Raw genomic sequence first — 72,089 nt, 5'->3', positions numbered from 1 at the left:
TGCAGGTAGTGAACACGTTTATGCATCCTCTAACATCACACAGAAGACGATTCCTCTAGGGTGAGTACATCACATAACCGCTTTCACCTTGGATGCAGAGTGCAAGGCTTGCATTGTCTACATAGCCAGTGGCGTATCTATCACGAGGAAAACAAGGCATTTGCCTAGGGCGGCACTTGCCAATGGGGCGGCCAAATGCCTTGTTTGCCCCTTGTCCCATCCGTCTTATATGCCGGTGTACTCAGAAGATCCGATGGTATATTCTAACCCCCAGGCGTTCCCATGGTGACGGGGACGCTTGCCTGGGGGTTTTGAATATATCATCGGATCTGAGTTTTGACGATCTCAGTGAGATCGTGAAAACTCAAATCCGATGGTATATTCTAACCCCCAGGCGTTCCCATGGTGACAGGGACGCTTGCCTGGGGGTTAGAATATACAGGGCCACACCGCTCACAGGAGTATATTTATAAACTAATCAGTAACTTTAACTTTAATCATTGCTGATCTCTTTACTGGATACCTTACTCTGTCTTAGCTCCGGTAACAGCAGGCAGTGCGGGCAGGCGGCGCTCACTCACTGACGTCACGTGCCACGCCTGCTGTTACCGGAGCTAAGACAGAGTAAGGTATCCAGTAAAGAGATCAGCAATGATTAAAGTTAAAGTTACTGATTAGTTTATAAATGTACTCCTGTGAGCGTCGGGGAGGGGGATCTGTGGATGGCACTGTTTAGGGGGGAGATCTGTGGATGGCACTGTTTAGGGGGGAGATCTGTGGATGGCACTGTTTAGGGGAGGGGGATCTGTGGATGGCACTGTTTAGGGGAGGGGGATCTGTGGATGGCACTGTTTAGGGGAGGGGGATCTGTTGATGGCACTATTTAGGGGAGGGGGATCTGTGGATGGCACATAGGAAGGGGTGGGGTTTAGATAGAAAGGGGTTTGGCCTTGACAGGAAGGGGTGAGTAAAATTTATATTAGGGGGGTGCCCGAGTTTAGTCTTGCCTAGGGCAGCACAAAACCAAGATACACCACTGTACATAGCCCATAGATGACCAGCTGGGGCCTTCTTTTGAGCAACATATGATGAGATTTACATAAATATGAGACACAACATACAGTTTTGGGCTTTTAGGAATTATGATTTTAAATGATCAACCCCTTTGAGTATCTGATGTTGGCAATGGAAATTAGTATTGGATTTTTGGTATATACTTGGAAGAGTCAGTGGTTCAGCTGGCTCCCAGTGCATAGAAAGAAACTTATCCTTGAAGAGATCCAAATACCAAACAGAGCTATAAAAAACAGTAGAGGATAGTTAGCGCTACTTTAGCCTTTGTTCTACCAGCGCAGTGTACGATCCATCGACACAGGATATGCTCTACCAGCTCAGTATATTGTAAAGATACAGTAGATTCATATGGGATGTAATTTGCAGCAGAAAATTCTGCAATAAAATCCATAAGTTAGCTGCAAATTTGTGGCGGATTTGCTGTAGATTTCACCCTGTGCAAAGCAAAAGTAGAAATCCACCGTGTAATTCTGCAGCATGAATTGACATTTATTTATGTTGTAGATTTTCTTTTTTGCAGTGTGTGGATGATGCTTTATCCACTTTGCTGGTCCTGTAAAATGCTGCTTCAAGCAAATCAGCTGTAGCAAATGCACAGTGTTTCAGTCCTATATGGATGTACCCGAACTGTACATAATAAACTTTATTCTGCCACACAACAAACCCAAAGGCAATATGGTATTGTGAGAAGTGCCACAAACTGGTGCGGATAATGACCATAATTAGCGTACATATGGTCCCTAACTGGTATAGACAGTGTGCCTAATTGGCATAGATTGTGTCCCTAAATAGCATGGATAGTGCTCCTAATGAGTGAGGATACTCTCCCTAATTGGTGTAGATATTGTTCCTAATAGGTGTGGATAGTGCCCCTAATTAGTGAGGATAGTGTCCTTAATTGGCATGGACAGTGATCCTAATTAGAATGAATAGTGTCGTTACTTGCATAAACAGTGTCCCTAAATGGCATAGACAGTCTAGCTAATTGGCATACTGACCCTAATGAGGGTGGATAGTGTCCCTAAGTGGTGTGGATAGTGTCCCTAGTTAAGGTGGATAGTGTCCATAATCTGCCAAGATAGTGTCTCTAATTTGTGTGATGTTCCTATTTAGCATGAATAGTGTCCCTAATAAAAGTTTCCCTAACTGGCGTGATTAGTGTCGCTAATTAGTGTGGAAAATGTCTCTAATTGGCGCAGATAGTGTCCCTAATTACTATAGAAAGAGTCCTTTACTGGTGTGGATAGTGTCTCTAACTGTCATGGATATTGTCCCTAACTGGGTGGAGAGATAAGGTTTATTACATACAGCTAAAGTATACTGAGCCAGCAGAGCACACACCATATCTACTGAACCTGAACTGAGCCAGCAGAGCACACACCATATCTACTGAACCTGAACTGAGCAGGTAGAGCACACACCGTATCTACTAAACCTGAACTGAGCCAGCAGAGCACACACCGTATCTACTGAACCTGAACTGAGCAGGTAGAGCACACACCGTATCTACTGAACCTGAACTGAGCCAGCAGAGCACACACCGTATCTACTGAACCTGAACTGAGCCAGCAGAGCACACACCATATCTACTGAACCTGAACTGAGCCAGCAGAGCACACACCGTATCTACTGAACCTGAACTGAGCAGGTAGAGCACACACCGTATCTACTGAACCTGAACTGAGCCAGCAGAGCACACACCGTATCTACTGAACCTGAACTGAGCCAGCAGAGCACACACCGTATCTACTGAACCTGAACTGAGCCAGCAGAGCACACACCGTATTTACTGAACCTGAACTGAACAGGTAGAGCACACGCCATGTGTCTACAAAATGTGAACTGAGCCTGTAGAGCACACACTGTGTCTAGTGAATATGAACTGAGCCTGTAGAGCACACGTCAAGTCTACTGAACATGAACTGAGCCTGTAGAGCATGCACTATATCTACTGAACCTGAACTGAGCCAGCAGAGCACACACCGTATCTACTGAACCTGAACTGAGCCAGCAGAGCACACACCGTATCTACTGAACCTGAACTGAGCCAGCAGAGCACACACCGTATCTACTGAACCTGAACTGAGCCAGCAGAGCACACACCGTATCTACTGAACCTGAACTGAGCCGGTAGAGCACACGCCATGTGTCTACAAAATGTGAACTGAGCCTGTAGAGCACATGCTGTGTCTAGTGAATATGAACTGAGCCTGTAGAGCACACGTGAGGTCTACTGAACATGAACTGAGCCTGTAGAGCATGCACTATATCTACTGAATATCAACTGAGCCAGTGGAGTACACGCTATGTCTACTAAACGTGAACTGAGCAGATTGCGCACACGCTTTGTCTACTGAACATGAACTGAGCTGGTAGAGCACACGCTATGTCTACTAAACGTGAACTGAGCCAGTAGAGCACACGCTATGTCTACTGAAAGTGAACTGAGCCAGTAGAGCACACGCTATGTCTACTGAAAGTAAACTAAGCCAGTAGAGCACACGCTATGTCTACTGAAAGTGAACTGAGCCAGTAGAGCACACGCTATGTCTACTGAAAGTAAACTGAGCTTGTAGAGCACACATTATGTCTCTACTGAACATGAACAGAGCTGGTAGAGCACATGCTAAAGTGGCACCGGATAGTCTCAGTGTTTGACAGGACTAGATAGGGTAATATTGTTACAATTGCTTTAACATAGTCTATCTTTGTCACCAGACCATTCGCAAATTGAAGAAATATTTTCCTCTGGCTAATATCACAGCTACCGATGCTCATCAGTGTATCTTAACAAGGCAGAGCTTCATATGATCACATATGCCAAGTAATTCATACCAGAAGAAATTGATGAAAGGTCTCTTAATCTGTTTAAATATTTTAATCCCAACCCACACTGGCTTTGAAGAGGCCTTAACGGAGGTATATCAGGCTTATATAAAATGGAAAAAGATGGAAACACACCCAGGCACCTGAAATAACAACATAGAACGAGTCTTAAGATAGATTTATTTGCTTTGGATGGTCATGAAAGCACTCAAGACCTAAATTCTACAGAAAACAGGAATGACTTCGAAACATTTTGTTTTGACCACTATAGAAAATGTCATTTTAAGCGTCACCTTAGTTATTTTAGGGTTTTCTAAGTGGATACATGTATATATACTTACCAATGTCCTGTCACTGGCTTCACAGATGTCTTCAGGTGATGTGGATACTAGTGATTTAGCTAAAATAATATAGACCCTTCATGGGATATAGTTGTTGAAGGGGGTTTCAGCTGTTTGCATCTACAAAGAGTGGGTCAACTCTCGACATTGTCAATCACAGGAATTTCATGGTGGATGGTAATCTCTGAAGACTTATTTTGATGCAACTAGGTCTAGTACAGCAGCTATACTAAGGCTGTATAACAGGTATTTAACTATAAAGGGTGGAGTGGCTCCAGTCACCTCTGGGACCAGGGTCTGAGGGAGCCCAATGACCCAGCTGTCACATAAAGAGTCCCTCAACACTATAGGAACCATTTTGTAGCTGCAGCAGAAATGCATAAAATTTTATATAAAGGTCCAATAGCATTAAATGACAAGTCATGTGATGACATCATGCAATATTGAATACATTACAGTTTTTTGTTTTTTTTGTTTATTAGTTGCATAATAGAAATGTATATAATGTGCTAATATAACTTGTGTATCGGTTCTTCATAGTATTCAACGTTTTCACAGTTAGTGGAGACAGTGGATAAGTAAAGCTTGGAAATCTGTTTTCATTGTGAAGATTTATGGTGCCCTACCGTCACCCATGGTAGCATCACTTCTTGTATTACACGTTGACCTTTTTATGTGCATTATTATTGAACCGATAACAAGCTGCTTATTATCCATGTGCATTGGCATCACTGTGTTTATCATCCCTGGCTCCAACACTATGCTGGTTCCCCCGCACACTGTCGAGGTGTCACCATGTGTGGCTGTTCTCCGGAAGGGATGGTAAGGTGTGGGGCACCCCAATGAGAAATAAGTTCAGAGAGTCAGGGTCTTCAGTAAACCAGTGTGCTTTTTTACTGGAGGAACTCAAGTGCAAAACAATACAGGCAAGGCATAGGGCTGGCTTCTTCAGTCTCCTCCTGGGCAGAAGATGGGTTTGATGCTGGAATCGCAAATCGAGTCTCTAAACGGGCAAGTTGCAACACTGAGAGGCATTGATAATTTGCAAAAGAGTTTGCTTCTCACCGAGCAAGCACTCTTTGGGGTAGATGAGGGGGAGGGTGACAGAGAGGAGGCTGAGGAAAGTGAGGAAGCTAGCTGGGTAACATTAAGAAAGCGGGGTAGAGGGAAGAGTGTCAGGGAGGCTAGCCCTGATCTGACACACCCCAACAAGTTTGCACGTTTGGCAGATGAGGGGGATGTCAGTCCGGGGATGGCACTGCTGCAGCCGGACACTTCCTCTGCCAGTCAGGGGAATGTCAGCTCCAGTAAGCAGGGAACCAGGAGAGCAGGGCAGGCCAGACAGGTGCTGGTAGTGGGCGACTCCATTATTAGGGGAACAGATAGGGAAATCTGTCACAAAGACCGTGATCGCCGAACAGTGTGCTGTCTTCCTGGCGCTAGAGTTCGACACATCGCGGATCGGGTTGACAGATTACTGGGAGGGGCTGGAGAAGATCCAGCGGTCATGGTCCATATCGGAACCAATGACAAAGTTAGAGGTAGGTGGAGAGTCCTTAAAAATGATTTCAGGGATTTAGGTCAAAAGCTGAGGGCAAGGACCTCAAAGGTAGTATTTTCCGAAATACTGCCTGTACCACGAGCCACACAAGAAAGGCAACGGGAGATTATGGAGATTAACAAGTGGCTCAAGAACTGGTGTAGGAAGGAGGGGTTTGGGTTCCTGGAGAACTGGGCCGATTTTTCTATCGGCTACAGGCTCTATCGTAGGGACGGGCTGCACCTCAATGGGGAAGGGGCAGCTGTGCTGGGGAGAAAGATGGCTAGAAGGTTGGAGGAGTGTTTAAACTAGGGACTGGGGGGAGGGTAATTACGTTATAGGACGGGAAGATAGCGCAGATAGAGACCGGGGGCAAGGTAATGGGACTGGGGGAGGAATGGAAGGAGGGACTAGAACAGTTCAGAAGGAAAGGTGTAGGGTAAAAAATATACATAAACCTCTCAAATGTATGTATACTAATGCCAGAAGTCTGACTAATAAAACTGGTGAACTGGAATTAGTGATGTGTGAGGAGAACTATGACATAGTGGGAATAACTGAGACATGGCTGGATGATAGCTATGACTGGGCGGTTAATGTACAAGGTTACAGTCTGTTTAGAAAGGATCGTCAAAACCGGAGAGGGGGAGGGGTCTGCCTTTATGTAAAGTCCGGTCTAAAGACCACACTCCGCGAAGATATAAGTGAGGGACATGAACATGTGGAGTCACTGTGGGTAGAGATACATGGAGCTAAAAACAACAATAAATTACTAATAGGAGTTTACTATAAACCACCTAATATACCAGAGTCCACAGAAAATCTACTACTAAATGAAATAGACGAGGCGGCAAATCATAATGAGGTGGTTATTATGGGGGACTTCAACTACCCAGATATAGACTGGGAAACAAACTTGTATATCTCATAAAGGAAACAGGTTCTTGGCAATAACCAAAGACAATTACCTCTCCCAACTGGTTCAGGACCCGACTAGAGGGACGGCCATACTGGACTTAGTATTAACCAATAGGCCGGACAGAACAACAGACGTGCAGGTTGGGGGACACCTGGGAAATAGTGACCACAAAGTAATAACCTTCCAATTATCATTCAAAAGAGCGTTTCTACAGGGAGGAACAAAAATACCAAACTTCAAAAAAGCTAAATTTAGCCAACTAAGAGAGGCCATAGGCCAAACTAACTGGGACAAAGTCCTCAAAAATAAAAATACAGCCACAAAATGGGATATCTTTAAAAACATCCTAAAATCTCATTGTGAGAGGTACATACCGTATGGTAATAAAAGGTTAAGGAACAAAAAGAAACCAATGTGGATAAATAGAACTGTAAAGAAAGCAATAAATGACAAAAAGAAAGCATATAAAACACTAAAACAGGAGGGGAGCACGGAAGCACTGAAAAACTATAAGGAAAAAAATAGAACATGTAAAAAACAAATAAAAGCGGCCAAACTAGAGACTGAGAGATTAATTGCCAAAGAGAGTAAAACTAACCCTAAAATGTTCTTTAATTATATAAATGTTAAAAAGTATAAATCTGAAGGTGTCGGCCCTCTAAAGAGTAATGAGGGGGAAGTCGCAGAGAGCGATGAGGAGAAAGCAAAGCTGTTAAATATTTTTTTCTCCAATGTATTCACTGAGGAAAATAAATTGTCAGATGACATGCAGAATGCAAAAATAAATTCCCCATTAAAAGTGTCCTGTCTGACCCAGGAAGAAGTACATCAGCGACTTAAAAAGATTAAAATAGACAAATCGCCAGGACTGGATGGTATACACCCCTGTATCCTAAGGGAATTAAGTAATGTCATAGCCAGACCCTTATTTCTGATATTTGCAGACTCTATACTGACAGGGAATGTCCCACAGGATTGGCGCATGGCATATGTGGTGCCAATATTCAAAAAGGGGCCAAAAACAGAGCCTGGAAACTATAGGCCGGTAAGTTTAACATCTGTAAATTATCTGTTAAACAAACTCCAGCTAGGACTGCTGCAATGCCACTGCCACAGAGGACCCCCAGAAATGGCAGATGGGTTACTGTAGGTTCTGGAAGACTTGGAGTGGTGGATAGAAGACATGTCCCACAGTCGGTGATTCTCCAAAATTCATTTGCAGCACTCTCAGAATGTAAGGACAACATGGTTATGGACTCAAGCGTAGAGGGTGAGAAACCATCGACTCCTATGACTAATGTAGGCAAGACTGCAGCCAAGGACAAAAAAGATAAAGTGAAGTCTCAAAGGAAGCAGCTGTTGCTGGGTGATTCAATCATAAGAAGTGTGGAGCTTAAAGAAAATGGTTTTGTGAGATGTCTCCCTGGGGCTACTGCTAGAAGAGATAGAAGACGTATTATTAATATTGTTAAGCAAGCAAAGCAGGAAGGGGACGTGGATGTTCTTGTCCATCTAGGGACAAATGACCTGGCTTGCAATGAAGTGTCAGAGGTGAAAAAATCTTTTATCACACTTGGTAATGACGTACAGGATTTTGCATCCACCATTTCATTTTCTGAAGTTCTGCCTGTACATAATGTTCAGAATGATAGGCAGAGGCGCATAAAGGAGTTTAACATATGGCTTGGTAAATGGTGTCAAGAGCAAGGATTTGGCTTTGTTTCTCATAATAGCTCTACTTGGAATAGAAAGGAACTGTACAAAAAAGATGGTTTGCATCTTTCTCTCAAAGGAACAAATGTACTTAGTGAACAACTCCAAGAATTTGCGAAAGAGTATTTAAACTAGGAAGGGGGGGCAAAAGAGTGAAAATAAAAGAGTCCAATTGCCCCCCGAAACAATGCCAGAACAGGTCAGATGCACAGAGGTTAAGAAATGATAAGCTCAGAGTCCTCTCTACAAATGCTCGCAGTTTAGGTAAAAAAATCAATGAACTTGGGTCAATAATGGCATCTGAGAATGTAGATTTAGTGGCTGTTACGGAGACATGGTTTAATGAAAGAAATGACTGGGACATAACCATACCAGGGTACTCTTTATACAGAAGAGACAGAGAAGGCAAGAAAGGAGGAGGAGTGGCCCTGTATGTGAAAGATAGCATTAAATCTAACCTAATACAAGTTGGTGAGGCCAACATAGAGTCAGTTTGGGTTACGTTGCAGTTTGCTAATCATGCAGTAACTCGTGTAGGTGTGATATATAGACCACCTGATCAAGTTAAAGAACTAGATGATCTACTAGTTGAAGAAATAGCTAAAATGACAATGAAAGGAGAAGTTATCATTATGGGAGATTTCAATCTTCCAGATATAAACTGGAAAACCAAAATAGCAAGTTCTACCAGGAGTACAGATATTCTAAATTCCCTACTGGGGTTATCCCTACAACAAATGGTTGAGGAGCCAACCCGGAGGGAGGCCATTTTGGATTTGATATTCACAAATGGGGATTCGGTATATGATGTCATTGTAGGCGAAACCTTGGGATCTAGTGATCACCAGTCAGTGTGGTTTAATATAAGAACTGTGAAAGAGTCCCACCACACAAAAACAAAAGTTTTAGATTTTAGAAAAACAGACTTTTCAAAAATGAAATTAGTCATAAATGAGTCCTTATCAGACTGGAACGGATTACATGGAGTCCAGGAGAAATGGGACTACTTAAAAGGTGCATTATTGAAGGCAACAGAAAATTGCATTAGACTTGTCAGTAAAAGCAAAAAAAGGAAGAGACCACTGTGGTACTCAGCAGAAGTGGCCCAAATCATTAAAAATAAAAAGCTAGCATTTTGTAATTATAAAAAAACCCAGAGCAATGAAGATAAGGAAATCTACAAGATTAGGCAGAAAGAGGCCAAGCAAGTTATAAGAACTTCTAAAGCTCAGGCAGAAGAAAAACTAGCTCAGTCTATGAAAAAAGGGGATAAGACATTCTTCAGATATATAAATGAAAAAAGGAAATTAAAACAAGGAATAACTAAATTAAAAACAAAGGACGGAAGGTATGTAGAAGAGAATAAAGGGCTAGCCGACTGCCTTAATCAATACTTCTGTTCAGTTTTTACAGAAGAAAAAGAAGGAGAAGGACCTCCACTAGAAAGGATGACTAATAAATCGTTTGATGCATGTGTCTTTACAGAGGAAGATGTTCTAAGTTTGCTGTCTAAAGTGAAGACAAATAAATCACAGGGGCCTGATGAGATACACCCAAAATTATTAAAAGAGCTTAGTGGTGAGCTGGCAAAACCGTTAACAGATTTATTTAACCAATCATTAGTAACAGGAGTCGTCCCGGAAGATTGGAAATTGGCAAATGTCGTGCCCATTCACAAGAAAGGTAGTAGGGAGGAATCGAGCAACTATAGACCAGTGAGTCTGACATCAATAGTAGGCAAATTAATGGAAACCCTATTAAAGGATAGGATTGTGGAACATCTAAAATCCCATGGATTGCAAGATGAAAAACAGCATGGGTTTACTTCAGGGAGATCATGTCAAACAAATCTTATAGATTTTTTTGACTGGGTGACTAAAATAATAGACGGTGGAGGTGCAGTAGACATCGCTTATCTGGATTTTAGTAAGGCTTTTGACACTGTCCCACACAGAAGACTTATCAATAAACTGCAGTCATTGAGCATGAACTCCAATATTGTTGAGTGGATTAGGCAATGGCTGAGGGACAGACAACAGAGGGTTGTAGTCAATGGAGAACATTCAAAACAAGGTCATGTTACCAGTGGGATTCCACAGGGATCTGTACTGGGACCAATTTTGTTTAATATCTTCATAAGTGATATTGCAAAAGGCCTCGATGGTAAGGTTTGTCTTTTTGCTGATGACACAAAGATATGTAACAGGGTTGATGTTCCTGGAGGGAAACGCCAAATGGAAAAGGACTTAGGAAAACTAGAAGAATGGTCAGAACTCTGGCAACTGAAATTTAATGTGGATAAGTGCAAGATAATGCACCTGGGGCGTAAAAACCCAAGGGCAGAATATAGAATATTCGACACAGTCCTGACCTCAGTATCTGAGGAAAGGGATTTAGGAGTAATTATTTCAGAAGACTTAAAGGTGGGAAGACAATGTAATAAAGCAGCACGAAATGCAAGCAGAATGCTTGGATGTATAGGGAGAGGTATAAGCAGTAGAAAGAGTGAAGTGCTTATGCCGCTGTACAGAACACTGGTGAGACCTCACTTGGAGTATTGTGCGCAGTACTGGAGGCCATATCTCCAGAAGGATATAGATACTCTAGAGAGAGTTCAGAGAAGAGCTACTAAACTGGTCCATGGATTGCAGGATAAAACTTACCAGGAAAGGTTAAAAGACCTTAATATGTATAGCTTGGAAGAAAGACGAGACAGAGGGGATATGATAGAAACTTTTAAATACATAAAGGGAATCAACTCGGTAAAGGAGGAGAGCATATTTAAAAGAAGAAAAACTACCACAAGAGGACACAGTTTTAAATTAGAGGGGCAAAGGTTTAAAAGTAATATAAGGAAGTATTACTTTACTGAGAGGGTAGTGGATGCATGGAATAGCCTTCCTGCAGAAGTGGTAGCTGCAAATACAGTGAAGGAGTTTAAGCATGCATGGGATAGGCATAAGGCCATCCTTCATATAAGATAGGGCCGGGGCTATTCATAGGATTCAGATATATTGGGCAGACTAGATGGGCCAAATGGTTCTTATCTGCCGACACATTCTATGTTTCTATGTTTCTATGTTTGTGGGTAAACTGTTTGAAGGTTTTCTGAGAGATGCTATATTAGAGCATCTCAACAGAAATAAGCAAATAACGCCATATCAGCATGGCTTCGTGAGGGATCGGTCATGTCAGACTAATTTAATCAGTTTCTATGAGGAGGTAAGTTCTAGACTTGACAGCGGCGAATCAATGGATGTCGTATATCTGGACTTCTCCAAAGCATTTGACACTGTACCACATAAAAGGTTAGTATATAAAATGAGAATGCTCGGACTGGGAGAAAACATCTGTATGTGGGTAAGTAACTGGCTCAGTGATAGAAAACAGAGGGTGGTTATTAACGGTACACACTCAGATTGGGTCACTGTCACTAGTGGGGTACCTCAGGGGTCAGTATTGGGCCCTATTCTCTTCAATATATTTATTAATGATCTTGTAGAAGGCTTGCACAGTGAAGTATCAATTTTCGCAGATGACACTAAACTGTGTAAAGTAATTTACACTGATGAGGACAGTATACTACTACAGAGGGATCTGGATAGACTGGAGGCTTGGGCAGATAAGTGGCAGATGGGGTTTAACACTGATAAATGTAAAGTTATGCACATGGGAAGGAAAAATGCAAGTCAACCGTACATACTAAATGGTAAAACACTCGGTAACACTGACATGGAAAAGGATCTAGGAATTTTAATAAACAGCAAACTAAGCTGCAAAAACCAGTGTCAGGCAGCTGCTGCCAAGGCCAATAAGATAATGGGTTGCATCAGAAGGGGCATAGATTCCCGTGATAAGAACATAGTCCTACCACTTTACAAATCGCTAGTCAGACCGCACATGGAGTACTGTGTACAGTTCTGGGCTCCTGTAAACAAGGCAGACATAGCAGAGCTGGAGAAGGTCCAGAGGAGGGCAACTAAAGTAATAACTGGAATGGGGCAACTACAGTACCCTGAAAGATTATCAAAATTAGGGTTATTCACTTTAGAAAAAAGACGACTGAGGGGAGGTCTATTTAATATGTATAAATATATCAGGGGTCAGTACAGAGATCTCTCCCATCAGCTATTTATCCCCAGGACTGTGACTGTGACGAGGGGACATCCTCTGCGTCTGGAGGAAAGAAGGTTTGTACACAAACATAGAAAAGGATTCTTTACGGTAAGAGCAGTGAGACTATGGAGCTCTCTGCCTGAGGAGGTGGTGATGGTGAGTACAATAAAGGAATTCAAGAGGGGCCTGGATGTATTTCTGGAGCGTAATAATATTACAGGCTATAGCTACTAGAGAGGAGTCTTCCTCTGGATCAACTTGCGGGATAACAGGCCGAACTGGATAGACAAATGTCTTTTTTCGGCCTTATGTACTATGTTACCAGAAGGCTAGTACCCGGGCCAAAGGCTGGAGGCCCAGGGTCTGTTGCAGAGTATCCCTCTCTCAGCGTCTTCTTCTGATCACTCAAGTAGCCTGGCAGAGCCTCCTCTTCTAAGCACTGTTCCCTAACTGCAGAACACTAGGGGCTGTGACTGCTCTCCTTATGCACAGTTTCTGGCTGAACTAGAACCTTCTATTGGGAGGGGTGGAGTGGAGAAACTCAACACAAACAAATACAATGTTACAATTCTGGTCTCTTATAGACTTGCATGAGACCTTCAATAATACTCAACGGCAATGACATAGCAGTTTTCCAGACTGTCTGGTTTTGGTCTGGCTTTTTCCCTCCAAAACATGCTCTTCTTTAAACCTTATGGTGGCTATGAAAAATTACCAGCTTCTCATTATGAGCTAGAAAGTCCCAAAAGTATCTCAGTGTTCGTTAACCCTTTCCACATTGCTGTGTAAATACAGTGCAAATGGACAGAATATAACAAACATATAAAATGCAGTTACGCAGTATTAAACAGTATGTCAAAGCATGTTAAACCTTTAAAGTGAAATAAAGTAAGGAGTTGATGACTTTGCATAGGGAAAATAGGGGCAAATGTCAACAAATGTTAAGACTTCAAAGTACCCCTGCTCCAGGGCACTACACTTATTATTCCTGTACTGTGAGATCACTGTATGTATTATCGCTCTTCAGTGACATTAGTATGTTTATAATTAGAGATGAGCGAATTTCAGGTTATAAAATTCGTTCACGCTTCGTTTACAGGTAAAAGGTGAATTGCGTTAGGGATTCCGTTACCATGGACCATAACGCAATTCTATGACAGAATGCATAAAGGAATGCCTTTAGAGGCATTGTATAGACATGCATTAGTCATAATTATTATCATTCATTATGGCTTTTCCAATTTGTACGTAAAAAATGTTGTCTGTCAGTGATTATTAGATAACATGTCCAGAAAATATTCGGGTTGGCAACCCTGATCCTTGGACATCAAGGAGATCAAAATAATCAAAAACATTTCATGTTCTGAACTCAATTCTGCAGGTAGTCATGCTACAGTGGAGCGCATTTCCAAGTTGGGCTCCATGGTTTCTTTTTATACCCCTGGTTACAGTACATTTACTATAGCTTCCTCTTGTAATGAATTGGTGCACCTTTGACAAGGACAGATCCTCATCTCCAAGATGTAAAAATTCCATGAGAGAAAACCACAAGGAATTGCTGAACAAAGTATTTTAGAACATTGTATAACCTTCAAAAGTAGACTTTCCTTTTAAACTATCATTCTGACTGCCTACAACAACCACTAGGGGGAGCATTACTCATAAAGATATACAGTGCTATGACAGGGGTTAGGGTACTTTCACACTTGAGTCAAAGTTTTCCGGTATTGAGTTCCGTCCTAGGGGCTCAATACTGAAAAAAAACTGATCAGTTTTATCCCCATGCATTCTGAATGGAAAGCAATCCGTTCAGGATGCATCAGGATGTCTTCAGTTCAGTGCTTTTACGGTATTTGGATGGAGAAAAAAACGCAGCAGGCTTTTTTTTCCATTTTGAATGTATTAGTGCCGGATCCAGCATTAGAATTGCCGGATTGAAGGATCCGGTCTTCTGGCCTGCGCATGCACATACCTTTAAAAATGTAAAAAATAAAATACTGGATCCGTTTTTTCCAGATGACACCAGACGGATCCGGTATTGCAATGCATTGGTGAGACGGATACGGATCCGTCTACAAATGGTTTCTGTTTGCATACAGATTGCATACAGATTGCCGGAATCCAGCAACGCAAGTGTGAAGTAGCCTTACATGGATGTATTATGAAATCAGCTGAATGCCGATGGTGCAATTTTATTTATGATATTGACAATTACAAAAAAAATGGAAGAGGAATGACACAACATATTATTTACCCTGAGATATTCACATTAAACTGAGTCTCATGGCTCCAGGCTGTTCTTGTAAAACTGACAAGCTACGATTCCAGGTATAAAGTTTTATAGTGTAGCGCCTCTTTTATTTTATTTGGATTGCTTAACACAATACCTGTCATTATAATTATCATTTTTAACCTGATGTGATCTGTTTTTTTTTTTTTTCAACAAATATCCCAGATTCACCAGTTTCCATATTGGTTGTTAAGAGAACTTATCATCATGTTTGTCAGTTGCATTTCTGTCTAGTAGAAGCAGATGACCGATTACTAGGAGCCCCCTGTGGGATGTATCAATCATTGGCAAAATATAGATATACATATATATATAACTGCAGTTTCTAGCATCAGAACTGAGTGGACATCAGCAAATGCTTAGGGCTCATGCACACGAGTGTGTGTGTGCCCAGTGCCCCGCATTGCGGACCACAAATAGCTAGTCCGCGATCCGCAAGAGACAGTCTGCACCGCAAACATTTTTTATTTTATTTTTTGCGGGTGAGGAGGCACAGACCGAAATCCCACGGAAGCCCTTTGTAGTGCTTCCGTAGACTTCCGATTTATGCCTCCGCTCCGCTCCACTCCGTATCTTGAGGACTGCGGAACCATACAAATCAATATGTAGTGCACACGGGCATTTTTTTTTTTAGCACCGTATTCACTGTACGGAATAAATAAGGTTATATTTTAATACAGTAGTGCATAAGTTTTGGGACACAGCGGTGCAAATTATCTTCATTTTTTTTACTGTTTAAGCAGGAAAGAGGGGATTTAATAATTTTTATTTTTTTTTACATTTTGTTAAGCCCCCCTAGGGGACCTGAACAAGCAATCATTAGATTGTTTTCCCCCATATGCTACTGTGCTTAAAGGGAGTCTGTCACCACAATTTGCCCTTATAGACCACTTACATAGCACTATAGCATAACTATAGATCAGTGAAATGGTACCTTTGTCTTTTTGTTATGATGTTCACCAGGGGCAAAAACAGAGTTTTATTCATATGTAAATGAGGGTTCGCAAGTGCCCAGGGGCGGCGTTCGGGCTGTAAGTGCCCAGGGGCGGCGTTCGGGCTGTAAGTGTCCAGGCCACTCTTCCTTCTTCTCACATAACCCCTCCCCAGCCTGTTGCTTGGCCCGCCCTGTATGCCTCTTACATCATCCAGTGTACTGGCCGATATCCCGCCGACGCATGCGCACTGCGTAGAATGATGCTGCTGCCCACAATGGTCATCACAGTGCGCATGCGCCGGCGGGATATCGGCCAGTACACTGGATGATGTAAGAGGCATACAGGGCGGGCCAAGCAACAGGCTGGGGAGGGGTTATGTGAGAAGAAGGAAGAGCGGCCTGGGCACTTACAGCCCGAACGCCGCCCCTGGGCACTTGCGAGCCCTCATTTACATATGAATAAAACTCTGTTTTTGCCCCTGGTGAACATCATAACAAAAAGACAAAGGTACCATTTGACTGATCTATAGTTATGCTATAGTGCTATGTAAGTGGTCTATAAGGGCAAATTGTGGTGACAGACTCCCTTTAAACACCTTAATCAATAGGAAATTCGCTATTTACCACTGCCACCTGCAGGCCTCCAAAGGAATATACCTGTGATGGGCCTGGTTGTCTCGAACTGTCTCCGGCCTATGACAATCAACAGCTTCTGGGATCTCAGCAAAGGAAAGCCGTTCAGCCATGCAGTGCTCCTGGGGAAAAGCCATGGCAAACATAGAAACATAGAATGTGTCGGCAGATAAGAACCATTTGGCCCAACGCCAGGGGATTGACCATGGCATCTGAGGGTTTAGATGTCTAGGATTGGCATTATTGTCTCCATGCTCCTCCTAAGGCCGCTTTCACACAGTCAGTCTTTGATTAGTAATTTTCATGTGGACAGCACTCTGTGTGCTGTTCGCATCTGCATGTCCGTTCCATTCCAACCGCAAAATTATAGAACATGTCGTATTCTTGTCCACATTCCGTTCTATTAAGGGCCGGCCGTTCTGCAAAATGGTATCCATGTTTTGTGGACCGCAAAACTGCCAATAGTTGTGTGCATGACCCTTTAGTCTACTGCACCTAATGTCTATTTAGCGATGCCAATCTTTCGCTTGTTTATTATTTTTTCCTCCTTTGTTTCCCTTTCCCGTGTAACCATTACACTGATTTAGGAAGGGACCGTCAACCAGTTGTGGGCTGTTACGGATTGTACAAGTAGGTAGGGACAGTGTGACGGGTAAATTCAGGTTCATTTCTCCCTACTATGACATACGGTGAGCCAAAACCAGGTGCGGGTGAAATACACAGAACAGGTGCAAATCTTTCCCTTACACCTTATCTCTGGTTTTGGCTTACAATCACTGATGGAAATTACTGACCAAACACTGACTGTGTAAAAGCGGTCTAACTTTGTAAATTTTCTACTCAGGAGGCAGAGAATACGAAGTTACAAATGGTCGTCAAACATTTCCTATGTGTCGAGAGGGACCAGGAAGTAGAGACCCGCGGACCTGGGAAGCATCGGAACAGGATCGGCGAGTATTTGTTTAAAAATACTGACTGGACAACCCTTTAAAGTGGTAATTTTTGGAATGTGACCTTGAGAAGACCTCGAGGGAATCGTTACAGAATTTGGCACAGTTTTAATCAACTCTCAGCAGCACCATTATCATTACGGGTATTAAGTAGCTTTTCCATTAGTCAGGGTGAGATGCAGCCCCCGTGCCAGCGATCCGATACCTTGAGTAAAGCATGCACCGCAGCCTCCAGGCACTTACATGCAGCAGCTTGATCTATGCTTAACAGCCACTGGATGGAAACATGGCATAAAGTGTTCACTCCATTGTTAAGAAGAAAACTTCATCAGAGCTCCTACAAGACTAATCAGACGCCTCAAGGAATTCACCCAGATGATTTAGAAGTGACATAGTCTTGCTTACTTGTTATTTGCATTTAATGCAAAAAAGTAAAAAAAATACTAAAGTTTTTCTTACACCTTTAAACTTTCATATATCTATTTAGGGCCGGTTTCACGCACAGCTTTATTAGTTGCATTTTTATTTTTTGTTTGAAAAAAATCTATGCAACTAGATGTCACCTTTGGCTATTTTTACACCAGTGTTTGAGAGCTTCGACAGGAAGCAACTTGCCAGAGACCTCTGGATCCGGCTTTGCTGGAAGCTGCCTGAATGCCCGCCGTCCCCATTAACTATAATAGGGAGAACTGGCTGGACTAAAACCGGGTTATCTGGGTATATATTTTCCTTCCCTGTGCTTCCCCTGCCAGGCCATGCAACTGTGGCAGGGAAGCGACTGTATTAGGGCTCATGCTCAAGACCGTATGGCTGTGATGGATGCTTGTATTGTGGGCCGTAAACAGCTGGTCCGCAATACACGGGCACCGGTTGTGTGCGGATGCGGGCCCATTGACTTGAATGGCTCCGCGATACGCAAGACATGACCGAAGATGGGACTTCATCTACAGTTAGGTCCATATATATTTGGACAGAGACAACATTTTTCTAATTTTGGTTCTGTACATTACCACAATGGATTTTGAACAGCACAATTCAGACGTAGTTGAAGTTCAGACTTTCAGCTTTAATTCAGTCGGTTGAACAACATGATTGCATAAAAATGTGAGGAACTAAAGCATTTTTTTAACTCAATCCATTCATTTCAGGGGCTCAAAAGTAAGTGGACAAATTAAATAATGTTAATTTCTAATACTTGGTTGAAAACCCTTTGTTGGCAATGACTTACCTGAAGTCTTGACCTCATGGACATCACCAGACGCTGCGTTTCCTCCTTTTTAATGCTCGGCCTTTACGGCAGCGGTTTTTAGTTGCGGTTTGTTTGTGGCCTTTCTGTCTGAAGTTTAATCTTTAACAAGTAAATGCTCTATTGGGTTCAGATCCGGGGACTCGGCCATTCAAGAAAATTCTACTTCTTTGCTTTAATAAACTCCTGGGTTGCTTTGGCTTTATGTTTTGGGTCATTGTCCATCTGTATTATGAAACGCCGACCAATCAGTTTCGCTGGATTTGAGCGCACAGTGTGTCTCTGAAAACCCCAGAATTCTTTCGACTGCTTCTGTCCTGTGTCACATCATCATCAATAAACACTAGGGACCCAGTGCCAGTGGCAGCCATGCATGCCCAAGCATCACACTGCCTCCACTGTGTTTTATAGATGGTGGTATGCTTTGGATCATGAGTTGTACCATGCTTTCGCCATAAATCTTTCTTTCTATCATTCTGGTAGAGGTTGATTTTGGTTTTTGGTTTCATCTGTCCAAAGAATGTTCTTCCAGAAGTGTGCTGGTTTAAGATGTTTTTTTTTCCTTAGCAAAGTCTAATCTAGCCTTCTTATTCTTGAGGCTGATGAGTGGCTCGCACCGTGCAGTGAACCCTCTGTATTTTCTTTCATGCAGTCTTCTCTCTATGGTAGATTTGGATATTGATACGCCTATATCCTGGAGAGCGTTGTTCACTTGGTTGGCTGTTGTGAAGGGGCTTCTCTTCACCATGGTAATTGTTCTGCGATCATCCACCACTGTTGTCTTTCATGGGCGTCCAGGTCTTTTTGGATTGTTGAGGTCACCAGAGCTTTCCTTCTTTCTCAGGATGTACTAAACTATATTTTGCCACTCCTAATAGTGTAGCAATTTCTCGGATGTTTTTTTTCTGTTTTCGCAGATGAAGGATGGCTTGTAACACCTTCATGGAGAGCTCCTTTGACCGCGAGTTTACTTCTCAGCAAAATATTCAAAATGCAAGCGCCACACCTCAAATCAACTCCAGGCCTTTTATGTGCTTAATTGAGAATGAAATAATTGCCCACACCTGCCCATGAAACAGCCTTTGAGTCAATTGTCCAATTACTTTTGGCCCCTTTAAAAAATAGGGTGCCACATGGAAAGGAGCTGAAACTCCTAAACCCTTCATCCAATTTTAATGTGGATACCCTCAAATGAAAGCTAAAAGTCTGGACTTTATGTCCGTTATATAACTATAACTTGAATATGTTTTAGTAAACAGGTAATAAAAACTAAATTTGTGTCAGTGTCCAAATATATATGGACCTGATTGTATCTTTTGCGGAGCGGAGGCACAGATCTGAAGCCCACGGAAGCAGTATAAAGCACTTCTGTGCCGCTGTACCACAAAAAAAAATAAAACATCTATCTTTGGCTGTATGTTGTAGATGGCTGACCCATTCAAGTCAATAAGCCCACACCGCAATACGGAGTGCACACGGTTGTTGACCGTGCATTGCAGACCGCTATTTGTGGTCCATAGCACGGGCACTGAGCCAGCACAGTCCTGTGCATGAAACCTTACTAAAATTTGGAACTAGAGAGCTGAACAAAACAGTGGGTCAGGGGGTGGTAATGGTCAGATAGTCATCCATGGGCATGGGATACATCCATAGTGTTCCATGTATCTATACATTCATGGGACGGATAAAAGGGAGTTTGATTGTATCAGACTACGCAGTTTATTTGTAGTCTGTTACTATGGAGATGCATAGGTCTGCATATGAGCTGTAGGCAAAATTGTAGTACATTGTTAATGCAGCCTATTTGAAATGCCGAGCCATACAATCTTATGTAACCAGCAATCTATTGATCTGCAACATGCGGTCAAACTATAACTCCCAGCATGTCCTGACTGCCATGGGAGTTGTAGTTTCACCACAGCTGGGGAGCCACAAGTAGCAAACAGAAAATAGATTTCACAATCCAGCAATTTTTTTCTGAGCACTTCTTGCCCTGGTTATTCGATCCCATATGTCTTAAAGAGACACTTCCGTAAATTATAGCATATTCATTAAAAGGGATTACTGTACACAATGAGAGTGACGGTAACAGTCGCTTTCCTGGAGCCTTTCACACATTAATGAGCAGACGGCATTTGAAAAGCCTTTCTTAAGTCAGACGTCTAGATTTGTCTACTTTATTATCAAGATTAATATTAACGCATTATAGGAGCTTTATTTATTCTCTGGGAGCAGGAAGCGGCTGCTAGTTAAATTCACATTACATGGGCATTTAAATATTTGACTTGTCCCTGTTGCATATACAAATCTCAGTCTGATGCCTTTAGGCGTGCAAATCATTTCCTCCGTCCTCTGCACCAGCAGATACACAAATCGTAGAGATCTGTGCTCTACAAAAAAACATTAAGCCTGCGCAGGCGGCGCAACAACATAAAACTAGAAAATTACCTTGTAAATACGGTAAGTATATAAAGTGTGTATAAAGATGTATCTGTAAAGCTGGTCAAGAATTTCTTTTATATATTTTTTTTCAGGTAGTTAAATGAATAATTTTATTTTTCCTCCTAGAAGGGCTCCTGTCAGCAGATTTGTCCCTATGACACTGGCTGACCTGTTACATGTGCGCTTGGCAGCTGAAGGCATCTGTGTTGGTCGCATGTTCATATGTGCCCGCATTGATGTTTTATTTTATGAAAATGTCACGGCCTTTGGTGTGCGTTGTGACACTTTTGTCAAACTTGCTGTTGCCCGTGGCAACGTGTTGCTGTTTCAGCATGCGGGGGCAGTGTCACGGCCTTTGTGGTGTGTGCCGTGACATGGTTGCCTTGCTTGTTGTTGCCTGCGTGTGCACTTCCCCTTTAAGTTGTTTCCTCCTCTGTCTGGTGCTGGAGGGGTTAACCGCCTTGTTGGGTGTGGTCACTAGGTGCTTCAACTTACCTGTGGCTAGAGGCCAGGAGTCAGTGGTACTCCAGCCATGGTGTGTGTTGGAGTTATGCCCGTGGTCTTCATGTTTCATCTCCCAGAGTGAGGGCATCCTAGTGGGACATCGAGGTTTCCAGTGATGTCTTCCCTCCCTTACATGTGTTGTATGTTTGGGGTGGGGTTTTGATTTGGTGTGTTAATGTCTAGCTTGGTGTTCCATGTCTGGTATGTTTGGTGATATCTTCCAGCATGGTTGCTTGACATTTCCCCTGTTTGTTGTGTCCTACAGAAGGGGGTTGGTTTCCTGGAGGGGTGAACCACAAGCCTGCATGCAGCGCTGCCTATGGCTGCTATGCACCTTTTCGGCATGGGGGTCCTGGCGGACTCTGGTGTGCTGGATACCTGTGTGAGTTGCTGGTACTGCGTCCTGTTTGGTGTTTGGTTTCCTGTACGTATGCACGGGTTCCAGTCGTGGTGGCAGCGGCAGGTAAGTGTGTTTTCCGGTGTTCTTACCTGCCGATCCAGTTGCTGCATATGGTCTTTTCCTTTCCCTGCTTCTAGGCCTTTTAAGACTCCTGTTCTTCTGTGTCCTGGAAGAACAGGGTGCCTCTACTTAGCTCTTGTGAGGGATTCTCAGGGCCTCAGGTATCCAGGGTATGAGCCTTCCTACCATCCAGGTCCACTCATACGGTGCATGAGGCCTTAGAAATACATGCATGCTTTCGTTCAGAAACCGCGTCCCAACTGTCTAAACGTTGCGCGCACTGTGTTGTAGGTCAGTTCACTTCAATGTAACTAAGCTGCAATACCAGACTCAACCCATGGAGGGTCGTGACACTGTTTCTGCAGGAAAGAAGCCACGTTTTTCTAATCCTGGACAATTCCTTTAAACCAAATCATTACATTTTTCTATAATACATTTATAAAGGGATAGAAAGAATGGCTTAAAAGGATAACTGTCACATTTAGACCCCAATTTCAATTTTCATATATGTAGTTACTAATAACATGATATTCCAGAATCAATTACTATTAGACTGACTTACCCCATATTTAATAAGATTCAGCCCTTAGCAACCAGTCTGCATAAAACTGCAATTTCACTATTCAGTTAATATGGCCGCCACTGCCCTCACCCGGAGGCTAATCCCGCCTGCCCTCACTAGCCAGTTAACAATAGTGTAACAAAAAGTGTCAGTAACCAGAGGCCTCCCCCTAAAGGGTTAATCTCCTGCAGCACAAAGGGGTCCTCTTACCACATGTTGCTTTCATTTATACACTGAGCAGACGGCAGATCTCCCTTCCCTGCTCTGCGCTGCTTCAACTCTGCATTGTCCAGCTCTGCTGAGTGAGGGAGCGTCTGCCAAGCGCAGGGACAGGGAGAAGTGCACACAGCCCAGGCTCTGTTATCAGCTGCTGGGGAGGACCTGGCTTTAATCATTTACTTACAGTCCCTGGCTGTCAGTAATCTGACCTTGCAGGCTGCGTGCCGTCCTCCGTACTTCAACACATAGACGGACCTGCCTAGCAACCGGATTTTAAGCACAGGTAAAAGTAGGCAGTACAGGGAACTAAACTGTGGAAATAAGGGGTAATTGAATACAGAGTGAAAAGTTGAAATAGGGCCACCAAGGAGATATTAATCACCACAATCCAATACTCAAAAAAATAAATAAAAATATGACAGTTATCCTTTAAAAAAAAAAATAGAAAAGTACTACTACTCACCTCCTCCAACACTTCCTGGGGTTTCCCCCATCAGTCTGCTTTCTGGCTTCTCTCAGCCGATCACTGTGACTGCTCAGCCGATCACTGAGTTAGGTGGGTCACCACTGCAGTAAGTGATTGACTGAAGGATCACATTTTGTATGTATTTAAATTGTTAAATAATACTTTGAAAAAAAAAAAAAAAAAAATTTGTAATTTTTTTTTATTACAAATGTGAAGAACACGTTCAAACCAATATCAAACAGATAAAGCTCAAAGTACAAAAATATTTCTCTTGAAAATTCTAATAAAATGTAAGTGAAATGTTTTTATACAAGGAAAAAAGCAAAACGAAATGTTGATAAAGTCAATGGGGCTGAGCTGCAATACAAAGCACTGCCACTATATAATGTATGGCGCTGTGCCTGGAAAACTGCCATGAACCTGCATCGTTCGCCCCTAGGAACGGTGAGCGCAGCGGCTCCCTAAAACATCTGATCGGCGGGAGCGCCAGGACATAGGCCCCCGCTGATGAGATAATGAGAACTTATCCTGCAGATATCTTTTCCAGGATAACCCCTTTAATTATTTAAAGGGGTAGTTCACAGCTGGCACTACCACCAACACCTCAAGTGAAACTATTCGGTTACATCTGGGAGAAGGTAGGGCACGCTTCTGTGGGCGAATGTCCCCTACACATTGGTTTAAAGAAACGTAAATTTATTATTCAATGGCAGCCACTCAGTTATCGAAAAACGCTGCACGCCACCAACTATCAATGGACCTTAGGTGTCCCCCCATATCACAGTGCCATGCGGAGACGAACGCCACTAGAATAATCTCTAAATGTTTCTACAGCTTTGAGAAGCATCAAATTATATTAACGACTTTCTAAAACGTTACCTTCTCTGACAGACAATAAATGTCACCTGAAATCCTAAAACCGGCTTAACCCCCCCTTGTAAAATGTTATTTCTAAGGAATCTCAGCCGCACACGGTCGTAGCTAAGGGCTGCCAGTTCTGTAAACATGCAGCAGATTCCTGTCTCCGGGCACGGTTTATCTAACTGCTCATCCTGATCTCCCAGGTGCATTAACAGAATCACAGAGAAGACTGACTGACTGGAGGGGGTACTGTAACAGCATTAGGCCTCATTTGGACAGGTCATCCCAGACTTGTCACCAGGACCCCGCATGGGTCTCCTGGACCAATCTTACAGCCCCATAGTGCTGTAAGTTCAGTTCATTAGGATGGGAGTGTATGGGGGTCACATACAGATAGGAAAAGGTTAAAGGTATAAACGTATCCACTATTCATAAGAAAAGGGATAAGTGTCTGATCAGTGGGGGTCCGACCACAGGGTTCCCACACCGATCCCAACAACAGGGGTCCTGTGTCCTTCCATATGAATGGAGCAGCGGTCAAGGACGTGGATGGGGGATACGTTTATATATTGGCACAACCCCTTTAAGGGGCTGATATAATTTTCACAAACGTCTGACACGTCATAGGTTGTCACCAATCATCTGTTATCACAGCGCCTGCCGGATACTGCCATACACTGCCAGACCACATTAACTATAAAAGGGTCCAGCTGGGATTCGGACGGACAAAACGCTGCATAAAACAGTTTTTGTCCAGCCAGAAACCAGTACTCCTCCTGGAAAGTGGCCAGATCCCTGCTGGATCCAATTACAGTCCATGGGGTCTGGCATTGAATGGCAGTATCCGGCTAGGCCGGAACCAGTGAACTCTGGCAGGCTGTTCTGGAAGAGATATGTTTAGGCTACTTTCACACTGGCGTTTCTGGGTCCGCTTGTGAGATCCGTTTCAAGGCTCTCACAAGCGGCCCAAAACGGATCAGTTCAGCCCCAATGCATTCTGAATGGATAAGGATCCGTGCAGAATGCATCAGTTTGCCTCCGTTCAGCCTCCATTCCGCTCTGGAGGCGGACACCAAAACGCTGTTGGCAGCGTTTTGGTGTCCGCCTGACGATGCAGAGCCAAACAGATCCGTCCTGACTTACAATGTAAGTCAACGGGAACGGATCCGTTTTCACTGACACAATATGGTGCAATTGAAAACTGATCCGTCCCCCATTGACTTTCAATGTAAGTCAGGACGGATCCGTTTGCATTATCATGAACAAAAAATAAATAAAAAAATATTATTTTTTTTTTGTTCAGGGTAATGCAAACGGATCCATTTTGAACGGATACAAGCGTTTGCATTATAGGTGCGGATCCGTCTGTGCAGATACCAGACGGATCCGCACCTAACGCAGGTGTGAAAGTAACCTTCATGCAAGTGTGAATGGACTCTTACCTCTGCAGGAAACCAAGATAAGTCAGAAAAGTCACGTAACAGGAAGACTCATAGGTGTTTTTTCCTATGTGGGTGATTGTTAGTTGTACCAAGTAAACGTCCAAATGGTCAAAAAAAAAAAAAAACTGTCCCAGATTTACGGAGCAGTTTAAGTTTCCAAACTGCTGCAAAAAAAAGTCACAAATCATGATGTAAAACAAAATTTATGCTAAAATATTAGCATAGTCTCTCATTTATAGAGTAGAAGCAGCAAGAATTACCAGTCCCGGGAGAGAGAAGAAACTCACCTGCTTCCTTGACTGACAAAGACTCTGGCACCTTTGCACGTTGTTTGGCGGTACATTTGTGTCCACTTATTTGCGCAGCGACGGTGTCTGCACAGTGTATTCGTTTAGAGGGGAATAGAACATTTTACCATTGCGATAAATGAAACTGACAAAATTGTTTATCACTCTTTTGTAAAAAATAAAAATAAAAATTGTTATGTAAAAAATGGATTAATAAACCAAACTAGTTCTTTCATCACCCAGCTCCTCTATATTCCCGTTCCCTCCTATACGGCATGTTATCTTCTAAATATCCCGCCACCAACTTGTAGATTGTCCTTCGGTTTATAGAGAATGGCCGTGCTGGATCGGTATAGCTGGTGTGAGACGAGTCGTCTTTTATTCTTTCCAGACGTGGGTTTTTTTACAGTCTCCTTCGGTGGTGGTGGCATGGGGATAGGTTTCCATGGAATGGGGTTATAAAACCCTGGAGCAGGGTAGGAACTTCCATCATAATAACCTAAAACAAACATAAAAAAAAAAAAATGATAACCGTGCTAAGATAGCGGCGACCTTCTGCCAAATGCTGAAGTTTCAGGTGCCAGGGAAACACGCCAACCCATTTGACCCTTATTTACCCCAAAAGGGGGTTAGTCAGGCTACCTATGCACTCCCTAGAATGCTGAAGGATCCAGTCAAAATTGGCATCCGCCCACAGGTATGTAACGTGTACGGCCTCTGAGGCCAGCGATCGGCAGCAGCGCTCATGTTGACATCAGTGCTCCAACCCTGTAAACAAAGACCGACGAGGAGGTCTGGAACAGCAGCGGTGCGCGGCTCAGCAGCTACCGTAAGTATTGATTACTTTGTTATCCTGTTATGCCCTGCCTTTGCCTCAATTTTTGATAATCTCAGACAACACCTTTGATAGAGGGAAGTCTCCCTGTACAGGACCCTTCTCTACTGAAACTTCTCTGGAGAACTCGACAAGAGGAAGAACTGTGTAATACCCCTTTTCCCCTGTGGTGGTGCTGTAGGGAAATGAAGCACTTTCTATGCAAACAGATCACTGCTGGAAAACCCTGTGACCAACTTATCTTGTGACATTTTTAAAATAAAAGGGATAGTCTAAAGTGTGTGAAACCTTTAAAGCCTATGGAAACCTTGCATTTTACTCATTTTGGGCTAAAACCATTTTTTTTCATTTGTCTTTGTTAAAAATGTTCAGACGTTTCTGAGCTACAAGGGTTACAAATCAGTCTCTTTGCCAGCTGTTACTTTCTGTTTTCTTTGACTGCCATCACCTGACAGCTCAGGTGTAGCTCTTACCACTGATCTTCTGGCCTCAGACACTTATTTAAGCCATATTGTTATCGGCTTGATAAGAATGGAGCCATTATGAGGTCAGCTGATCGTAGGTAAGAGCTGCACATGAGCTGTCAGATGATGGCATTCAAAGAAAACAGAAAGAAACAGCTGGGAAACGAGACTGATTTTTAAATCTTATATCTCAGAAATGGCTGAACATTTTTAAGACCAATTGAAAAAAAATTTTTTAGCCCAAACTTAGTACAATCAAATCCTAAAAAATGGCCCAGAAGGTGTCCATAGCCTTTAATCGAAGAAAACATTAACCTAGATTCTTATTTCACACAATGGGCAGCTCTCGCTGATATTTGATTGTCAGCATGGTGGCTCAGTGGTTAGCACTGGTGCCTTGAAGCGCTGGGGTCCTGGGTTGGAATCCTACCAAGGACAACATCTGCATGGAATTTGTATGTTCTCCATGTGTTTGTGTGGGTTTCCTCCGGGTACTCCAGGTTCCTTCCACACTCCAAAGACATACTGATAGGGAACTTAGATTGTGAGCCCCAGTGGGGACAGATTACAGTAGCGCTATATAAATACATAAAATAAATAAAATAATAACGGCTAGATTTATCTAGGATTCATCTATGGGATATAATGGTGGTTTGGTAAACTGGTACCCTCTAAAAATGACACAGAGGGGAATCTAATATCCATATTAGTAAAGTGGGAAGTTTTCTGCTCTAGAAGTGGGTGGAAGACGGCTGAAGGTTATCTATCTGCCAACCATGAGTACAAGTGTGACAACTATACAGCCAAACTCAGACTGTGAGACACCATGGAGAGCGAGCAAATGACCTCTGATTGACTATCAGCAATCTCGAGTACAGATGCCTAGACAGTGGTTGACAGCAGGAATGTGTCAAGCTCACAATGTCAGTACATTTGACCCATGAGGACACGGCCCCAAACACTTCACAGCAGACCTGAATGTAAGCTCTGGCATATGTTATGCACAGCGGTTGGGGGAGGGGGGTTAAGACGCCAATGGAAACTGTCAGCACTTTATGAGCTTCCAACAAAGGTATGAAAAGCATGCCTCGTCTGTCTCCACTCCAGAAAGGCAGTAAATGTATTTACCATGCATAAAACACTATAGCTTGTAAAACTTTAAGTGAAAAAAATCATTGTACATTTGTTTTTAAGCTTGTAAAAAATAAAAAAAAAAGGAAAAAGCAAAAAATGGAAACAACTTTTCACCAACTGTCTGCAATACCAAAAATAATGCATTATCAGATCTACGTTGTCTTCCCTCTTGGCACAAGTGTAGTAGCAAAGACAAAACCAAACACATGATGATTATCACCTTCAGGGCCCTGCCATTTTTCACCTTAAAGACCAGGGCTTTTTTTTGCAAATCTGACATGTGTCACTTTATGTCACTTTAAAACGCTTTTACTTATCCAGGCCATTCTGAGACTGTTTTCTTGTCCACATATTGTACTTCATGATAGTGGTAAAATGGAGTCAAAAAATTTCATTTTTATTTATAAAAAAAATACCAAAATTTACCCAAAAATTTGAAAAAGTTGCAAATTTCCAATTTCTCTACTTTCATAATAGATAGTAATAACTCCAAAAATAGTTATTACTTTACATTCCCCATATGTCTACTTCATGTTTGGACCATTTTGTGAATGCCATTTTATTTTTTGGGGACGTTAGAAGGCTTAAAAGCAAATCTTGAAATGTTTCTGAAAATTTCCAAAACCCACTTTTTAAAAAGGACCAGTTCAGGTCTGAAGTCACTTTGTGAGGCTTACATAATAGAAACCACCCAAAATCCCATTTTAGAAACTACACCCCTCAAGATATTCAAAACTGATTTTACAAACTGTGTTAATGTTAACCCTTTAGGTGATCCACAAGAATTAATGAAAAATGGAGATGAAATTTCAGAGTTTCACTTTTTTGGCAGATTTTCGATTTTAATCCATTTTTTTCAGTAACAAAGCAAGGGTTAACAGCCAAACTGCTGTTAACTGCCCACTGCCCCTAATGAAGCCAGATTAGCTGGCGAAACATGTTGGGGGGCAGAATTTAGGTTTTAATTGCTGTACATCACCAATGCCAGACTGAACTTTGTGCGCTTAGTGTCAAACATTCAGTAGGGAACAGGCTTTGCTCCACAACTCACGCCTCAATTGTGGGGGGTTATTAGTAATTAGGCACAGTGCAATACCTTAGCTAATATAGCAGGGATCTGTGAAAAGCAGTGGGGGTTAGTGCACCCCCCCGCCTGAGCTCCTACGTTGTATACCAGTCTTTAAGAGGACTTTTGTGGGGTATAGCTAGTTTTAATCTTTCAGTTAGCTCACATGTGTTTACCTTTTTCACTTGTTTCAATAAAGAAGTAAAAGTTAAGTTTTAGTGTCTGGGACAAGAGTGGTTAGTAGCCGTATAGGCAGAAGTGTTTGTTATAGTTTTACATAATAAAGCATTTTTATTTTATTTTTTGTGTCTCCATATTCTGAAAGCCAAATTCGTATTTTTTATTTTGGGCGACTTATGTACAGTCTTAATTTTTTTTTTTTTTTACAGTCACCTGAGGGGTTTTTATAGAGCAGGTTCTTATGGACGCGGCAATGCCTAATATGTATACTTTTATTTATTTATTTAAGTTTTACGCAATAACAGCATTTTTTAAATAACAAAATCATGTTTTAGTGTTTCCATATTCTGAAAGCAATAGTTTTATTTTTATTTTTTGGGCGACTGTCTTAGGTAGGGTATCATTTTTTGCGGGATGAGATGACGGTTTGATTGGCACTATTTTGGGGTGTATATGACTTTTTGATCGCTTGCAATTACACTTTTTGGGATGTAAGGTGACAACATTTTTATTTTTGTTTTATTTTCTTTACAGTTTTCACATGAGGGGTTAGGTCATGTGGTATTTTTATAGAGCAGGTTGTTACGGATGCGGCAATATCTAATATGTCTACTTTTTTATTTTTATTTTTTACATTTAACACAATAAAAGCATTTTTTGAAACAAAAAAAATCATGTTTTAGTGTCTCCACAGAGAGCTATAGTTTTTAAAAAAAAATTTAGGCGATTGTCTTAGGTAGGGTATCATTTTTGGCGGGATGAGGCGACGGTTAGCTTGGTACAATATTTTGGGGGAAAAGCCTTTTTGATCGCTTGGTGTTGCACTTTAAGTGATGTAAGGTGACAAAAAAATTGCTTTTTTAAGCACAGTTTTTATTTTATTTTTTGGACGGTGTTCATCTGATGGGTTAAGTAATGTGATATTTTTTATTGAGTTTGTCAATACGGACGCGGCGATACTTTATTTTGTGAAAAGGACGCTTTTCTTTTTACTCGAAACTTAAAAAAAATAAAAAAGTTAAATTTTTTTTTTTACTTTTTTTCCCCCACTTTATTATTTGTCCCACTCTGGGACTTCAACATTACAGGGTCTGATCCCTGTTTCAATGCAGCACAATAAGACGGGCCCCAAGCCATGGTATGGCTTGGGGCTGCCATGGCAACCATCAAGTCCCCGCCACAGCAGCGCGGGGACCCGATGGATGATGTGAGGGAGCGCAAACCTCCCATATGCCGTGGTCAGCGCTGACCGTGGCATATAAAGGGTTAATCCACCAGCATCAGCGTTATCACCGATGCTGGTGGATGTAGCAGGGATTACCAAATTAATTCACCGAAGTCTCGCGCAACTTCAGCTAAAACGAATTTTGCTTCCACGGAGGCAATACATTTTAATGCTGTTTGGAAACAGCATTAAAATCTAAGTGGTTGACCGAATCAACTTAGGATCTATGATCTGAAGCTCGATTCGCTCAACACTACTGATGACTTATCCTCCCCCTCCCCCCGCTCCCAAATCAGCTGTTTGAGAAAGCACCGGCACTCGCAGTAACGCCACGGCTTTCTTGCTGCTTTCCCTAGGCCACGTGACATCATGTTCATCAGTCACATGACCTAGGCACAGCTCAGCCACATTGATAGACGCTATCAAATGGACTGCGCTGTGCTTGGTGAGAACAGAGAAGGCCATGGCACTACTGCTAGCACCAATGCCTTCTCAAACAGCTGACCTGCGGGGGTGTCAGCCCTGTACCGATCTGTATAAAAAGTTCCTATTTACACGGTGCCATGTGCTGCTGGCGCATAAAGTTTTATGTGCTGCATAAACAACGTGATCGCCCGCTCATATGACCTCACATCCCCAATAATTATTCTAATCTTCGGCCTGGGTAAAAAAATAAAATAATAATAATAATAATAATAATAATAATAATAATAAACGCGCTGTAAAACGCTCAACACGTGAAAACCAATGCTTCCCTATGGCCCTGGTTCACACTTGAGCATTTTACAGCGCGTTTGAACGCGCTGTAAAACGCCCGACGCATAAACAAGTTCTTGAGCTTTTTTTGTGGTGTTTGTCGCGCGTTTTGGCCATAGACTCATTGGACAACACTGCAGTCAATCACACAAACGCGCGTTTACTATTGCAAAAAACTTGCATAAAAACGCGCGACAAATACGCGCGTAAAATGCGCGTCTCAAACGCTCAGGTGTGAACCCAGGGTTACTCCATGAACAACGCGGTCACACCTCCTGTGATCAAACACATAGCCCCCATCTTGCAGATTAGGGATAAGTTTTCTTCGTGGGACAACCCCTTTAATGACCCAGACTGCATTGTAGGGCTCCTCCACTTTTGCTTTGCATCAGTTTTGATACATCTGCCCAATGTTATATATTGAGGATCTCACGGGTGACTTAAAGGGAACCCGTCATCAACTTTATGCTGACCATATTAACGGCAGAATAAAGTATAGACAGGTGAGTTGATTTCAGCCGTCTGTCATTTAAAAGTTAATAGTAAGTGGTTGCCGAGAACCAACATCACAATCATTGCAGACTGGGCCTGGAAAAGAGTCCCGGCCACCTGAGAAGAGTCCTGGATATTCATGAATTCCTGCTCTGCTGCTGATGACTGACAGTCTTCTACCTAGTTTTCTCCTTTTCTCTCTAGGAGAACCGCCAATCATCAGCAGATGGGAGAGGAGAGCAGGAGATTATGAATAACCAGGACTCTTCTCAGGTAGATTTGACTCTTTTCCAGGCCTGGGCTGCAATGATTGTGATGTTGGTTCTCAGCAACCACTTAGTTTTAGATCATGAGTGACACACCACTGAGATCAGCATTTCTGTCACTATTTTATGCTGCCCTCAGTGAGGGCAGCATAACGTTGATGACAGGTTCCCTTTAGGTCTTTACCACATATGTTCTCTCTTCGGGGAAACCTTAGAACACAAACAATCAGGGGTATTTGAAGCCCACTCTAGTACACACCTGTCAATTTCCCGTTGACATAGCCATAGCTGTTGAGCGTCGGTCGTGGTTTGTTTTTGGCCTGTTCCACCCACTCCTTGAAGATCTGCTCTGCCTTCTCCTTCTTCTCTTTCTGCTCGGCTAAACGTTTCTCCTCTTCTTCCTGCACAAGAACACATCAGATACCAATTGACCTCATGAGATCTGCCCCCGGCCCCCTCCTCCTAATAACCTCCATCATGAACAAGGGATGGTGTCAAATACAGCAGCGGACATGTTGTAGACCTCTCCTCTGGGATGCAGGTTCCAGCTAGTTGCACCATGTCATGAGTGCAATGGACGCTTCTCCCATAGCAGCTGGTGGGATGTCTATTCTCTGAAAATCTGCAATCTGGAAGGTCAGGTCTGTTTCTGATCAGTGCACAGCTCATTAAGAAATATGTCGGCTGCTCTGCGGACCTCCCTCAAGGCCTTAGACTTCAGTGTGGTTTCCCATTTGCCATTTTACAAACGCTCCATAAATGTATTCATGGAACGTATTAATATCCTCTCCATTTCCAGGAGGGACTGTAATTCATGGTCATTGGAATGCGCTGCGCCCACAAAATAGTAAAAAATGACTGTCTCGGAAGGGCTAGTCCAGTCACCACAAAGAAAATTACATATTAATTACAGCTCGAGGGCTTTCCCTTACCTGCTCAGCAAGAAACTATTTTATACTCACCCAGAAAGGGAAAAGTATGGAAAGAAAAATTCTACACAGGTCATTTCTACATGACGCATGACATTTCTTAAAAGGGGTTTCCTGAAAAACAGCATTGATGGCCTATCCTTTAGGGTCCATTCACACGTCCGTTGTTTCTTTCCGGATCCGTTCTGTTTTTTGCGTACCTATTCATTTTCAAAGGGTCCTGAAAAAAATCGGACAGCACGATGTGTGCTGTCCGTTTCCGTTGTTCCGTTCCGCATGTCCGATAAAAAATACAACTTGTCCTATTATTATCCGCAAAAATCGGTTCCTGGTACAATACAAAGTCAATGGATCCGAAAAAAACGAATGACATACGAAAACATTTTTAGGAACGACGGATCCGCAAAAAAACGGACCAAAATTCGGGATATAGAAAAATACTGACGTGTGAATGGACCCTAAAGAGGACCTGTCCAATTTAGTAAATACTTGCATACTTTGTAAAATAGTAAAACTCTATATTGTATTTTCTTAGAACTCTTGTGCCGTTCATCTGTTACTCCTCCTAGCAATTTATGAATAAATTGACAAGTCGGGGGCTGTGTCGCTAGGTATTCTGACACGATCAGAAAGTGTAGGGACACAGCCTTTTGACAAGGGGAATGGTGATGCCCAGTTGTCAACATCTTCAGGAAGAGGAATGGCACAGGGCAGGGTTATGGGAATTGTTACGTGATGGGGAATGCAAGTATTTATTAGTTTACTAAAATACACGTATACAGATCCTCTTTAAAAACAAATATGTGCCCCCCCATTACAATGTACCAAACACGACTATTTTGCTCAATCTATATCATCCCTTTAAAGGGCGTCTGTCAGCAGATTTGTACCTATGACACTGGCTGACCTGTTACATGTGCACTTGGCAGCTGAAGACATCTGTGTTGGTCCCGTGTTACTGAGCAACGAGGGCGTTACCATTACACCTAGAGGCTCTGCTCTCTCTGCAACTGTCACACCCTCTCTGTCAAAGTGCAGAGGGTGCGGCAGTTGCAGAGAGAGCAGAGCCTCTAGGTGTAATGGCAACGCCCTCGTTGCTCCTAGAGGCTCATTTGCATATATTAAAATGTAATTTTTCTCAGTAATGCAGACACATATGAACACGGGAACAACACAGATGCCTTCAGCTGCCAAGTGCACATGTAACAGGTCATCCGGTGTCATAGGGACAAATCTGCTGACAGATGCCCTTTAAGGCCAGCTGCTACTAGCTCACATATGAGATCTGTAAGCAGATACAAATCTGCACATTTTTTCTATGGGTGTAAGGGGCAGATAGGAGCTGTGCTAGGGTGACAAAAACTAGAGACAGCTAATAATTAGTGTAGATTTGATTTAACATATTTTCTTTCCATAGGTGCATGATGTGCATGTGAAAATTTTAGTTTTGTACTTACCGTAAAATCCCTTTCTCGTTCAATTCATTGGGGGACACAGCACCATGGGTATACGCCCAGCTACCACTAGGAGGCGACACTAGATATTAAAAAGGCTGGCTCCGCCCAGGTGGGCTCTAGCCTCTCCACAGACACCAGGTTAATCAGTTTGTACCAATAGCAGTAGGTGAGAGAAACAAGAGCAAAGAACCAACATGCCCTGGACCGGGGAAGGAAGAACAGCAGCCCGGTGACAGAAAGAGAAATGAAAACAAAGAGTGGGATCTGTGTCCCCCAATGAATTGAACGAGAAAGGGATTTTACGGTAAGTACAAAAATCAAATTTTCTCATTAATGTCATTGGGGGACACAGCACCATGGGATGTCCCAAAGCAGTCCCCGAGGCCGCCAGGATCCCAAGAACAAGTGCCTGGGAAAAAAGGCCATATGCAAGAAAGGAACAAAGGGCAACACGCAGCGCCACCAAAGGTGGGAAAAATAAAGAAGCTAGAGGATAGGGAGCAGGGCTAGATGTCCTGCGCAAGAACAGAGAGTTGAACAAGTGTGGACTAGAGAGCCAGAGGAAGGATCTGGAAGAACCAGGGCTCCCCCTGAAGAAACAGGAAAGCAGCACAACCGGAAGGTGTCTGTTGGTAATGACCTAGCGCTCTGCATATAGGAGGACAGACACAACAAGAAAAAATTAGACCATGAGGGAACCAGACAGGAGAGAAAATGCCTGGGAAAAGGACAGGGGCAGTCCTGAACCAAGAAAAAAAACTTCCTGGAGACAAGCTAAAGAAAGACCCTGTGGACCACCCCTCGGCAAAAGGAAGGCGATTCCATGAGGCCTGGAAGCAAAGGAACCCAACCAGTAAGAGGACCGGGCAAGGAAAAAAAAACTCAGACTAAAAACATGGCCTGTCCGTGGCAAACACCATGTGAAGGCCAGGGTAGAGAGGACACAAGGAAGCACTGTAGGCTGAACGATTGAGAGAAAGAATAGCAAAGACTCACCATGGGAAGGGAGCAAGCCTCCTTCCACTGCAAGGCATGTGGGAAAAGAGAAACACCCTAGGAGAAGGTGGAAACCCCATCCTGCCAGAGAAAGCAGCCGACCCCTGGAGGAGAAGGGGGTCCTCAGTAATGGCCAGGAGAAGGGAACGTAAAGACATGCTTCCCATACAAAGGAGGCGAGAATCGAGCCTCAGAAAAACTGGAATAAAATATCACTGTGAAATATAAGACAAAAGAAATCCCTGGCCACATGAAGTCTCAGTAAAAAAAGGAACCAGTCGCAGGCCCTGGTGATATAAGTGGAGACACACTCGTCTGAGAGATATCGGACTAGAAGAGAGAGGACTCCAAACAGCCTAAGGAGGAAAAGTTCTAAAATCGAACGAAAGCTCCGTCCCAGAAGTGGCCAATATGAATGTAATATGCAAACTGGAGCAACAAACTCCCAGGTACCCGGACCTGAACCTGGGGAGACGGGAAGAGAGGTTAGAATCTCAAGAGAGAAACAAGCCTATGGGGACCCAGGAGGAAAAAGAACAAAACCGGGCCTGAAGAAGCAGCTGTCATACAGAGCATGTGCGGCCAGAGATGCCATGAGTAGCTTGCCCAGAGGGAACCGGCCAGCTAGGTGGTCTAAGACTCATTGGGGCAGGGACTCCAAGCAGGATTACCCAGTCAGAGGCTCAGGTAGGGTCCACAGAACTAGACCACATGAGGACAATAACCCGATTATCAAAGGAAAAATTAAATGCATCCACCATAGGGGAAAAAAAAATAAAAACATCAGCCATGGTTAACCAACCATCCTAAGTGTAGTGACTAGCATACTGTAGAACACTGCCCTGGAAGGGGCAAGTACAGCAGCCTGGATTTTGTAAAAGTATCGCCAGACATCCATGTGTCAGAAAAGGATGCGGAATTCGCCAGGGGAAGCCAAGAGAGACTACACCGACATGTGGAAACCAGCTACCAGAGCACAATGAAACCCCAGAGGAAGGGGGAAGAAACTGACAGGTGCAGACAACGGCAAGGTCCAAGCAAACAGCACTTCTGTCATGTAGCACAACTAATCAGAGAACATAAGGGAGTATCAAGAACGCCAGGACCATTGAAGAACTACGAGACAGAAATTCCAGCCACCAAGTAGGTGTGTGGCGCTCACTAGTCCTGTCACAGCCATATCAGAGAGGACGTCCAGCGATGACCCTAAAACTGCAGTAGCGGCTGGTGCTCACAATGCTGCGTATCCCTGCAGGATAGAGCATCCCGTGGAGATCCAGGTACTCTGCCAGGACTAGGCTATGCAACTCTGTGAAAACAAAGCAGAGACGCAGTAACAACAACGCGAGTACTCCATACATGAAAAGGGATAACGCGGCTGTGCGGAATACAGGAGTACTTTATAGGGTTGACAAAGAACAAACCTAGCAGGATAGCCAACAACCTGCCCATGGCGGAGGGAGTGTGGTTGTCTGGAGCATAACAGGACTGAGAAGTCTTGTTAAATAGTGCGCAATAAAGTAAAAATCATGCCTAGTACAGGGGCAATGAGAAGACCTGGTGCACTCAGAGGGCTTGGGTCAGGAGGTAATGCACCGGGTGTCAGATCTGAACAGGCCAGCCATATGCTGGATCTAACAATTGCAACTCTACTTCGCCCAAGAAGTAAGGGGGACATATGGTTACCAGGTACATACTACAACAAAGATGGTTTGTTGGATACAGTGCCTTGAGATAGTACAAGTACACTGCCGAGGATGACGGTAATGGGGCGCCGGATGCATACTAGAACCAGAAAAGAGTGATGAATACAGCATCTGGGGATGGTACCATCACTCCGCATGAAGAGGGACCACATGATTGCCTAGCACACATTAGAGCCAGAAAAAGGGTAATGCAGGAGCCGTATGGGCCACAGATTGTACCAATAGGGCACAGTACTTGGAGATACTACAAATACTCCACCTGAGAATGGGAGTAATCTGGCTGCATGGTGCACACTATAATGAGAGAGTGGAGACATGGCTACAGCATCTGGAGATAGTACAGGTACTTCACCTAATGAAGGAATAATGTGGCTACACGGTGCACACTAGTACCGGATAGGTCAAATGGTTATACAGTTGTGGCCAAAAGTTTTGAGAATGACACAAATATTAGTTTTCACAAAGTTTGCTGCTAAACTGCTTTTAGATCTTTGTTTCAGTTGTTTCTGTGATGTAGTGAAATATAATTACACGCACTTCATACGTTTCAAAGGCTTTTATCGACAATTACATGACATTTATGCAAAGAGTCAGTATTTGCAGTGTTGGCCCTTCTTTTTCAGGGCCTCTGCAATTCGACTGGGCATGCTCTCAATCAACTTCTGGGCCAATTCCTGACTGATAGCAACCCATTCTTTCATAATCACTTATTGGGAGTTTGTCAGAATTAGTGGGTTTTTGTTTGTCCACCCGCCTCTTGAGGATTGACCACAAGTTCTCAATAGGATTAAGATCTGGAGAGTTTCCAGGCCATGGACCCAAAATGTCAACGTTTTGGTCCCCGGGCCACTTAGTTATCACTTTTGCCTTATGGCACGGTGCTCCATCGTGCTGGAAAATGCATTGTTCTTCACCAAACTGTTGTTGGATTGTTGGAAGAAGTTCCTGTTGGAGGGTGTTTTGGGGCCATTCTTTATACGTGGCTGTGTTTTTTGGCAAAATTGTGAGTGAGCGCACTCACTTGGAAGAGAAGCAACCCCACACATGAATGGTCTCAGGATGCTTTACTGTTGGCATGACACAGGACTGATGATAGCGCTCACCTTTTCTTCTCCGGACAAGCCTTTTTCCTGATGCCCCAAACAATCGGAAAGAGGCTTAATCGGAGAATATGACTTTGCCCCAGTCCTCAGCAGTCCATTCACCATATTTTCTGCAGAAGTTCAATCTGTCCCTGATGTTTTTTTTTGGAGAGAAGTGGCTTCTTTTCTGCCCTTCTTGACACCAGGCCATCTTCCAAAAGTCTTCGCCTCACTGTGCGTGCAGATGCGCTCACACCTGCCTGCTGCCATTCCTGAGCAAGCTCTGCACTGGTGGCACTCCGATCCCACAGCTGAATCCTCTTTAGGAGACGATCCTGGCGCTTGCTGGACTTTCTTGGATGCCCTGAAGCCTTCTTAACAAGAATTGAACCTCTTTCCTTGAAGTTCTTGATGATCCTATAAATTGTTGATTGAGGTGCAATCTTAGTAGCCACAATATCCTTGCCTGTGAAGCCATTTTTATGCAACGCAATGATGGCTGCAAGCGTTTCTTTGCAGGTCACCATGGTTAACAATGGAAGAACAATGATTTCAAGCATCACCCTCCTTTTAACAGGTCAAGTTTGCCATTTTAACCCAATCAGCCTGAAATAATGATCTCCAGCCTTGTGCTCGTCAACATTCTCACCTGAGTTAACAAGACGATTACTGAAATGAACTCAGCAGGTCCTTTAATGACAGCAATAAAATGCAGTGGAAAGGTTTTTTGGGGATTAAGTTAATTTTCATGGCAAAGAAGGACTATGCAATTCATCTGATCCCTCTTCATAACATTCTGGAGTACATGCAAATTGCTATTATAAAATCTTAAGCAGTAACTTTTCCAATATTTGTTATTCTCAAAACTTTTGGCCACGACTGTAGCATCTGAAGATGGTACAGGTACTGTGCTTGATAAGGGAGTAATATGGTTGCATGGTGCACACTAGCACCAGTATGGTGTATTGGCTACAGCATCTGGAGAAGTAATACGGTGGCCTGGAACACTCTCCGACTAGGAGGGTGTGTTGAATACAGTGAAATTACTCCAGCTGAAAAGGAGATATATTGGAACCAGGAAAGTCTGCCGGATACAGCATTTGGCAGTGGTACAAGTACCCCCCTGTGAAGGAGAAGGCATACGTACCTGGGACACCACACTGGCATGTTTTCCTGGCTGCCGCCGGAACTCTGGCCCGCCCCCATTATAGTCAATAGGGACGGAGCGGTAGTCCAGGGGCACGCGTGCACTAGCAGCAGCACGGATCCCGCCGGAACAGCCTGCCGGAGTTCCTTGCCGCTAGTGTGAAAGCACCCTTAAGGGGATACCAACCCTGCAGAGGAGAGGTTCCTCAATGGACATTTGTCTTTGACCACCCAGAGAGATTCTGTATGGTGGAAGACCGCCTGATGCTCTGTTCTGAGTCAGAATCGGTGCACAGGAGTCTCCCGATGAGGCAGAAGAAACCTGAGGCGTTTCCCTCAGTGCTAGTCCTGGGAGAAAACCAGGATGCAGGGGATGAGTGGGACCTATGAGGAGAGACCCTAGGCCGCTATTGGACTCTGCCCCCTGATATGGAACGAGGCAGAAAGCAAAGGACTCCCGGGGGCCCCGATGCTGCCGCATGAGGGCAGGGAAGAGCGCCATAATATCATCATAGCCGAGAATGGGCGCAGGCTACGGTGCATGTGAGGGACCCACATGGGGAGAAGGTGACCCCTGATCAGAGTTTAGGGTAAACAAGCTGGGAAGGAATGCCCAGAGGGGGAGGGAAGGGGGGGGGGTGATAGCAAAAATGAGCGCCACAGAGATCCTGGATGCCAGGAAAAAGGCGGGAACTAGTTCAGGCACAAGCCGGGCACTAGTGTAATTAGGAGGCAGAGGAAGGGAAGGATAGCCGGGGGGAGGGGACCACGATTAAGTATGGATGGATGGATGGGAGGGAAGGAGTCCCTAACTAGGGTAGGGAGCATACTCACCATCTGGCGTCTTCGGGTACCGCAGGGTCACCCCTTCGGTAAACTCGCACTAGAGTGGGATTACCGGTACTCCACTGCGGATGCAGTAATGGGGAACTGAGTGACTGGCAAGGCACCGAGCGCCCGCAGGGGGTGCTACTAAAGTGGACCTCCACAATGAAGACCCCCTGCTGCAGGATAAAACCTGCACCTTTAAAGTGAAAATAAAAAAAAATATTAAAAAAGTAGCAGCAAGAACTGCAGGAGAAGTGCAGGTCATGTCTGCGTCCTACGGACACTAGACTATAACTAATTAGCCTAGTGTCTGTGGAGAGGCTATAGCCCACCTGGGCGGAGCCAACCTTTTTAATATCTAGTGTCGCCTCCTAGTGGTAGCTGGGCGTATACCCATGGTGCTACATCCCCCAATGACATTAACGAGAAATGTGCTCATAGAGGATGGCCCATGGGGAACCGGTTAGATTTTATGGGGTTATTCATTGTGATTATTTTATTATTTCTATTCATTTTCTAGTTTATCCCTGTGACTTCCTTTCTCCTATGTAACACTTTTCTTTCCGTATTACGGTCTCACTACTAAAGAAGTAATTTAGCTCTTTAAAGGGGTTGTTGCAAAACAACGGCGTATCACCCATCACAGTAAAGGGGGTTCTGCATACCCTGTTTGAATGGAGCAGAGATTCAGCATGTGCACATTCGGTCCATTTAAACTCTATGGGACTGCCGGAGATAGTCTAGTGCTGTACTCCGCTACCATCAGCCGTCCCATAGACTTTGAATGGGGCGCCAGTGCACGTGATCAACAACTGCTTCATTCATACAGAGGACATAGGACCTACAGTCTCATGATCGATGAGGTTCTAGTGGTTGGACCCCTGCGATCAGATAAGTTGTCATTCTGGGTCCACCCTTTTGTGGCAGAGTGCTATACAATACAATTTGCCATTAAAGGGGTTGTCCCATCAAAACGATCCCCTGCCCCTGCCAACCACTAGAAGGTGCATTCCCTGGTTGAATGGAGTGGCAGACACACAAGCATGTCCACAGCTCCATTCAACTCCATAGAGCTTCTGGAGATAGTGGAGTACAAGCACATGGCTATCTCCAGCATCCCCAAGGAGTGGAGAACATGCACACATGTCCGTTGATCCACTCAAATGTGGAACAAGGGTCCCCTTCTAGTGATTAGCAGGGGTCCCGGTGGTTGGACCTCCGCTGATCAGACACATCCCCTATCATGATGGTAGGGTATAAATTATTATGGAACTCCAGGAGGGAACTACAAACTGAAAATACAGGTGGGTAGGATTTTTCCAGGTGGAAAGCTTCTCAATGCAATGTTTTTGGAGAACTTGCACCCCAATACTTGAAGTGTTCAAATTAGTTTTGGGCATCACATGAGACATACCTTTTGCCTCCTCTTCCTCTCCTGCTCCTCTTCTTTCTTCTTCTTCAGCCATCCTTGGTAGCGCTCCCTACTCTTCTCTTCTATTAGACGTTTCTGCTGGTCTTCAGACTCCTTTTCCTGCTTCTCTTTGAGAAGTTTTTGTTCCTTCTCTTTTCTTTCCTGCGTGAGAAAGAATAACACGGTCACTTCCTCCAGAGCTGACAGCTTTCAGCACCAAATATAATAGTCATCTCCGATTTTTAGAAAGGTTTACACTGTATATATCCTACAGCTAAGAACATGCGGAAATGATAAGTTACACGAGCCGACACACAGAACCAACAATGTCAACATCAAACTCGACCTTCTCAGAACATGCAACCCCAGGTCCTTGGTGAAGATGAAATCTCCCATACTACATAACATCATGACAATGCACAATTCAGAATGTGGCCCCCGTTACGATCACCTGGTCCCCACCCGGCAATCTTGGCAAACCAGCAAGACATTTCGGCAACCAGCAAGACATTTCCACTACAGGATGAATGAATATTCATGTAATAGACATGAGTCCACTAGAGCAGGAGCTACACTCATAGAGCAGCTTTCTGTTCTGGTTCACGGAGAGGCTCCCAAGCAAGCAACCCCCCTTCCTTTTTGATGTCCATATGCCATAATAGGCTCATGAGACCACCCATTTAATGGCAATGTATTAGCTAAATTTTTGTACTAATTAAAACCAGATTTTGAAAAATATTCTGTTTTCTAATCTTAAAATGTTTTATAGCTACTGAGTTATACAATGAAATGTATCAGCACAGCGCCACCTGCTGTTTGCTCTTTTTCTAATTTTTATGTCCTGCCCACTGAGACGGAAGCACATGCCCAGTTCCAACCTTCAAATGTCACCGGCTGCAGCAGAAAGGACATGCCCTCTAAGCTGCCAGCTTAAAAATAAATCTAGCAGAACAATTGGAGCAATGAATGGGGAGATCTCTGGATCCCTGTGAGGTACAGGGCTGGTTCTTGCTTTGTTAGAAAGAGGTCGTCATGTATGATTTTCATTTATTACATTATTCATGGGATGACCCCTTTAACAGCATTCACAGATGGACCATGGGAGCCTATTCTAGAGATAACTCTGACTTCTGTAGTGTGAGTGTTGTGGGCATGCTCTGTAACCTGGGCAGAGGTCATTGTGCATGGAGCTCTGACCATCTGTGTAACCCTTCCTGTGAGGACAATAAAAATGACTGCTAAGAAGTTATCTCTACAGAACGGAAAGTGCTGAGCCCCTCTTTTTTTTTGGGGGGGGGGGGGGGGAAGGGTGCAGCCAACATTAAAGGAGTTAGGTCATCAATATCAGATCGGCGGCTCCCCAGCCGATTATCTGTTTGAAGAGAAGGCAGCTCTCGTACGAGCACTGCCTTCACTGCTGTGTTTACCTGCTCGCCACAGCCAATGCAGTAATAAACAGGTGTAATTACAAGTATGGCGTCCCCATTCACTTCTATGGGACGGCTCTGTCTGTTCAAGTGTCTATTACAGAGCCGTCCCATAGAAGTGAATGGGGACGCCATACTTGCAATTCCACTGCAATTGCTACAACGAGCAGGTAAACAGAGCAGAGAAGGCATTGCTCGTACGAGAGCTGCCTTCTCTTCAAACAGGTGACCGGAGGGGGTGCTGGGCGTCAGACCCCCACTGTTCGGATACGGAGGATAGGTCATTAATAGTAAAATGCGGACAACCCCTTTAATCCAATGTGAATGGTCAGCCTAACGAGTAATAGCCACGTAACTTCATAAAATCATAGTTTGGCCACTCTTCTTGAAAGTTTTTAATACACTTTTCTAGAACTTTCCGACAATCCTGACTATCTGATAATCTGGCACCCATCACTGCAGGATGACTGCACACATAACTATATATTCCTCGCTTCAAACTTTTACCCCTAGGAATGTACTATGTACTCAACACAGTAAAAAAATAAAAAATATTCTATCAGAATATTTTCTCAAACACAGCAAAAGGAAATTAGATTTTCTTCCGCGCAATTCCCGCACATTTATAGAATTGTTTTTGGGTGCCCTGCACGCTACCTTACACTTCCCTCTCATTCCCCAGGCGAAAAAAAAAGTGAACAAAAATACTTATTTTTTTTAAAGTGATTCATTCAGTTCCATTCATTTAGAGCATTTCATGTCTCCGTGTAATCCCTCGCTTCCTATTTTATTTGTTCTGCTGCTTTACATTCAGGAGAGCCCAAACAATTTCATGACATTGACTGAAGCTTCTGATTTGCTAATTATACCCTTGGCGAATGGCCCCACCAGTTTCTTGGAGCCGCATTAACTAATAGCTGCACTAGAAGACTGGCTGTTCGCCAGCGGAGATAATTGCATCTCCTTTTATTGTCGCATAGCTCTCTGCCGGCTTCATGCCTCATCTTCTGCTATGTGGAAACACCTGGTACATATAATACGCAATCCGAATACATATAAAACAATCTTTCACATACTTTATAAAAATTTATAGGCAACACTGTTTTCCAAGATGGCTTTTTTAGATAAAGCACCGTAATCCTTTAATCATAGGGTTTTAAAACAATGCCCGGCAATAACTCATGCAGTCATCTCTGGTAAATGATCCCACACGTTAAGATTCCCGCTCATGGAGGTAAAAGAATAAAGCGAGGACGGGTGGTATTTTTCTTTCCATCATTCACTGGGAATTTAGGTTTCTTCAAAAATATTCAACCATGATATCACATTGATTGAATGTAACCTTGGTCCAGTAAACGTTACAGGGGATGGAAAAGACAGGACAATCAAGTCCATCCTGTACTCCTACTGTGTTGATCCAGAGGAAGGGCAAAAAAAAAAAAAAAAAAAAAAACCTTGAGGCTGGCGCCAATTTCCACATTGAAAAATCCTTCCCGACTTCAAATATGACAATTACAATAAATTCCTGTATCAACTGAAGGCATCCAGGCCCTTCTTCTAGACCAGCAAGGCCACCTCAAGACCAGCAGACCTTTATCACCATACCGAATTCTCAAAAATCGGAAAATAATTGGTCCATGTGTCTAATGGACCATCCTGTAATCCAACTGTGTTGATCCATAGGAAGGAAAAAAAACCCTATGAGGTGGGCGCCAATTACCACGCTAGGGGAAAAATTCCTTCCCCACTCCAAATATGATAATTACAATAAATTCCTGGATCAACTGAAGGCATCCAGGCCTTTCTTCTAGACCAGCAGACCTTTATGACCAAAGCTCAAAAGGAGAAAAGAATTGGGCACCTTTAGACATATGGACCAACACAAGTTAGCTTGTGAACCCACCAATATTGAAAACATAAGCACGTTCGGCCAAACTCAACATGCACAAGTACGGAACAGCGTTCATCTGAGCAGCAATGAATGTTGGGCACCTTAAAGGTAACCGGTCATCAACTTTATGCTGCCCATACTAATGGCGGAATAAAGTAGAGACAGGTTTCAGCAGTCTGTCATTTAAAAGTTAAAATTAAGTGTTTGCCGAGAACCAACATCACAATCATTGCAGACTGGGCCTGGAAAAGAGTCACGGCCACCTGAGAAGAGTCCTGGTTATTCATGAACTCCTGCTCTCCCTGCCCACCTATTGATGATTGACAGTCTAAAACCTAGTTTTCTCCCTTTCTCTCAAGGAGAGAACTGACAATCATCAGCAGATGGGTGAGCGAGCAGGAGATTCTGAATAACCAGGACTCTTCTCAAGTAGATTTGACTCTTTTCAAGGCCTGGGCTGCAATGATTATGATGCTGGTTCTCAGCAACCACTTACTTTCAGCTCATTAGTAACACACCGCTGAAATCAGCATTTCTGTCACTATTTTATGCTGCCCTCAGTGCGGTTAGCATAAAGTTGAGGACAGGTTCCCTTTAGGCCATAACATTCTAGAAACGAAACTAAGACGTACCTACCTTTTTAACAAAAATCTAATATGGGGTAGTGACACCAGAAGTTTTGATTGGTGGGGTCCAGGTGAGAAGACCCCCAAGGATTGTAAATACAAAGATGAGAGTGGTGCCCCTTTCATTTCTTTTCAGCTGTCCTCAGATAGCCGACCGAGTGGTCTACAGATTCATAGAAGGTCTAAAAAGCACCAAGCAGAGCAGAAAAGAGAGGGCACAGCACTTAGCCGAGCGCTTCTTCCTACTCGTTTTAGCAACAGGCGGGGGTCTCAAAAGTTCTGAAGGGTCACTACGAAATGTTAAAAGTCTGTTAAACTGATAGGTATCCATTAAGGTGTCTAGTCAAGCAGATCCCTCTTACCCCTTGAGCAGAGAAGAACAAAGTAGTACTTGGAATTTTAGAGACCAGGTTTAGACACATTTGAAGAAAAGCACCCAATATATTAAAGGAAAAAAAATACATTTCATTTGGGAACAGGTAGAGGATTTGTGGGTATATACCTAAATTGAGCAGAAGAGAATAGATGTTGCCATGAGACAGGATATTGCTTTATACAGATGTTTGGGCTGGACATTGATCAAGGAGATGATGAAATCATGAACCCATCTGTAGCAGGCTAGAAGAACACTTTGCAAGCCAAGATTGAAAAAAATAAAATAAAGGGATTTTTTCCCCCCATAAGCTGCTATCAGATAATGCAACCAAACCATGAAAGTGTTTCTGAGGTTATCAAGACTGGAGACATGTATGATGAAGATGTGAGACAAGCCCACCATACACATTCGATTGCTACTGGCCAAAATGCTTGATCTGCCAATGGCTAGTTCTCCTGGACCCCATGCATGTATGTGTCCTGAACAGGGAAAGAGGAGAGCCACTGCTAGATACCTCAGCTTATGTCACCGAGAACAAAAAGATCCAACAACCCGGTCTCCTCTGATATTAGATGGTCAACTGGTTCTGCCAAAACTGGTGGGTTATGCCATTATTTATCTGGTGCACGTGGCCAACCATAGTTTGGGATGTACTATCTGCAATCCCAGTGAAAAACACTCCAGTCAATCTAATGTAGCCGATACCAAGGAGCAATGGGCTTTCTTCAGCTGCCCAAAAATGCAAAGTCTAACGCCTCCAGATACACAATTTTTTCCAACATTTACTGACAAGTCCTTAACTAACACTGTGACGGAAGAAGAAAATGACTACATTTATGATATTTCCAGGTCTGTCACTGAAAGGTAACACATCTATAGAAATCCTTGGTACGTGCATAATACAGGTTCTCCAGAAATCAAGACGCTTAGATGAGAAAATGACAGCCCATAAATCTAGTGGAACGACGGGCAGAGATTTAGCAGCTTCGTTCAATAGCCGCATGGCTGAATCAAGAAAAAACCCTGAAGAAATTCCTTTCAGACAGGTCATTTGTAAAGCGCAGTGTTTGCCTGGGCGGCTGCTCATTGTTCTTCTCCCATATATCTATGTATACTTGGAGTCAGATTGTGTACATTGTATGACGTGAACATGGACTTGTTAATTTCTCTCACAATACTGGAACCACCGGCAAGCTGTTGCATGCCGCCCGTCATTTGGACTTCTATACCATAGTCGTGATTGAGAAGAAAACACGTCCTGTTCAAAGATCTGCTTTATCTCCCCCGACAAAGCCGGATACATCAAAGAACGAGGGCTTGTATACTTCACGGATTTACCTTCTCACTTTTGCATGAAGTTCCTTTTGTCACGGAAGTCAGCCAACCATTATAATAATAATAATCATCATGAGCATAAATAGGAAAACATATGATCAAAGAGGAAGCAGGGGAACTTCGAAGAAACATCAGGAGCCAGGAAGCCGAGCGCTGCCGTCTAAACTTGGAGCAGGATCTTCTTCTAGATCAATGGAGGAACATGTTTCACACTACAACTCAATGGCTCCACAACCCACATTGTGTCTATGGCAAGGTCCAAAGACTGCAGAATCGTTCCCATAAATTGCCATCTTTATCATTTTGATTAAAGGGGCTGTCCAGGATTACAAAAACATGGTTCCTCTCTTCCAAAAACAGAGCCACCCTCATCTATAGGTTGCTTCTGGTATTGTAGCTCGGCTCCATTGGAGTCAATGGCTCACAGCTGCAATACCGTACACAACCTGGGGACAGGGGTGATGCTGTTTTTTTTAAGAAGGCAACCATGTTTTTCTAATCATGGACAACCCCTTTTAAAGGACAGATCAGATCAGCAGATTTTTACCTATGACACTGGCTGACCTGTTAGATGTGCACTTGGCAGCTGAAGGCATCTGTGTTCTGCCGCGGTGTGAACAGAGCCTAAGTTAGGACTCTTAGGCCTCTTGCACACGAACGTTGCCGTATTGCGGACCGCATTTGCAGATCCGCAAGACACTGGTGCCGTTCCGTGGGCATTCCGCATCACGGATGCAGACCCATTCACTTCAATGGGTCCACAAATCTGGACATGCGGAATGGTGCGGAACGGAAGCACGGAACGGAACACTACGGAGTGCTTCCGTGGGGTTTCGTCCCGTACTTCCATTCTGCAAAAAGATAGAACATGTCCCATTTTTGGGGAACGGCCGGATCGCGGACCAATTAGAGTGAATGGGTCCGCGATCTGCTGCGGCTGCCCCACGGACTGTGCCCGTGCATTGCGGCCCGCAGCAAGACCACGGGGCGCACACGTTCGTGTGCAGGGGGCCTTATAATGACCGTTTTAGGCTACCTTCACACTAGCGGTTTTTGCGAATCCGTCATGGATCTGCAAAAATGCTTGCGTTACAATTATACAACCGCATACATCCGTCATGAACGGATCCGGATGCATTATGTCTTCTATAGCCAAGACGAATCCGTCATAAAACACCCTTGAAAGTCAATGGGGGACGGATTCATTTTCTATTGCATCAGAGAAAACTGATCCGTCCCCATGCACACGACCGTATGTATTTTGCGGTCCACAAAAAACGGATTCACAAAAAATACGGATGACATCCGTGTGCATTCAGTATTTTGCGGAACGGAACAGCTGGCCCCTTAATAGAAAAGTACTATCCTTGTCCGTAATGCGGACAACAATGGGACATGTTCTATTTTTTTGCGGAACGGAAATACGGACATATGGAAACGGAATGCACACGGAGTAAATTCAGTTTTTTTGCGACCCATTGAAGTGAATGGTTCCACATATGGTCCGCATAAAAACGGAACGGACACGGAAAGAAAATACGTTCGTGTGCATGAGCCCTTACATTGTGTGTCAGGACGGATCCGTCTTGTTCCGCACCACATTGCAGCGTTTTTATGTCCGTTATGGGGACGCAACCAAACGGAATGGAATGCTTTTTGGAGCATTTTGTTTCGTTCAGTTCAGTTTTGTCCCCATTGACAATGAATAGGATCTCAATAGCGAAATTGAAAACGCAGGTGTGAAAGTAGCCTTAGTTGGAGAAGGTATAACATGTGACTTACCGATGCTTAAAGGGAACCTGTCCCCGGGATTTTGTGTATAGAGCTGAGAAGATGGCCGCTAGCACATCCGCAATACCCAGTCCCCATAGCTCTGTGTGCTTTTATTGTGTAAAAAAACAACGATTTGATATATATGCAAATTACCCTGAGAAGAGTCCTGTCCCTGACTCATCTCACATACAGGACTCATCTCAGGTTAATTTGCATATGTATCAAATCGTTTTTTTTTTACACAATAAAAGCACACAGAGCTATGGGGACTGGGTATTGCGGATGTGCTAGCGGCCATCTAGCAACCCATGTCCTCAGCTCTATATACAAAATCCCGGTGACAGGTTCCCTTTAAAGGGCTTCTGTCACCCCACTAAACTGATTTTTTTTTATTTTTTTTTGTGTGTACTTATAATCCCTATTCTGCGATATTGCCATACCTTATGTTTTTAATAATTTTCGTTCAGTAGATTTAGCAAAAAAAGTACGGGGGCGGTTTTTATTGCAGCTGCTACCAGCAAGTAGACGCCCTACTTGCTGGTAGAAAGGTACTTAGCATATAATGAAAGTACTTTTTTTGCAAAATCTACTGAACGAAAATTAATTAATAACATAAGGTATGGCAATATCGCAGGATAGGGGTTATAAGTACACCAAAAAAAAAAAAAAAAAAAAAAAAAAAACAGTTTAGTGGGGTGACAGGTTCCCTTTAAAGGAGTCTTCTAATAAAGAGCCTTTATCACTTATCCACAGGATAGGTGATCAACATCGAATCGCTGGGGGTTTAACCGCTGGGACCTCAGTGACTGAGATCAGGAGTCCCAAAGTGCCCTGTCTGAATGGAGCAAGAGAGCACGTCGGTCAACTGCTCCGGAGCATCATCAGTACCATAGAAGTGACTGGAGCGGTGGACCAGCACACATACTACTGTGCCATTCAGGCTGGAGACTCCAGGACCCCCATTCTCGGGATCACTGGGGACCTCCACGAATCTGACATTTATGACCTATCCTGTGGGCAGGTGATAAAAACTGCTCATGGGATAACATCTTTAAAGGGGCCTGGCCAGTTTCCTATATTGATAGACAGTATAGATCAGGCATGCTCAACCTGCGGCCCTCCAGCTGTTGCAAAACTACAACTCCCAGGATGCCCGAACAGCCTACAGCAGGGCATTGTGGGAGTTGTAGTTTTACAACAGCTGGAGGGCCGCAGGTTGAGCATCCCTGGTATAGATCATCAATATCTGATGCCGGGAGACGAACCCCCACCGATCAGCTGTTTGAAGAGAGCGCAGCACTTGTTATCTTCAATATAGGAAACAGGACAACCCCTTTAAAAGGTTTATACAGAAACAGCGCCACAACTGTCCACAGGCTGTGTGTGGTATTGCAGCTAAGCCCCGTTTAGTTCAATAGATCAGAGCGAGCTGCAATACCAGCGACAACCTATAGACAGGGGAGGCGCTGTTTCTGGAAGAATTATCTATGTTTGACTAATCCTACACACCCCCAATAGTAAGAAGGTAATACGAAGCTAATGTCTTAATGATTAAGAAGGAGGCATTAATACTTTTAGGAGACTGCGCGCATCATTTAAATTTATGGCACCGCATGCGAGATCAGAGGAGGTATTGGCAGGATCCAAGCCATTTTATAAATCATTCTAATAATTTACCGTGCATCGTGTTCGCAGCACCAATGAACAATGGCCGGGGTTACTGTATAACCTGACGACTATGCTCCACAATGCTATTGTTTCCACAAGCACACGATAGGCTGGGCTCGACTCATAAAGCAGTCACACCTTTACATACCAATGCTGTGTCTGAACATGCACCGCACGCCTCCCCACGTACTCCATAAATGCTCGCCCTGCAGTTGTGTACACACCGCGGTGTGACAGATCGCGCCGTGCGAAGGACTAAAAATGGCCGTAGCTGGACGCTTAGCAGTACGAGACAGCCTTTACCTGGTGTGTACATAGACCTACGCACGTGCTGCAACAAGCCGAGGACTATACAGCATCACGGCGCGATGACGAAAGCTAAAAAATACTTGTATTACTGCACAAATCCCCAAGAAGGTCCATCAACCACTACTGCAAGCGCCCGTTCATCCCAAAGTGCCAGCGCCAAGCGCATTACTGCGTTAGAGGGGTCGTCCACTTCAGCAAATGGCATTTATCACGTAAAGAAGGTTAATACAAGGCACTTACTAATGTATTGTGATTGTCCATATTGGATTCATTTTTCAATCACAATATACACTGCTCGTTTCCAGGGGTTACGACCACCGCTGCAGATATGAGGTGGACGGGATCTGCTGCGCATGCGTGCTCGCACGGTCCCAGCCACCAGAGAGGCCAGCGCTTTTTCCTACAGTGTGGAAGCACGACCACTGCTGCTGGATTACAGGGTGGTCATAACCCCTGGATACAGGCAGCGTATAATGCGATGGAAAACATGAATCCAGCCAGCAAAGGAGGCAACATGGACAATCACAATACATTAGTAAGTGCCTTGTAGTAACTTTCTCTACGTGATAAATGCTATTTGCTGAAGTGAAACAACACCTTTAAATGCATCTGTAACGGGGCGGTCAAATCGTTTTTTGAGACAAAGTCCATACAGATGGCGGACAGCGTCATGTGAATACACAGTAAAGCTGACCCCTATGTATTAGGCTATTTTCACACTAGCGGTTTTTGCGGATCCGTCATGGATCTGTAAAAACGCTTCAGTCACAATAATACAACCGTCTGCATCCGTCGTGAACGGACCCGGTTGTATTATGTCTTCTATAGCCATGACAGGTCAGTCTTGAACACAATTGAAAGTCAATGGGGGACGGATCCGTTGAGAGAAATTGTGTGCCAGGACGGATCCGTCTTGCTCCGCACCACATCGAGGACAGAAAAAACGCTGCAGGCAGTTTTTTGGTGTCCGCCTCCAGAGCGGAAAGTGACTGAACGGAGGCAAACTGATGCATTCTGAGCGGATTCTTTTCCATTTAGAATGCAAAACTGATCCGCTTTGGACGGCTTGTGAGAGCCCTGAACGGATCTCAGAAACGGAAAGCCAAAACGCGAGTGTGAAGCTAGCCTTAGATGGACATCGGTTGAACCCACTCATTTGGGAAACGGGAGCTAAGCTGTGGTGCTCTGGAAACTACACAGTGGATGGAGCCTTCTGCTTCCGCCTGTATAGTTTCCGGTGATCAGACGCCCACCGATCCGATATTGATACCTACCCTGAGAAAAGGCCATCGATATCTGTAGACTGGACAACCCCTGGTATAGTAATATTCAGGACTGCGCACCTAAATCCTCCTCCGATTTGCTGACATTCTCCATCTAGTCCGATATTTTAAGCTCCATTCACATGACGCGAAAAAAAGAAAAAAAAAGGTCAAGTATTAACCCTGCGAATGCAGATGGAGCTTAATCCTTATGTGGATGCTCTTGTAAAGCTCCATTCAGATAGGTGACCGCGACCTTATGCAACCCAGCTGGAGCTCTCAGGACGGAGCGACTTAGGGGAAAAGGCGCCAGATTAAAAGGCTTTTGTTGTCCGACTTTATCTTATCATATTAAACCGTCCACTTTTGGGAAATCATCAGGACCGCGCCATTATCGGGTTGTCTGCGGGGTACGTGCGATACTAGAACAACAGTGTCGGGTACAATCTACAGTCTCGGTTGATTGATGGGAAATGTACGGTTTCAGTTCTTTCGGCGGCCGGACTTTGCATACTTCTCATATGACTCTGAGACGTGTGACTCAAACCCATCTGTTCTCCATTCATTGCTGACAAATGTTCCTTCACTTCTGGCCACTCAGTGTAGAAGTGGACGTGGACGTGAGCAGTGGAGGAGCACTGTCTGCTCAGATGGATCCACATTTCTCTTGCAACATGCTGATGAGAGGGTCAGAATTTGGCGCGAGCAGCATGACTTGATGAACCCTTCCTGTCAGTGGTCAACACTTCAGGCTGGCAGAGGAGGTGTACTGGTCGGAGGTGGTGTACTGGTGTGGAGAACGTTCTCTGCACACCTTCAGTCTTCTGATACCTGTGGGTGGACGTCTGGACAGTAGGACTTACCCAAGAACGCTGGCCTGACTAATTTCATCCCTTCAAGGCGGTTTACCCTAGGACAACCTTCAGCAGGACCATGCACGTGGTGTATAGTCATGGACTGATTCCAGGAACATCACCATGACTTTTCTTTGCTTCCCTGGCCTTCACCGCCCCCACATCTTAAAGGGCTCTGCACTTTGATTGACAGGACCAGGCGTGATGATTTTTACACTGCCTGGTCCTGTCAATCAAAGTGGAGAGGACACGGCAGCTACAGAGAGACCAGAGCCTCTAAGTGCAATGGTAACGCCCCCGTTGCTCCTAGAGGCTCATTTGTTCATTTTTCTAAGCAATGCGGACACATATGAACATGGGACCAACACAGATGTCTTCAGCTGCCAAGTGCACATGTAACAGGTCAGCCAGTGTCGTAGGGACAAATCTGCTGACAGATGCCCTTTACTCCTATACAGCATATCTGGGATGAGGCAGAACGGGCTGTTCAATGCATGTCAGTACCGCCATCTAATTGGCGACAACTGCGAGAAGCCATCCAGTCCAGGTGGGCCAGTATTCCGGCAGAACTATTTCCTTCAACACCAAGTGGAATGCAATTTCTATGGTGCTGAAGGCCAAAGGAGGTCCAGGATGGGACTAGATGGGCGTTTGTAATAAAACAGCATTCATCACGATAAATATCATATGATTCCATCATTTAGTTTTTTTCTTATATTCTACCCCCTTCACCAGCTGCAATTTGAGAGCCAAGACAGAAGGCCGTTGTTCCAGACTGCGGTTAACGTGATCTCCCACAAAAAATATTCAAATTTTTTTTAATTAGGCACCTGGATCTGAATACTTTTGTAATTGCAAATAATTAAAAAAAAAATTGTATAGCCAGTGATTTAATCATCTAAATTACCTATATAGCGCCACCTACAGTTTTTTTTATTTCTCCGTCCACCTCACTGAGGTGGATGCACATGCTACGTTCCATCTCTCAACTGCCACCAGCTACAGCAGACAGGGCTCGCCCCTAGAGCCGCCAGCTTGAAGTAAATGAATGACGAAATCTCTGAGTCTATGTGACGTACAGGGCTGGTTCTAGCTTTGTTAGAAAGAGATTGTTATGCACTATAGGATGTCCGATTCTCATTTTTTACATCAGTTATGGCACAACCTCCCACAAAAAATATTCTACATTTTTTCAAACCAGCCCCTGGATCTGAATACTTTTGTAGTGGGATGTAATTAGAAATTTTGCAAAGCCACCGAGTTATTCAATGAAATATATCTGTATAGCGAAACCTGCAGTTTGTTCTTTTTCTTATTTCTTTGTCCAGCTCACTGAGAAGGCCGCACGTGCTCAGTTTCATTCTTCAACTGCCTCCTGAGCTGTGAACGGGAGCGCATGGACACGCCTCCTGAGCTGTGATAGGGAGAGCATGGACACTCCTCCTGAGCTGTGATAGGGAGAGCATGGACACCCCCCGAGCTGCAGCAGAATAGACACTCCCCTTGAGCTGTCAGCTTGTTATAAATGTAGCCGAGCAATGAATGGAGGGATCTCTGTATCCATGTGAGGTACAGGGCTGGTTCTAGCTTTGTTAGAAAGAGATCGTCATGTCCTTTATGATGTCGGATTTTCATTTTTCTCATTAATCATGGGATCACCTAAACCAGGGATGCCCAACCTGTGGCCCTCCAGCTGTTGCAAAACTACAACTCCCAGCATGCCTGGACAACCTACAGCTATTAGGGCATGCTGGGAGGTGTAGTTTTGCAACAACTGGGGGGGGGGTCGCATGTTGAGCTTCCCAGACCTAAACCTTTGCTGAAACCAAGAAGTAGCGTTTCTCTGCACGGCTTTTCCAGCTCGGGGATTACAGATCCCAAATATATTCCATAGGTCTGTACTCCAGACGCTGGAAAAGCCGAACAGAGCCAAAGAAACCCAAAGGTGCAGAGCATTTCGAGAAGCCCTGCTGCGCCTCTGTGGTTTCAGCAAAGGTTTAGGTGTAAACACGACAACATACGGTAATAAATCATTAGCTACAAATTACCGCATCCATAGGATGACAGCGCTTTCACAACCACCGTGGCTTTGTCTGGGCAATCCTCTGCAATCTATACCAGGTCATGGCACTCCTTGTTCCCTCCTACACACAGGCACAACATGCAGCTATGCCAGGTACGTGCCTGGGTACTTATTAAACTTTCAGGATCTAACAGCGACTTCTTGGCCCGCCACGTTACCCTGTTTCAGCCAAAAAGTTTCAAATGCGGCATCACTCCATCAAAAATGTTACCCCTCTTTATTGCTATGCAGAAAGTTTCTATATACCAGGTGGCGTGAAAATATGATAATCCGGCCTAGGATATTCTTTTTTTTTTTTTTTTTTTTTAAATACATAAAAAAAATGAATCCAGCCGGCAAGGGAGGCAATATGGACAATCTCAATACATTAGTAAGTAGTTTGTATTCACATTCTCTACATGATACATGCCACTTACTAATGTATTGCGATTGTCCATATTGCCAGCTTTATTCATTGATCACATTATACACTGCTTGTTTCCATGGTTACGACCGCCCTACAATGCAGCATCGTGGCCATGCTTGTATACTATAGGAAAAAGTGCCAATCTGTCTGGTGGCGGGGACCAGGAGCATATATAGGCCCACACTCTTTCCTGTGATGTGCAAGCACGGCCACCATGCTGAATTGAAGGGTGGTTGTAACCATGGAAACAAGAAGTGTATAATGTGATGAAAAATGAATCCAGCCAGCAAAGGAGGCAATATGGACAATCACAATACATTAGTAAGATCAGCAGTTTGAAAACGCACCGTTGCTCACAGCAGCGCCACAGCCGTCTCTCAGCTCCCCAATGTGACGTCCAATGGTCTTCTAGGCAAAGCTGGGAGAAGGCTGCGGCACTACTGCAAGTGCTGGTGCCCTCTCAAACAGCCGATTAGCGGGGGTCCTGGGTGTCGGACCCCAACCAATCAGATACTGACCCATTCGGAGGATAGGTTATCAGTAGAAAAGTCCGCATACACACAACAGTGTCCATTTAGCCGTCTGCACGAAAGTCATACATGAGCTTTCCACATCTGTATGTCAGCTCCACAAAAGACAGAACATGTCCTATACTTGTCCACAAAATGTGGACCGCGGACCCATTGATGTCAATGGGTCCGCAACAAATTCAGACTGCAAAAACGGACACGGTCGTGTGTATGAGGCCTAAAAGCGGTTAAAGTGTAAACCCCTTCGAACCAATGAATCACTACCTGCAACCAGATGCATGAAGGTCTGCCCATTTAGACTGGTTATACAAGACGACTATTCTAAAAACTAGAAAATCTAATCAGATTGAATTGGGATCTGAGGCACGATTTACTTCATCAGAAAACTATGCGCCCAAGGAGCTCACAATCCAAGTTACACCTCTACTGAATATTTATAGCATGGAAAGCTGAAGGGGTTGTGCCAAGTTTTTTATGTTATCCACAGGATAGGGGAGATAAGTAGCTGATTGCCAGGGGTCCAACCACTGAGCCCCCCACCAATCACAAGAACTGGGGTCCCGTTTCCCTGTTCTGATGAAGTGGCAGGTCGTCCATTCATTCTCTATAGGACCGCTGGAGATAGCCATGTGCTGTGCTTGGCTATCTCCGCCACTCCTGTAGAGAATGAATGGAGCTGCAGTGTGCATGCAAGACCAGCCACTCCATCAGAATAGGGGAACGGGACTCCTGTTCTTGTGACTGGTGGGGGTCCCAGTGATCAGCTAGACATCCTCTATCTTGTGGATAAGAGATAACTTAAAAACTTGGCACAACCCTTTAAAGGGGTTCTCCAGGATTTTAATATGGATGACCTATCCTTAGCTCACTGCTGCTATGTCTATGGCAAACCAGCAGTAGGAGAGATGGCTTCATACAGCCGATCGGCAGGGGTGTCGGACTCCCGCCGATCCGATATTGATGACCGATCTTGAGGATAGGTTATCAATATTCTAAGCCCAGAGAACCCCTTTAAAGTTAATTCATAAAAGGCAGCAATGTTCGGGGGCCGATTCATCGCTTTACCTGCTCATGCTTTTTTCGGACCCATTCCTTGTGTTGTTCTTCAGCCAAATGTTTTTTCTGCTCTGTCTTCCGCTCCTCTTTTCTTCTTTCTTCCTCTTGTTTTAATTCCTGAATGAGAAGAGACACAGATAGAGTAAAATAGTAATTACAGAGAATTGTATTTTTAAAGCACACGGTTATAGAAAAGAAAGTCTGCAGATAGTCCTCTTTACACAAGGGCATCCGTAAGGTAGGTGCAACACCCTCCGAACACCCCTTAACTTCCTCTCTTGGGGTTGTAATAGAAAAGAGTCCTATGTATGTAAAACCGTATGTCCCTCCCGGCAGACTGACCCCATGACTTCTTACCGGCTAGGACAGGGATGGCCAACCTGAGGCTCTCCAGCTGTTGCAAAACTACAACTCCCAGCATGCCCACACTGCCTACAGCATGGCATGTTGGGAGCTGTAGTTTTGCAACAGCTGGGGAGCCTCAGGTTGGCCATCGCTGGGCTAGGGCTACACATGATTTAATGATTCTTTTGTTCTAAGGACTTTACAAAGGACCAGGGGACATTCATCATGTGTGGAGAAAAGGTGATTTGGATATCACTACATGAAAGGATTCTTTATGGTTAGAGTAGTCCCACTCCGGAATGCCCTACTCCAAAGACTAGGCAAGCGTTTAAAAAAAAAAAAGTGCTAGATGCTTTTCTAATTGTAAATGACACGGAGAGTTATAATTAATCTAACGATTTATGGTGGATAATGGACTGGAAAAGATTAAACTTGATGGACCTGTGTCTATTTTCAACCCATGTAATTATATGTGTAAAGTGATCTGCCTCTGTGAAAAATGTCACACGTTCAGGATACATGTGCGGAGAATCCACAGGTGTTCGCAGGCAAATCCATGCGGTGAATCCGCTTCAAATGGTGCGGATTTTACTAAGTGAATGGAGAAAAAATAATAAACTGACATGCTGCTGATTTTAAAATCCGCACCGCAGGTCAAAATCCACACGGAAAAAATCTGCATCGTGTGCATTGAGAATTTCAAATTCTCATCAAATACAATGCACATGACCTACGTTGCGGATTTTCCACATGCAAATCCGCGCGGACAATCAGCACGCAATCCTGATCGCGTGCATTTAGCCTTAATCTCCAGCAAAAATAACTAAATCTAATTATGCTAAATATTGGACCGCCTGTCCCATCTTCATCCTTCCTTAATGGGGTAAAGACTTCTCGAGGACTGGTGGGTGTGTAATCCTACAGTAGCTGTAGCATGAACTGGACTGAGCCCGTCTTGTGTATAGTCTCAGAATGGAGAAGTCCCCATGGCCATACGTTAGGACCTTCCGTTCCGAAGTATACATTGGGAAATGTTCCTGAAGTGTATCAATTGGGCAAGTCTCAGACACCGGTTGCATGGGATCCCGGCATGACTTGGAACGGTCACGTACCAGTCTCTTTTCAGGAGAAGTAAATGGTAGGCCTGACATTACAGTTGTGTTCATTATAGGGGTTGTCCTATCATACGAAATTATCAGCTGATCAATGGGGGTCTTCCCCACTGATCATGAGAACGGTGTCCCTGAGTTCCCAAAGCAAAGGGAGCGATGGTCCTTCACCCGTGTTGCTGCTCTATTCAGTTTCATGGGACTTCCATAGAGGATCCAAGGACAGCACTGCTGTCTGAGCCAGTCCCATCAGCTCAATTCCCTCTGGGGACTCGGGGGCCCAGTTCTCATTTTTTGTGGGGGAGCAGCGGTCAGACACCCAACAAGATATTTACCACCTATTCTGTGTATAGGCGATACATTCTTAGAGGGGTTGGCCCACCTCACATATTGGTGGCATATCACTAGGCGGGTTCCACACCTCTCTCTAGAACGGAGCCCTCTAGAGCGGCCGCCCTCCATTCATTTTTATGGGACTGCCGAAATAGCTGAGCACTGGTTTGGCTATTTCTGTCAGCCCCATGAAAGTGAATGAAGTGGTGGCCACTTGACAATTCATTTTTTGGGACTTCTGAAAATAGTTGAGCGTGCCTCTTGGCTATTTCAGCACTCCCATAAAAATGAATAGGGCAGCACGGTGGCTCGGGTGCCTTGCAAGCTCTGGGGTCCAGACAACATCTGCATGGAGTTTGTATGTTCTCCCCGTGCTTGCGTGTGTTTCCTCCGGGTTCTCCGGTTTCCTCCCACACCCCATAGACATACTGATAGGGAACTCAGATTGTGAGCTCCATTGGGGGGGCAGCTTGATGCTAATGTCTGTAAAACACTACAGAATATATATTAGCGCTATATAAGTGAGCAAAGTAATAATAAAATGAACGGTGGGCAGTCCGGTCTTCACTTTTCGGGCTCCATTCTAAAGATAGGTGCGGGTCCCGGAGGTGGGATCCACACCTATCAGACATTGGTGGCATATCCTAGCGATGCCACCAATGTTTGAGATGAGCCAACTCCTTTAAGAGGAGATAACCCCTTTAAGTAACACATATAAAAAATAAATATAAAAAACTTATTCACCTCCAATATTTTGTTTTGCAGTTCAAGTCGACCTCGTCTTTCCTTGCTCAGCAGCCACGTTTCCCAAGGAGAAAGCTTCAAATCTGCTAGAGGCTGCTCTACCGTGCTGGTCTCGCCTTGGTCCTGAATACTGAAAAACGGGAGAGGTTTGCAGGGAGTTACACTGGAGAAGACAGTGACCAAACGCCTTCTTCTGCACTTGCACAGGAAACTTTTCACGTGTCTCACAGCGACCCTCCATCAACAGCCATTTTCAGGGCAGGAGCGGTGGTGCTGTCAGAAGCAGAACCAGGGTGGATAAAAATCTATGATTTTTATTTATTTTTTTAAAATAAAAGAAAAATCTTGATTTTTTTTTATATAAAATGCTTTTTGAGGAAAATATATTACCATCCAAAGGTTATTCTATCATGAAATAAAAATTTGTTTTTTTAATTATGTAGAATAAGGCTGTAAGTAGAATGGATTAGGCAGTGGCTGAGGGACAGACAACAGAGGGTTGTAGTCAATGGAGTATATTCAGACCATGGTCTTGTTACCAGTGGGGTACCTCAGGGATCTGTTCTGGGACCCATATTGTTTAATATCTTTATCAGCGAAATTGCAGAAGGCCTCGATGGTAAGGTTTGTCTTTTTGCTGATGACACAAAGATTTGTAACAGGGTTGATGTTCCTGGAGGGATACACCAAATGGAAAAGGACTTAGGAAAACTAGAGGAATGGTCAAAAATCTGGCAACTAAAATTTTATGTTGATAAGTGCAAGATAATGCACCTGGGACGTAAAAACCCAAGAGCAGAATATAAAATCAGTGATACAGTCCTAACCTCAGTATCTGAGGAAAGGGATTTAGGGATCATTATTTCAGAAGACTTAAAGGTAGGCAGACAATGTCATAGAGCAGCAGGAAACGCTAGCAGAATGCTTGGGTGTATAGGGAGAGGCATTACCAGTAGACAGAGGGAGGTGCTCATGCCGCTCTACAGAGCACTAGTGAGACCTCACTTGGAGTATTGTGCTCAGTACTGGAGACCATATCTCCAGAAGGATATTGATACTTTGGAGAGAGTTCAGAGAAGAGCTACTAAACTGGTACATCGATTGCCGGATAAAACTTACCAGGAAAGATTAAAGGACCTTAACATGTATAGCTTGGAAGAAAGACGAGACAGAGGGGATATGATAGAAACGTCTAAATACATAAAGGGAATCAACAAGGTAAAAGAGGAGAGAATATTTATAAGACGAAAAACTGCTACAGGGAGGACATAGTTTTAAATTAGAGGGGCAAAGGTTTAAAAGTAATATCAGGAAGTATTACTTTACTGAGAGAGTAGTGGATGCATGGAATAGCCTTCCTGCAGAAGTGGTAGCTGCAAATACAGTGGAGGAGTTTAAGCATGCATGGGATAGGCATAAGGCCATCCTTCATATAAGATAGGGCCGGGGGCTATCCATAGTACTCAGTATATTGGGCAGACTAGATGGGCCAAATGGTTCTTATCTGCCGACACATTCTATGTTTCTATATGTGTAATTTTTTTTCGTAAATGAATTCCATTAATCCATTCACAATGTCATGCTCTTCCAGAGGTTTTTTGTAAGATTATTGGACAGTTTCTCTGCCTACAAGATATTATCACAGATGCTTGGTTTACTTTTGCAGTTCTCAAAACTGAATTTGACTCAGCAGAGATCACATGCCTCTTCACAGCAAAAATGTTATAACATGAACAGAGTTGAGAAAAAGACCTTAATCCTAACTTCTACAAACCTATGAATACAGAATCACCCTCATCAAACTAATATGAAAAGTTGTTATTCTAAAAAAATCTTCATCTACTTGCATAATATAAGTTATACCAGCAAGAATTAGGGTCCATTCACACGTCCGTTGTTTGTTTCCTGATCTGTTCCGTTTTTTGCGGAACAGATCTGGACTAGTTGCGTACCCATTCATTTTCAATGGGTCCCGAAAAAATGTGTGCTGTCCGTTTCCGTTGTTCCGTATGTCCGAAAAAATATAAAACTTGTCCTATTATTATCCGCAAAATCGGATCCTGGTACAATACAAAGTCAATGGATCCGCAAAAAACGGATGACATACGGAAACATTTTCAGGAACAACGGATCCGTAAAAAACGGACCGAAATTCGGGATATAGAAAAATACTGACGTGTGAATGGACCCTTAGTCTTTATGTAGAAAACTATGATTTAAATCAAATCCACCCTGAGCAGAACTAATGACCATATAATAGTAGGTTGGCTACATCCCATTTCCAATAAATTTGTAAACAATTATATGTAAAACCGCCAACCCCTAATAAGCTTGGAACGCCAATATACTAATTATAAGAATTTGTTACACGCTACTATAATCAGTTACTCTGCACCTAATGATAGGGATTTCTCTTGGCGCTCCACCAGCAGACAGGTACGAAAGCGCCTCTCGGTCTCAGCCAGAATTCACGTAGGCAAGTTGAAACAAGGCGCGATAAGCATGGTGAAATGTATTAAAAGATGGCTTAAATTACAAAATGCCAAGCCCATGACCTTTAGTGTGCCATGGTGTCTACTGCTTTATGTAAGCTGCTACCGTCGTCTGATCTGAAAACGTCCCGGTCAGTCCAAGGCTTTAGGAGCCGACATGACTTAATAGCCAGACAATACGGACTTCCATGGTACTTGCTGCGAAGATCTAGATGCATCAGCTCCATGGCCATCTGGCCTTTGTCCAGCCGCGCCCTAGAATATCTGTCAGCAGAAGACAATCCGGACTGCTGACTGTAACATGACAGCTAGTAAACTGAATTAGGACTGGCAGCCGTTCAGATTGATAGAGTGGTAGAGGCATTACTGTAAGGGGTTGCTACTTAGAAATTCCTCTTATACAAAAAGATAACCAAAAATGACCCTGTTCATTAAAAAGGAATCTGTGACCCGGACTACCGGCATAAAAAAAAAAAAAAAAAAAAGTCCTGAAAAAGACATAAAAGTGAATGGGACTGAGCTGCGATATCAAGCGCAGCCGCCATACAATGTACGGAGCTGTGCTTGGAGAGCAGGGAGAAGGTCGCGGTGGTCACAGGAGAGTCAGTGCCTTCTCAAACAACTCATCGGGAGGGGTCCACTGATCGATCAGATACTGATGACCTATCCAAGGGGGGGATCGTTTGAGTGCTGAGACCTCCACCGACTGCTAGAACAAAGAAAGAGAGAGGAGGGAGAGTACAATATGCGAGCACTTTTCTCTCCTTGTTCTAGCCATCTGTGGGGGCCCTGCAATTAAATCTTTAGGACATATGAAAAGTTTTCCGAAAACTACGCGACCCTTTAAAAGTACTTTCTGCAATCGGGGAAAATTGTGCGAGTAGGTACGCAATTGCAGCCAGTTTTGACTGCGATTGCGTTCCGATGTTTAGTTTTTATGGCGCGGGTGCAATGCGTTTTGCACAGGCGTAATAAAAAAACTGACTGTGGTACCCAGACCCGAACTTCTTCCCTGAAGTTCGGGTTTGGGTTCGGTGTTCTGTAGATTTTATTATTTTCCCTTATAACATGGTTGTAAGGGAAAATAGCATTCTTAATAGAGTTCAGCTCCACTGTAATACGTGGCTCTTCATACAGAATGCTTAGTAAAATGTGGCTTTAGGGGTTAAAAAATAAATAAATAAACTCACCTCATCCTGTTATTCGCGCAGCCGGCATCATAGTCTTTCTTCTTCTCTCAGGACCTGCCAAAGGACCTTTGATGACGTAATCGCTCTCTCACCACGTGGTAAGCACTGTGACGTCAGCGCAGGTCCTGCTGAATGATGATAGAAGATCCTTCCATCTTCATTCAGCAGGACCTGCGCTGACGTCCCCACGTGGTGAGCGCGATTACGCCATCAAAAGGTCCTTTTGCAGGTCCTGAAGGAAAAAGAAAGAAGATGATGCCGGCTTCATTTTACTAAGCATTCTGTATTAAGAATGCTATTATTTTCCCTTATGACCATGTTATAAGGGAAAATAATACAGTAAATTGACTTATCAATTTACTAACATCATCTCCTAGCAACCATGCGTGAAAATCGCACCGCATCCGCACTTGCTTGCAATTTTCACACAGACCCATTCACTTCTATGGGGCCTGCGTTGCGTAAAAAACGCAGACTATAGAGCATGTTGCGATTTTCACGCGACGCACAAGTGACGCATGAAAATCACCGCTCATCTGAACAGCCCCATTGAAGTGAATGGGTCCGGATTCAGCGCGGGTGCAATGCGTTCGCCTCCCGCACGGAATTCTCGCCCGTGTGAAAGGGGCCTTACTATCCTGGTTTAGACAGGAACACTGAATCTGAGTTCAGCTCCACTGTAATACATGGCTCACAATGTAATGTGTGGACGGGCTGGTTCCACCAGAGCAAGAGAAGCTCTTTGTAGCCGATAGAAAAATAAGATGATAAAACAGAAAAACGGACAGGTCATCAGTGTGCGATTGGTGGGGGTATGACACCCAGGACCCCCGCCGATCAGCTGTTTTGGTGCTCCTGTAAGCTCCGCAGGCTTCTCTCATCTCACCAAGCACAGCTCCGGGACTTCACTTCAATTGGGCTTAGTTGCGCCTAGGCCACACGACACATGAATGTGACATCACACAGCCTAGGGAAAGCTGTCAGAAGGCCGCGGCACTACTGCGAGCATCGGTGCCTTCTTAAACCGCTGATTGGTGGGGGTCCCGAGTGTTAGACCCTCACCAATCAGATACTGATGACCTCTCCTGAGTACAGGTCACTGCCGCATAGTTGCTGGATCTAAACGGCACATGCAGAACTTGAAGAAAAGAAAACCCTCTGTAGTGGCGCTGTCGTAGGAACCGGACTGGATAGAGGCTTTATTCATTATACAGAGTAAATAAAACCTACGCGTTTCAGAGCCGCATCAGTCCCTTCCTCAGGTCCCATTAACACAAATTTGTCGGTGCAGCCCTGAAATGTGCAGTCCTTACATTTTAGCATGGTTCTATCTAGGGTCCATTCACACGTCCGCAAAATGGGTCCGCATCCCTTCCGCAATTTTGCGGAACGGGTGCAGACCCATGCATTTTCAATGGGGCCACAAAAGATGCGGAGAGCACACAGCGTGCCGTCCGCATCCGCACTTCCATTCCGCGGCCCCGTCAAAAAATAGAACATGTCCTATTCTTGTCCGCGGCCACGTTCAAGGAAAGGCGTTTTTTATTATAGTGCCGGCCATGTGCGGTCCGCAAAATGCGGAATGCACATGGCCGGTGTCCGTGTTTTGCGGATCCGCAATTTGCGGACCACAAGAAAGTTGCGGACGTGTGAATGGACCCCTACTCTGTATACTAAATAACCCAAAAAAGAGAAGATTTTAGCCTCCATCCAGTCCGCTTCCGACGACAGCGCCAAATCAAAGGGATTTCTTTTCTCTAAGTCCTGCATATACTATGGCTAATAGATGGGAGCCCTGAATCAACCATCTCCTCTAATAACCGTGAATTCCCAAAAATGGATTTTCTAAATCAGACAGCCCCTAAAAGAGGACCTGTCCCCTCTCCTGTCTGTTTTAGTAACTACCTGCACTCCCCATGTAATAATTCTGGAGCCGATGTGCTGTTCCTTTATTATTTCTGTTAGGCTACTTTCACACTAGCGGCACGGACCTCCGGCGGGTGAACAGCCTGTCGGATCCGTCCTGCCGCTAGTGACCGTGTGCCCCCGGACTGCCGCTCCGTCCCCATTGACTATAAAGCGGGCGGAATTCCGGCGAGAGGCTGGCGGAATAAAACTACGACATGTCATAGTCAATGGGGACGGAGCTGCAGTCCGGGGGCACATGGTCACTAGCAGCAGGACGGATCCGGCAGGCTGTTCACCCGACGGACGTCCGTGCCGCTAGTGTGAAAGTAGCCTTAGAAGTTTTAAATGCAATAAAGGTCTCGATGGGCGTTACCAGCGGGGATGTGTCCTTGCACAGTCTGACAGCACTGCTTGGGCACACTCTAACTGGTAACACCCATCTGATCCTTTATTGGAAACTGCTGGCAATGTATTCTTCTACTTCTATCAGCAATAATAGAGGAATGGCACAACACAGAGTCATAACCATAGATACGTCCTCTGCAAAGCGCAGGAGGGTGCACAGCGCATGCGTGGCTGCCCTACATTCATTCCTATTGGCTTTTTTGGACGCTCCTATACGAATAAATGGAGGGAGGCAGCGAATGCACTTGTGCGCTCTTCGGCACTTTGCGGGCTCCGTTCTAAATATAGGTGCAGGTCCCAGAGGTGGGACCCGCACCTATCAGATATTGGGAATGTTATCCTAGTGATAGGACCCCAATGTCCAAGATGGGCCAACCCCTTTAGGCACCTAAATGGGAGCCATGTCAGCGTCAACTGTGTGATGGTCCATTTGGGGAGACGGATGTTAAAACCCAACATTACCAAGGCTTCTTCTTTTCAGTTTCTTTGGCCAAAATCTCCACATGGAAGGAACGATCTTCAAAGTCACTTTCATAGCTGTCATGATAGATGGGCGACAACAAGGAATAGGTGGAGTCCCCGGTGGTGCTGACATCACAACTTTTTGAACGCCCCATATCAGACTCTTTTGTGCTTGGATTTCGAGGGGTGGAATGAGAGCGTCTCAGGTCAGCAGATCGCAGGTCACTGGTGGTGGAAGTGGTGGAAGACATGTCTGCGTCACAAGGAGAATACAGAAAACACCAAAGACTGAGTGCAATAGATTATTCTGCATTTGTAGCACAGCACGTCCTCACTGTCTGCACAGGGAAAGTGGAGCCCAAAGCAACCAATCAAATCACTCCTTTCAAGTTCCAACGGGCTGCTGAAAGATGGAAGCTGGAATCGGACTGGTTGTTTTGGGCAGCCTCGCCATATTCCCCTTGCCCCTTACTAACTGCACTGGAATGTCCAGGGGGAAGGGGGGCAGAGGGTATGTGACACACCTCTGCTGGTTCCTGTAGTCCTCTTCACTACCAGAGACATCCTCAGCTGCCTGCAGTAACACAAGAAGGAGCATCTACAGGGTCTGGTTTGGGGTCTGTATTTGTCTAGGGATTATGGTCTAGGATCATTATTTGCTTACGGGTCTGAGATCCATATTTATTTAGAGGGGCTGCTCTGGGTTAATATTTGTTTTTGGGGTCTGGTCTGAGGTCTGTTCCACCGTATATGTTTAGGGGATCTGGTCTAGGATCTATATCCGCTTAATGGTCTGGGATCTATATTAGTTTAGGGGTCTGGCCTGGGGTCTAGATTTGCTTACGGGGGTCTGCTGTGCGGGCTATATTAGTTGAGGATTCCGGTATGGGATCTAGATTTTCTCTGGGGTCTGCTCTGCTGTCTGTATCCCCTGTAATCTATATTTGTGTAGGGGTCTTCTCTGGGGTCTATACTTGTTTAGGAGGATCTGGTGTTTGTTCATTAAAGGGTTCTGTTCTGGTGTCTGTATTTATTTAGGGGGCCTGGCCTGGGGTCTATATTTGTTAAGCGTGTCTGGTCTATGGTCTGTATTTATTTAGGAGATATGTATGTCTGTTCTATCTATCATTTTAGGGTCTGGACTTGTTTAAGGGGGCCCCGGTCTAGGGTCTGGACTTGTTTAAGGAGGCCCCGGTCTAGGGTCTGGACTTGTTTAAGGGGGCCCCGGTCTAGGGTCTGGACTTGTTTAAGGGGGCCCCGGTCTAGGGTCTGGACTTGTTTAAGGGGGCCCCGGTCTAGGGTCTGGACTTGTTTAAGGGGGCCCCGGTCTAGGGTCTGGACTTGTTTAAGGAGGCCCCGGTCTAGGGTCTGGACTTGTTTAAGGGGGCCCCGGTCTAGGGTCTGGACTTGTTTAAGGGGGCCCCGGTCTAGGGTCTGGACTTGTTTAAGGGGGCCCCGGTCTAGGGTCTGGACTTGTTTAAGGGGGCCCCGGTCTAGGGTCTGGACTTGTTTAAGGGGGCCCCGGTCTAGGGTCTGGACTTGTTTAAGGGGGCCCCGGTCTAGGGTCTGGACTTGTTTAGGGGTCTGTTCTAAGTCTATATATTTGTTCAGGGGTCTGCTCTGCAGCCTGTATTCATTGTCAGGTGGGACAAAAGTGGTCATATCCACCCCTGTAATCCAAATGCCTTAGGTTGAGGGCGAGCCTTTATAAACTGGTGGGAAGACATTTTATGCAGCACCTTTTGCACCTCAGCAAGGCCTCTCCCTACCCCTAGACATATTTTTATATATAAAAGCCATATTCTCTATATAGAAGCAAGGACATGTATAATAATCCAGGGGTCTCAGGCTGAAACTACAACTACCAGCATGCACAGTCACAGCGTGCACTGCCTATCAGAGAAGTCTTACATCTACCTATTAGAGCTCATGCGCTGCATGACATGAATCTCTACCTACCGGACGCCTCCGCTCAGCCAGCCGTTATCACCGGAGAAGCATCGCCTTCAGGTTACAGTTATCAACAAACTGCAGCCAGCTTTCAAAATGGCGGCGCCTAAACGCGATCCCATCGGTCATTGCGTGATACGTCCAATCACAGATCGCGATTACTCACGCTGACGAAACTCCGCCCCCCGTTGTCAAGGCCGAGGAAACCGTCCTCTGGTGGCTTCCTAGTTACGCGTGATGCAGTTCTGCCTGGCCCATAGCAACTGCTGGCGGCTGTGTGTGAATCCGTGCGTGCGTTCAGGAGCAAATGACTCCTGTTCACACCTGCGGTTCCCCCAGTATGTGCTGTACGGGATATGCAGCTACAGACGGACATAATAAAGATATAACAACTGTGCAGGAGTGCCAAGGCAAAAGATGGGGGCGGGGGTATAAATGACAAAGTAAATGTGAACTGAGCAGTCATATAGTACCGAAATAATACTGCTAAACAGTGCTGATATAAAAGTCCAATATAGTGCAGTAATTACCGCTGTAATGTTCACATTGGCATCTGAGTATTTTGAGGGTCTCATCACTTTTAATGGCAAGAATAGAGCGACGCGCATCACTATGTTTACTGACAGTATGGCAGACATCTTGTCAGAACATGGACAGACCCTATGACAGCCTAAGGAGGGAAAGGGGCACATTTTAAAAAAAACAAATTCTCACCTCAAACCCCAAATGATGCATGCCCAATACTTCCCAGTCTCTTTTGTAGCCCTCACACGGTAAGGCTAGGCCTACACTGCGACACTGTAGCGGTGATCCCATAGAAATGAATAGGATCACATCGGCAGTTGCAAGAAATCCAACACGGCTGGATTATTCATTTCTATGGGATCACCGCTGCTCAGCGATCCTGACCGCGACCAGTGTCGCAGTGTAGCCCTAGCCTAATAGTATGCCACACAAAATAAGAAACCCCCCTTTTAGCAATTAGCACAAACACTGTAAGAATACTCTAGCGCCCCTCAGACAGTAATGATGCACTTTTAGTGGCCTGAGACGGTGTGACGTCCCCTTAGTGCCCTCCATGCAGTATGACAACCAACCTTAAGTGCCTTCCACATAATATTCTGCCACATACATGCCTCACACAGTATGAGGCCCCATAAGTGCTTTCCCCATACAGTATGGGGCCACCATAACAGCTCCTCCCACAGTATGGGGCCCCCATAAGTGCTTTCCCCATACAGTATGGGGCCACCATAAGAGCTCCTCACACAGTATGAGGCCGCCATAAGTGCTTTCCCCATACAGTATGAGGCCTTCATAAGAGCTCCTCACACAGTATGAGGCCCCCATAAGTGCTTTCCCCATACAGTATGGGGCCACCATAACAGCTCCTCCCACAGTATGGGGCCCCCATAAGTGCTTTCCCCATACAGTATGAGGCCTCCATAAGAGCTCCTCACACAGTATGAGGCCCCATAAGTGCTTTCCCCATACAGTATGAGGCCTCCATAAGTGCTTTCCCCATACAGTATGGGGCCCCCATAAGTGCTTTCCCCATACAGTATGGGGCCACCATAAGAGCTCCTCACACAGTATGAGGCCCCCATAAGTGCTTTCCCCATACAGTATGGGGCCACCATAACAGCTCCTCCCACAGTATGGGGCCCCCATAAGTGCTTACCCCATACAGTATGGGGCCACCATAAGAGCTCCTCAAACAGTATGAGGCCCCCATAAGTGCTTTCCCCATACAGTATGAGGCCACCATAAGAGCTCCTCACACAGTATGAGGGCCCCCATAAGTGCTTTCCCCATACAGTATGGGGCCACCATAAGAGCTCCTCACACAGTATGAGGCCCCCATAAGTGCTTTCCCCATACAGTATGAGGCCACCATAAGAGCTCCTCACACAGTATGAGGGCCCCCATAAGTGCTTTCCCCATACAGTATGAGGCCTTCATAAGAGCTCCTCACACAGCATGGGACCTCCGTAAGTACTCACAAACAGTATGAAGCCTCCTTAAATGCTCTCCACACAGTATGAAGCCTCCATAGGTGCCCGGGACAGAGCCCGAAATACAGGAATGTTATGCTGGATCAGGGACAGTTGAGAGGCATGGAAGCCACATATGTGTGCGGCCCGTGTTGTAGACCGCAACTAGTGGTCCACAATGCACAGACACTAGCCATGTGCCCGTTTGTGGATGCAGACCCATTCACTTAAATGGTCCCGCGATCCGCAACATTCAGTCCATACTGCAAAAATATAGAAGATTCAGATTTTTTGCGGTGTGGAGGCACGGCCCGAAATCCCATGGAAGCGCACCTTAGTGTTGCCGTGGGCTTACACCCCGTGCCTTCACTCCGCACCACTCAGTATCTTGCAGGTTGAAGATCCACTCAAGTGAATAGGTCCATATCCATGATAGGGAGCGCACACAGCCGATGCCAGTACATTGCGAACCCGCTGTTTGTGGGCCGCAATACAGGCAGGATCTGCACATGTTCGTGTGCATGAGCCCTAAAGCAGCTTTTGCAGAGGACTTGCTAAACACAGAACACAGCAGCCAGATGTCTGCTGACAGTCCATAGGAATACATGAAATCGTCCACACTCCGTAATGCCGCGCCATTCACATCTCGTCTCCATGTAGCGGGCATCATTGATCCCTTGTACGCCACCATTAGCATATTGTTAATACAGAACTGTTAATGTATACTGTATATACAGTACAGACCAAAAGTTTGGACACACCTTCTCATTCAAAGAGTTTTCTTTATTTTCATGACTATGAAAATTGTAGATTCACACTGAAGGCATCAAAACTATGAATTAACACATGTGGAATTATATACATAACAAAAAAGTGTGAAACAACTGAAAATATGTTATATTCTAGGTTCTTCAAAGTAGCCACCTTTTGCTTTGATTACTGCTTTGCACACTCTTGGCATTCTCTTGATGAGCTTCAAGAGGTAGTCACCTGAAATGGTCTTCCAACAGTCTTGAAGGAGTTCCCAGAGATGCTTAGCACTTGTTGGCCCTTTTGCCTTCACTCTGCGGTCCAGCTCACCCCAAACCATCTCGATTGGGTTCAGGTCCGGTAACTGTGGAGGCCAGGTCATCTGGCGCAGCACCCCATCACTCTCCTTCATGGTCAAATAGCCCTTACACAGCCTGGAGGTGTGTTTGGGGTCATTGTCCTGTTGAAAAATAAATGATGGTCCAACTAAACGCAAACCGGATGGAAAAGCATGCCACTGCAAGATGCTGTGGTAGCCATGCTGGTTCAGTATGCCTTCAATTTTGAATAAATCCCCAACAGTGTCACCAGCAAAGCACCCCCACACCATCACACCTCCTCCTCCATGCTTCACGGTGGGAACCAGACATGTAGAGTCCATCCGTTCACCTTTTCTGCGTCGCACAAAGACACGGTGGTTGGAACCAAAGATCTCAAATTTGGACTCATCAGACCAAAGCACAGATTTCCACTGGTCTAATGTCCATTCCTTGTGTTCTTTAGCCCAAACAAGTCTCTTCTGCTTGTTGCCTGTCTTTAGCAGTGGTTTCCTAGCAGATATTCTACCATGAAGGCCTGATTCACACAGTCTCCTCTTAACAGTTGTTCTAGAGATGTGTCTGCTGCTAGAACTCTGTGTGGCATTGACCTGGTCTCTAATCTGAGCTGCTGTTAACCTGCGATTTCTGAGGCTGGTGACTTGGATGAACTTATCCTCCGCAGCAGAGGTGACT

General features: G+C 44.5%; 1 protein-coding gene across 2 annotated transcripts; it reads right to left on the bottom strand.

The window, feature by feature from the left end:
• Positions 1 to 25,509: 25,509 nt before the first annotated feature.
• Positions 25,510 to 68,449, bottom strand: CCDC34 (coiled-coil domain containing 34). Of its 2 annotated transcripts, none has more exons than XM_044270671.1 (7): positions 68,342 to 68,449; positions 66,383 to 66,635; positions 59,926 to 60,055; positions 57,404 to 57,511; positions 41,802 to 41,960; positions 32,503 to 32,644; positions 25,510 to 26,324 (listed from the first exon to the last, which is right to left on the bottom strand). In XM_044270671.1, exons 2-7 carry the CDS (start codon positions 66,631 to 66,633, stop codon positions 26,104 to 26,106), a joined length of 1,011 nt encoding a protein of 336 aa, XP_044126606.1. In that variant the 5' UTR covers positions 66,634 to 66,635; positions 68,342 to 68,449; the 3' UTR covers positions 25,510 to 26,103. The 2 variants fall into 2 exon arrangements, with proteins under 2 accessions (XP_044126606.1, XP_044126608.1); XM_044270673.1 differs by having other exon boundaries at positions 66,383 to 66,607; positions 68,342 to 68,427.
• Positions 68,450 to 72,089: the final 3,640 nt, after the last annotated feature.

Source organism: Bufo gargarizans, chromosome 10 (genome assembly GCF_014858855.1).
Source record: "Bufo gargarizans isolate SCDJY-AF-19 chromosome 10, ASM1485885v1, whole genome shotgun sequence".
NCBI lineage: Eukaryota > Metazoa > Chordata > Amphibia > Anura > Bufonidae > Bufo > Bufo gargarizans.
The sequence above is the reverse complement of the archived record's forward strand: the minus strand, read 5'-3'. Positions and strand labels throughout refer to the sequence as shown.

Bases quoted from the DNA above. Each gene is read 5' to 3' on its own strand.
- CCDC34 (XM_044270671.1), bottom strand. From the start codon at position 66,633: ATGTCTTCCACCACTTCCACCACCAGTGACCTGCGATCTGCTGACCTG. The intron at 41,961-57,403 runs GTAAAGCGATGA...TTTCTCACGCAG, and splicing joins TCCGAAAAAAGCATGAGCAG to GAAAGAAAAGAGAAGGAACA. The intron at 32,645-41,801 runs GTATGTCTCATG...GTTCTTGTGCAG, and splicing joins AGAGGAAGAGGAGGCAAAAG to GAAGAAGAGGAGAAACGTTT.